Raw genomic sequence first — 72,089 nt, 5'->3', positions numbered from 1 at the left:
AATAAGGATCAAATCATCCCAGGGTTGTTCTAGGACATGCCTCTTCTGACTATTGAAATTCTATTTTATTCCCCATGTCTGAGCCCCATACTCTGCCCATTTCCTAATGTCCTGATAAATCCTAAACAATGTTTCTACAGATACCTTGCCTGCCAGTGTCTCTTCAGTTCAGGCTCATACCTGTAGCTGCCTACTTAGGCTCCAATCTCCAGTTCAGAGATTAATGTGGGGAACCTAAGGTAAACCAAGGTTCTCCAATGACAGTCCAGTTCTGTTTCTCTATTCAAGTCCAGAAATTTATTCTTATTGTTTCTCTCTGGCTGAGAATAAAGCTACTTCAAGTTCCCTTCTCCTCCTCATACCTCCAGTATTGGTTGTTGGCTCAAGTTGTAAACCCAAGCTTCCAAGCTTTTCCTGTATTGGCCTCAACTAGTTGCTCCCACATCTAAATACTTAAGAAAACCCAAGTGAAGTTCCCTTACGTAATGCTTATGTACACACTAGACACATTCCATTCCATTCTTCAAACAATAAGTTCTAGAGCTAATTCTAAAAACAAATGCAAAGTTATGAATGCTATTTCCTCTCACTGTGTAATACTTGGAAACACAGATACCTTTGGATGATGGACCTAAGAGACAGTGATGCAAGCAGAAAGTAAGAATTCACAAGTTTAGAATTGAAGGATATAATTGACTCTCTCTAGGAGGCATTAATTTTGGTTTTGAATTAAAAAGTTATTGTCCCAAAAGTTAACACCTCTCATTGTTGACCCATTTCCCATTACAAATTAGGTACCTTCCAAGAAGAATTGAGGAGGGCTGTTTATCCACTTATTTGCTGTAAAACTGTATGAGATATCTTCGGAAAGAAGCTGAGCTTACCCTAGGCCTGACTGTAGTCTCTCTCATCTACCCCAGTCTTTGGCCTAAATGTGAGCCTAAAATCTCTTTAGCTAGAGCTCCCTACTTTCCTACCACCTAATGGTGGTGGTGTGTTAGATTCAAATGACAAGTTAAAGATAAGATTGAGGTGACATGACATTGGAGAATTGCTTCCCCAATTCAGATCCAGGACTCAGAAAATTGGTTTCTCCATAGTAGATGGATTAAAATTACTAGGTGACTGACACAAAAGGAACAACAAATCATTGGAAGCTACAATTTCAGAATTAGAGGTATATCAATGAGTTGTATGATTTGAGGCCCTCAAGATTTGGGTCCAGCTTATTTGGACTGCTCCCTATCCAACTGATTTTATTCCTTTATTAATAACTATCATATCCCTTTAGCTTTTCTGATTAGTCCAATTTAGTTCATAATTTTCCCTTGAAATTATTGAAGGATAAACCCTAGAAACAAAGCTAAGGAGTAGATTATAGTGACGTCTTCAGGACATAGTTACTTTTCAGACATGCACAGAACTTTAGTTTCATCATTGCAGAGTCTTCTGGCTATTTATTTTTAAACATTTAATGGCTGTATTTTATTTAATTGGGGACTTACTCTCAATGAATTCTTCACAAACATTATAATTGTAATCAGTGGTGGAAGCTTTTTGATACATCTGTTGGTACTGTGCATCCTAATGGCATCCCCTTAGTTTTGGGAGACCATTCTAAGGAGGCAGAAAGAGTGGGAAACCAACCTTAAGTGTAGAAAAGCAGGAGTAGATCAGGGAGCTTCTTCTTCAACATGATTTTAGTCCTGAGTCAAGTATGTTTGAGATGTTTCTGAGAAGCCATTTGCTAGATCAACTCTAACTGTAGGAGTAGTGGAGATACACAATTCCCAGTGAATTGGTCTGGTACTTAGGAATAGCTTATGCAGGTTGAGGTCCATGCTCACAGGCTAAAAGCTCTCCAGGTAGGCTAGCTTCCCACTTTCTGTTATTCAGAGGGACCAACCCCTTCAAAGGAAGGCCATTGTTATGTTCAGTCTGATTCTTGAAAGAATTTTGTGACTTTATGGAGTCCCATCCTTGTGACTAAGGTCAGTGATTATGAAGTTAGTCAATGGATAAGAAAAGCTTTACTCTTCCAAATTCTGATGCTCATGTATTACATATTAGCTTCACATCTGGAATTTTTTGTCCCTTTATCTTCTATAGAAGAAATAGGCTGGCAATGCAGAAAAGTATTTCTCTATATCCAGGAGAGAATACTTCAAGTTTCAAGGATCAATCAGGATGTTTCCATTCCCTTAACTGTAAAGTCTTGTATCAATGAGATTCAGTCCAACTGGTGAGACCTCAGATCTGATTCTGACCTTGTCTCCATTTCTTTGGAAGTGAAATTTAACTATATTTCCCTTTATGACTCTGAGCTCCTGTCTTAGTCCCTAATCCTGCCCTCAATTTCTTTCCCAGAGCCCAAGAAGGATTACTATTTTCCTTTCTCTCCATTTCTGACTCAGGAAAAAAAAAACATCTAATGTCTATTGAGCATTTAAGAATGACTAAAGGACTACTGAATGGTGAAATTAGAAGATGACATCTGAGAGGCCAGTGGAAAAGATCATTTTGGCATCTAGTGACTTTGTTGTTGTCCCTTCATACTTGAAGGGGACCAAAATGATATCATGATGGTGGGGTCAATGTACAATGTGTCTGACTGGCTGATCAGACCAATGTGAGCCCAGAAGTGCCCTACCACAGGTCAGCCACAAATAGTTCATATGAACATTTGGGATCGAGAAGTTTCTAAATTTGAACATCTCACGTTTTTTTTGAGCTACTGCAATTCTTTTGCTTAGCTTATAGGTGTCCAGCAAGAGGTAATAATTAGAAGACTAGAGTTCTGAATATCTATAAAGGTTCTTGCTAATAAAAGTGATCAGGATAAATGCATTTACATTGCCTGATGCTACCACTGAAGAAAGCCATTCACCACTTGATTTCTAGAGCCTTTCCTACAGCTCTCATTTGCAGGGTTTTCTACATCTGTGTAGACAACACATTCCAAGATCAGTAACTTTTCTAGGGGTTTGCAAGTAAGGAGCACTTGACTCTCCCTAGCTTAAGAGATGTAGACAAGTTATTGCATTAAGCAAAGCATATAAAATGGTCCAAGAGTCAGACATATCTTTTTCTTAGGACCAACTCTATAGGTGTAGCTATAGCCAAAATCTTCCTCCTAATACCTACTACAATTATCAGATCCAGCCACGTTCTATGAAAGAAATTCATCATTGATATTGAAGTATTTAGGTATGGTGTAGATGAGAAATTGGGTATATCCTTCCAATGAAGGTGTTCCAAGACAATCTTTACTGGTCACTTTTTCCTAGGACCTTCTCTCTAGTTGAAAGAGGTCAGCATCAACTTCATTAGGAGATGGGAGTGAAGGATAGACTTTGAGAGACACATGAAAAACATATCTGCCAAGATGCAGGTCATATTTGTGAACACCATGGTCATCTTCTTTAGAGGTAGGAAGCCCAGATTCTCCCAGAGCAAACGATAGGACTCCATGAAACTTAAGAATTAGGTCCCTTTTGTTCAATTTGGAGGTTAGAATATCACCAATTGTTTTGGAGAAAGAGCCTCCCCCTTTTGCTGAAGCTGCTTACTTCACCTACCAATATTTCTTGCAGCTAATCAGCTGTCAAGCTTCACTTTTGAACATCAAGTAGGTACCTTTAAACTTTTGGCTTCTAAACACCAGGATTTATAATTACATAAAATGTCATCCCACATACCCCTCTGTCTCTAACCAAATTTGACCCCATACATACTCTGTAGTGCCTCCACAAATCTATATGAAAAAATAAAATGAATAATCCCATAGAACCTCTTGACTTTCTAAGAGCCTCCTGAACAGAACCTGAAGAAGATATTTTATCCTTTCAACCTTATTCACATTTAGGCTTGCTGAAGAATATTATAGTTTTTCTATATCATTACTACTTGCCAGCCAAGAGTTGGTTTGGGCATAAGGGCAAAGGGTTATTTTGACAGTGGGATGGAGGTTAGTTTTGAGATAGAATCATTAAAAAGAGATACATGACTCCTGCCCCTTTTCTCCCCCCTCCATAGAAGGTAGTAGGTTCTCTCTTCACTGAAGGGCTTCAAACAGTAACTATTTTATCCTGGCTTCAAAGCTTTTTGATGTAGAGATCATATTCTGACTCACTTTTGTTAAATGTGTGGTATACAAACATATATACACACACATGCATCAAGTCCATTTTAATGGAAATGTTCCTTCCATGGGTAGACTGGAGTCTCCTAAGCTCCAACACTCATCAATTTATTTCTATCTTGGATACTGGAGTTTCTTTATCAGCTTGATGGAATGGCCTCATTTGGAAAGGTTAGGAAGCCTTGGATTCTAACTTCAGAAGAAGAGGGAAGGGATTACCGAAGCAGGATGCACGAGCACAGTCAGAGGACCAATGAGAGAGGCACTGAAAAGCATCTGCATTTAGCATCTATTCTCCCTGATGTCTTTGGAGGGATGGACATTCACAGCTACTCCTCACTCTTCAGTTGATTGATTTGATATAATCAATCAACCAGGGTCCCTGAATGCCTCAATTTCTTCTGTCTTCTGTCATACAGGAGAAGTTTATTCTATACCAGAGGAGCTTAGTGATAGAGTTGTAAGCATGTCTCTCTACATTTGGGACTGTTAACTTTGCCTTAGGAAGATGATCCACATCCCTAAAGAGAAGGAATCTCTTGGATATATGTGAGATAAAGTCATAAATCTCATCTTCATGTAGGTTTGTGTTTGGACTAGCCATATGGACTTATGGTCTTGCTCATTGGATATGACATTCTCCCTTGGGATTTCAGTTCTGATTCTAGACTTGGCTATGTTAGATACTCTAACATTACCTGGAAAGATAAGGTATTAGACACTGATGTCCTCTCTCAATATGAGCTGCCAAGCATTCAAACTCTACTGCAGGAAGTGCAAATCCAAAGGGTAAGCCATGTAGTCCGAATGCCAGACACATGTTTACCTAGAAGACTATTTTATGGACAACTTACAGAGGTCAGAAGCAATACAAGGACACTTGAGGTCTCTCTGAAGAACTTTGATTATAAGACATGGGAGGATGCTGGCACAGGACTACCCAAGTATGGCATGCCCGCATCAAAGAAGGCAATGTACTCCATGAAACAAAGATTTCATGGTAGCCTAAAGGAAACATGAGATATCTGGATTTGTGCATCTCTATCCCAAATGCTCAAACTGACTATTTGAGCTCAGCCTGTAGTAGGGCCTTCCAAGGCCCTGATCAGCCACAGTCAAACATGCTCTACCTTGTCCTCAACATCATGTTACTGGTTTTTTATACTAGAGTACAAAAGACAAGGAACTGGTAAAACAAGGTTGGCACACTGTAAATACATAGACTTTGAAGAGATGTTTTAATATTTTAATAAAATTTTTTCAATACCTGACCTTGGAGAACTCAAAAATCACTACAGGTGAATAGTGGGATAACCCTGTCATGGACTTGGTCTTTCTACCTGAGTTAGTGCTAAATCCTACTAAACCTATTGTGGGATATCCTTCTGGAACATGGAATTCTGTCCCTATTCTCTAAGATTGGGTAATATTTCATTCCGTATCTCTTCATATTTTGGAGAATTCCAAACTCTGCTTATGGAAAGACTACTCATTTCTTCTGTGTTCATGTCTATGAAAAACCTACTTATGTTCTATATCTTGTCCTCATCTCAGATCTCCATTTCAGAGAGTCAAGCTGAGGTTAAGCTTTGGTAAGCCTCAGCTCCATGACCCTATATATTTGAGCCCAGAAAGTTACTGTGGGCTGAAAAAGCTGAAAGGTCATTCTTGCTAGATAGAAGTCAGTGGCAAAGTCATAAACACGGCAGCAGAGTTTCTCCTACTAGGCACTTACGACAGGTCTTTAGTGTATTTTTCTTTTGGATGCATCTCAGTTGCAGGTGTGGCACTATGAGGCCATGCAAATAGCAAATGGCTAGATCAGATTGTCAGACCATTCGATCTAGTTCCCTCGACACTGGACATTCCCCAAAATTAGACACACCCAAGCCATTATTTCATAGATAATTAAAAGCCAGTCCCAAGAATGTTCGTGGGCAACATTTTCAAAACTATAACTAAGGAATACTTTCTGATCATTTATCTTGACTATTTGGGAGGGGTCAGTCAGGAAGTCTTAAAGATATCTCAGTGGCCCTTTCCTGTCCCAGTATAACTTAGGAGACAACATAGCAGAAGAGATTTTGACTAACCTCAGGAGGAGTGGTAGTACTTCCCCTATAGTGACCATGGGTATTGCACCAAAGGGAAGGAAAGAGTTGCCCAAATGCTAAGACGAGAGCTTCAGAAGACAACTATACCAGTAAGGCTCATTGGTCAAAGATTCAGTTGACAAGCCTGAGAAGGAGCATCTCCACCTGCAACTGGCCCTTTGAATGATCACCAGCTGCTCTGAAACCACTCAAACTTCCCAATCATTTTTTTTTGGTAGGTTACTCTTACAGATTAGTCTTCCCCCTCAGACTCCCATATAGTATGATGGATTCCAATTTGACAGAGATAGCCCTAAGTAAATCATTCAAATTTTCTCACATGGAGACACCCTAACAATTAAACCTAACTAGAATAATGTAATTTCTCCACTAGGAGCTTGGAAGTAAGGCCTAGAGAAGCCATTCTAGGTGCTCCAGAAGAGAATTCAAGAGAATTTCAACAACCCATTCCTGAGCCTTGTAATTTCCCCCAATGCTTTTCAAAATCACTGAAAGCTTCTGTAATAAGATGAGGAGGTTTGAGCTACAGCTCTCTTCACTATCAAGGAAGACAGATCTACATGAGTGCTAAAGAACTATCTTCTAGGATATCATTCTTTCAGCCTTGATAGACTTTCAGTCTTACCTGGCCATGAATACAGATTATCGTCTTAATAACCAAAACAAATCCATCTCAAAATGGAACCCTTGAATTGACACCCTACCACAACCACATTCCTGATGTTCAGACTGTATAAAGCTATGTCACTTTTGCTAGAAGTCCAGCTCAGCAGCTTGGCTCTCATTCTTTCAAGCCATTGGAAAGAAGAAAAAAGTTTTAGCACTATAGGGATTCCCATTCTTAACAGTCAATGAACTTCAACTGGGGGAAAAAAAAGATTTGGATTCAGCTTATTTGGACCTCTTAGGCCACTTTTGTTATTTAGATGAGCAGTCAGATTTTTCACAGCTTTCCTGGTGAGGTCAAGTGGGTTCACATTATTTTCCCCCTATTGCTACACTGAAGCATAGATTCAAATGCTAAATCTAAGGAGACAAGTATTTAAAATATATTTTAAAAGTTGTTCTCTCTTTCTTCTACTATACCCCAACTGAACAATAAAACTAATAAACTCTAATAATAGCATAGTCCTATAAGATAATTCCCACACTAGTCTTGACCAAATATGTAAGAAGAATCCTCTTGACCATATGTCAGCTACTTTCTCAGGCACATTCAGATCAACTTCATCTTCATCGCTGTAATGACTTCTGGCCAACTGATTCTAGATAGATTGGGGTTGTTGTCATCTCTTGTAGAATAAAGTTTCTAAGTTTTCCAACTCGAGTAAGTCTATCCAGCCCTCTTTGGCTATAGAGCTAAGCTTGAATCCTCACGTATACCAATCCCAGCAGGTTGTCTAACCTGCTCTTGACCAGCAATCCATTGACCAAAAGATTGCCGAGTTTGGCTTTGTGACAATTGAAAATTTCCAAAAGAGTTGCTGGGTAAATAAAAATAAGTGTAATTGACTACCTCTAGAAAGCAGTCAACAAAACAGGCTCATTGTCCCCATAGTAGCAAAAAAAAAAAAAAGTCCATCAAAAACTTTGTTATTTATAAAATCTTTTGAAAAGGGGTACACCTGAGGGTGAAAATCAACTCTGGTTGAAAAGTAATGAGAGAGAATTATTATCAGAGGTAGGCTATATTCTAATGAGGGTCTTGGGGTACATGATACTGAGCACCAAAATCTTGGTCTAAAGATTTCCATATCACTCATCTGCCAAAAGGGAGAATCCACATTTTCTAAGACCCATCTGAGTAAACACAATAAGCAGGAATGCACCTATTCACCTAAACTTAGAATTTCTTTACTGTCTTTGATTAGATTCATGGCTGGGCAAGTCTTTGAGCAAGATTTCCTACACTGGTTGATTTATGGTTGAGGAAGTAGAAAAGGGGGAAAAACCTTGATCCTAATTTAATGATTAGTTATTAATATATGAAAGAAATAATTTATCTCAGCTTTCTTGCTAGACACAGCATAGGTGAATGAGATGAGAGTGGCGTTAAGACCTACACATTCAAATTGCAAACACCCCTAACTAAAGTTCTAAAAAAAAAAAAAATTATGATGGCATCAGGATAAAGGCCCTTAGTAGTACAAAGCTAGAACTCCACACAAGGAGCTGGTAGGAGAGCCTCAAGTACAGAAGGCTCTCAAGACAGGTTCGTTAGTATATTTTTGGGGGGTACATCTAGGCTACAAGAATGGTTCTGTAAACCATATGAACAAGTAGGTAGTGAGACCAGAATATTAGATTATTTACTCTGGTTTCCTTGGCATCATACACTCCCAAAGGATCAGAACCAAGATGCTCTTAAAGTGAATTAAAAAAAAATTTCAGCTCCAAGGATGCCTCCAAGTTTTACTTTCAAGACTATGACTAAAGAGTACATAGTTACTGTTGCCCACTTGGGAGGAGCCAGTGAGGAAAAACTTACAAGCTGCCTCAGTGGCCCTTTTCAGTGCCAGAAGAGCCCATGTGACTATTCAACAGCCAATAAAGTTTATTAGTCTCAGGAAGAATGATAATAGTTTTCTACTGTGACCATAGCTGCTGCTTTGAGGAAGGGTAGAGTCCCCAGTGACAGGAACTCAAAAGCCCAAAGAATAGAGAAGAGCTAGGCCTAGTTGCTGAAACTAAAGCTTCAGAATATAGCTACAGCACAATGAGATTCATCAGGCTAGGGGGAGTAAGCTTCATAGCTTTCACTGGCAAGGCTGAAAGGCAGAGCTTCCCCAAAGCACAAGATTCTCTTACCACTTTTAGGAAGTGGCAGATGAAGAGTTCTGTAGATTCTCACCTTGGAGTGAAGTTCTCGTAAGTCTGTGAGAGATATTCACCATTTTAAATTTTATAAATATATATTTTCCCCTTTGTACTTAACCTTGCTGTCTTTCCCCAATTACTTGGCTATTTGACTTAAAAGAAAATCAAGCACCCATGATCAGACCCATACAAAAAGGACAGGAATAAAGATGTAGCTGCTTTGAGCCACTGCTTCATACTGAGAAGCCTTGGAGGCATAATATCCACTTGCAACTGGTCCTTTGAATCATCACCCAGCTGCTTTGAAACTTTTCATGTACAACCTCTCATAAGGACTATAGCTGACATATAAATCTCAGGATGTGGAGGGAGAGTAGGGGAGAAGGAAGACTGATCTTTGCTCAGTCTTAACTATGCAGTAAGGATGATTTTGACATTGGACTGGTGGCCTCAACTAAGATAATTGTTGAGGGCCACTCCTAAAGAGTCCGATCTGGGTTGAACATCCAAGACAGAGTTTGACTCTTGCCTAGTCTTGACCCCTAGGACTCACATTCTTGGGAAGTTGGCTCACCAATCTTCCATTCAACGGAGGTTCTTGGAACATTCCTTCCTGCTCTTTGAACCTTTAGATTTATATACCATTCTTCCACACAAGTGATACATGAACAGGGACCTGAAAGACAGTAAGAGGAGAGTAGCTTTCTTGGTGCTCTGGAGAGGAAAAAGAAAAACCTCGGCAGATCAGTGCTGTGGGAACAAGGTAAGATGGCAGTATTAGGGCCAAAGGGAACACCAGGCTGAGTTATAGGGAAAGCAGAAATAAGGAAGACAGTTTTCTCACTTTGGAATGACTGCGCGCACATACTTTCAGTTTTGAGAAGCCCAATCTGGACCAAAAAGTACGGGTTAAGTACAAAGTGGGGAAAAAAGAGATTATTATTTAAGACTGTTAAAGAAAACGGTAAGGGAAAGGTTTACTTATTATGAACAGTCAGCTACAGGAATTTTTAGAAGGAACAATAGATTTAGAGAAATGGGAGATTGTAGGCAAGCAAATGAGTTATTACAGAGAAGTGGGTCCTGGTGTATTCTCGATTGTTACCTTTTCAATTTGGAAAATGTTAAAAATATGTCTTATGCCCCTGGAGAAAGTATCATTAGCTATGAAAGTGATTTGGGTAGATATAAGGGCAGGAACAGATGAGGAAGAAGAAATGAATAAGGCCTTTGAGGAACAGTTGAGAATTGTTGAGGACGAGGAAGACATTCCTCGTCAAGATTCTACAATACTGTCAGCCCCATCAACACCACACCTCCTTCTTATAGATCAGGTTCTTATAAGGACGATGAGGTGAAAGATGTGTATTCCACGTCTGTTAAACAACAACTTGGGAAAAAAGTTACAATGAAAAGGGTTGTTAGAAGAAGCAATAGAAAAGGCTGAAGACAGAGGGGAAGAAGCTCCCGTGGAATTAAAGTTAGCTATTCCAAAAGGCATGATGTTCCCAATATATGAAGAAGAGGACCCAAATAATCCAGGACAGATGATTAAGGAACATAGGAATTTTGAATAAAAATTATTAAGAGTTAAAACAATCAGTAGAATATGGGCCAAATAGTTCATATGCTCAAACATTATTAGATTCAATAGCTAATACAGCCATGACTCCACATGATTGGTATTCACTGCAAAGACACGTCTAGAGCCAGGAGATTATCTAGTATAGAAATCAGAATTTTTTTAGCAATGCCAAGAGCAGGCAAGATACAATACAAGAACAATGATCCCTGTGTTTCTATGGAGCAGCTCACAGGAACAGGGATGTTTACTGAACTGAAACAACTAAATTATCCACTCATAGCATGAGCAAATTATGAAGGCTGCACAGGTGGCTTTGGTTAAAGGTTCCTGGGAAACTGGATAGGGGAGCCTCGCTTACTCAAATAAAGCAAGGTCCCCAAGAAACTTTCCCAGATTTTCTAGCCCAAATTACACAAGCCATACAAAGGAGTGTCTCCGATTCACAAGTAGCCCAAATACTCCTCCAAAAATTGGCCCGTGAAAATGCTAATGCCAATTGTAGAAAAGCCTTACAAGGCAGCAAGCCTGATATGAACATTACAGAAATGATTCAGAGATGTCAGAATGTAGGGACCACACATTTTCAGGCACAAGTAATGGGAGCAGCTCAAGCAGAAATGATAGCTGCTGCCTTTCATAAAAATTAGACGGTTCCACGAATGTTAAAATGCTTTAATTGCAAGGAGCCCAGCCATATGAAGAAGAAACATAGGACTCCTCAAAAGGCATCACCCCAGCCCCCTAGTACTCCTTGTCCTAGGTGTCCAAAGGGGAAATCATTGGGCATCACAATGCAGATCTACTACAGATGTTAACGGGCAGCCTTTAAACCTCCAGTGGGGCTTGCTCTGGCCCTGGCAAACAATTACTACAACCAGTTCCTGTTCCACACCCACAAGACTCACAATAACAGACCTTATTCATGCCACCCCGGGTAGTGCTGGACTAGATTCAAGTTCCAGTCTTGATAAGGACATAGGGGGTGAAGTGGTCTGCATTCCCACTGGAGTACATGGTCCATTACCCCTGGGGATGGTGGGTCTTATACAAGGTCATAGTTCCCAGACACTTCAGGGACTCATAGTCATCCCTGGAGTGGTGGATTCTGATGAAGCTGGAGAAATTGAGTTTATGGTATATGCTTTTCTCCCCCCATTGTCATTTTTTTCATTCAAAAGGGGGAGAGGGTAGCACAAATGATTGTAACAGGCTATAAAAACCTGGGAAAAAATAAGGGGGACAGAAGGGTTTGGTAGTACAAGACTGTTTTGGCATAGAACTATCACAGATGCTCAACAAACCTTAAAAATGGGAAGTACAAGGAAAGGAATTTGAAGGGCTAATAGACACAGGGGCTGATAAGTCAGTTATCAGGTTTACAGGTCTGGCCTAGGGAATAGCTACTAGATCAAGGGAATGTGATGTTACAGGGAGTAGGAGAAATAGCCACTCCTGCACAAAGTGCAGCATGGCTTATGTGGAAAGTAGGACATCAAGGAAGATTTAGATCATACATACTACCACATACTCCATGTTGTCTTTGGGGAAGGGATTCATTGAAAAACACGAATGTTAAAATAAACAGCAAAAATTTTTAGTAGGGGTCATGTTTGAAGAGAAAAGAATTGTACAAGCACCAAAGATCACATGGAAAGAAGGGCCTCCCATTTGGGTGGACCAGCAGCCCCTTGATTTAGAGAAAATCAGGGCTCTTCAAGATATAATAACCGGACAATTAGCAGCAGGTCATATAGATTTTTCCACTAGTCCATGGAATTCTCCCATATTTGTTATTAAGAAAAAATCAGGTAAATGGAGAATGTTAACAGATCTCAGACAAGTTAATGCCCGTATGGAAACTGTGGGAGCTTTACAACCAGGATCGCTTTCTCCAATTGCAATTCTGGCAGTGGCCTTTGTGGATAATTGACTTAAAGGATTGTTTTTATACTATACTCCTTAGAGCAGAGGATTGTAAATATGTTGCATTTTCATTACCATCAGAAAAACTGAAACATTCTCACCAGAGATATCAGTGGAAAGTGCTTCCTCAAGGCATGAAAAATAGCCCTACCATGTGTCAACAATATGTAGCAGATGCTATAGATCCCATCAGGAAAAAATATCCCCAAGCATACATAATTCATTATATGAATGACATTCTTTGTGCTCATCCACAAGAAGAACAATTAGCTAATATTATGGGGGACACGTTTAAAGCTCTTAAAGAGCACAGTTTGGAGATAGCACCTGAAAAGTTTCAAAAGGCACCTCCTTACTCCTATTTAGGACAAATGGTAGGAATGAAAGAAATTCAGTCTCATAAGATATGTATTAGACAAGATAAGCTAAAAACATTAAATGATTTTCAGAAACTCCTAGGAAACATTAATTAGGTCAGATCTTATTTAAAAATAAATACTCATGAAATAAAGGATTTATATGATATTCCTAGAGGTGATCCTGGTCCTACATCTTCTCGAACACTTACCACAAAAGCAAAACAGCAATTAGAAAAGATACAGAAATCAATTGAAACTGTGATGGCTTATCACATAGAATCCGGTATACCTTTAGAAGTTACAATATTGGATACCCCAGATATACCTTTTGGATGTATACATCAGAAAGACAAGGTACTAGAGTGGGTTTTTTGGCCTTCACAGCCAAAATGTACTCTTCAAACATATCCTTCTACTGTAGCAGACTTGGCTAAGAAAGCCTGTAAAAGAGTAGTACAGTTAGTTGGACATGCCCCTAGTACTATACATCAACCTTATGATAAAAAACAAATAGAAGAATTACTCAGTCAAGACCACGCTTGGCAGGTGCTTCTTACTATTTTTTTCGCGGGGAAATAGACAATAAATACCAATACCAAATTTTACAATTTGCTAGAAAACATCAGTGGATTATCAACACTACAGTGAAAAAGAACCCGTTAGTGGGGGCACTCTCTGCCTTTACTGATGCCTCCTTTAATCACATTTCTACATACTTTATTCCCCCGATGAAAGATATGTAGCAATACACCATTTGATTCTACCCAACAAAATGAAATATATGCTATAATATTAGTACTACAAAGATATTCCAGTCCTCTTAATATATTTTCAGACAGTAAATATGCAGTAGGAATGGTTAATATAGAAACTGCTCAAATTAAAGCATCATCTAATTATAATATATTGCAACTTTTTATAACGTTACAAAAAACTATTTGGGAACAAACTTCCTTAGTACATCATATGCATATTCCTTCGTACAAAGCTTCCAGGACCCCTTACACAAGGTAACCGAATAGCTGATGACCTCACTAGACCCACGCTATTCGTCTTATCAGTTAATGAAGCAAGAGAATCTCATAATAGGTTTCATCAGTCCACATCGATGCTAAGAAAACAATTTGGGATTACTAAAGAACAAGCTCCTCAAATAGTGAAATCCTGTTGTAAATGTCTCCCTTACACACCCCCAGGGTACCATATAAATTGGCTGTTAATCCATGTGGATTACATTCGGAGAACTTTGGCAAATAGATGTTACTAATTACAGCAGCTTTGCAAAGTTACAATTCATTTATGTTATGGTTGATACATTTTCATCTTTCACAATCGCTACTGCACAACCAGGAGAAGCAGCACAAAATGTTATAGATCATATGATTCATTGCTTTTCCATTTCTGGTGTGCCTTCAGTTTTGAAGACTGATAATGGCCCTGCTTATATTTCTCATGCATTTCGTACATCTTGTCTTACGTTTCATATCCACCACATTACTGGAATTCCATATAATCCCACTGGTCAAGCAATTGTAGAAACGAAAAATAGATCTCTTAAAAGTATTTCTTCAAAAACAAAAAGGGTGAGAAGCCAGGGGTAGACCATGTAGACAATTGGCCCAAGCAGTATATGCTTTAAATTTTCTTACACCCGATAGAGAAGGCTCTACTCCTGCAGAAAAACATTTTAGACAAAACAAAGGTAGTTGGGATGAGAGTTTACATATCCAAAAAAGAGTTACATGAAGGACCCAAAAACCGATTGTTGGTTCGGGCCAGACAGGTTATCGGACATGGGGACGAGGGTATGCTTCTGTCTCTCCAGATGGCGCAAAAGGACCAATATGGATCCCTGAACGTAACATCAGAATCTGTGTCTCAGAGAGGACCTGGAGGTTTCAGAAGCTCCAAATTTGAAGAAAGAGAAAAGAAAAAAGACTAAGGAAGGAACGACTGAGATGACAGAGAAAGTTGGCAGGACAGCTGCTACAACTACTGATGATGTTACAAGTAACCACTATCGAAGCAAGAACTTTACAGCTTTGGTCTTGCATCAAACGACACCCCCCCCATGGCTGAGACTAGTCACGTAGAATGACCCAGTTATTAACATTATGCCTGCAGGAGAAGTGGCAGAAGTTGTTGGACAAGGGGATTTGGGAATTAAGTTAAAAATGTATGATGTTATAGGACACAATTTCAAAAGCAAAACTGGCACACCCCCAATATGCTTTGGGATCAATGTAACCTCTACTTCTGTAGATTATTGTGTTAAGTTAGGAAATATCACTCACTGCGCAATTATCTCCTCAGGGAGTAGTTTGGAACATATCTATGTTTAGTGTCAAAACTATTGAATCTGTGGAAAGACCAATTCATTTTTCTCCCTGGCCAGATTGTTTTAACATCTCTGTAACAACAGAATGGTACACATTTTCACCTTGGATAAAATGTCATATGTCTTATAGGGGTGTAGCTAAATATAATTGGGAAAGATTTGAATTATGGAATAAATTAGATCATAATGTTAAGGGTACAAGACAAGGGGTGGGTTATGCCAGGGATTATCAGTAGGAATGGCATACATCAGGAGAACCTTTGGTTAGTAATGGCGGCATTTGATATACATACATGCTTCCATTCCCTCAAGATATGATTCCACTATTCATTGTAATAAAACAAAGCTAGTTGCCTGTTTACCCAGGCATCAAGCATTTCTTTTAGGAACACCCAACATCACACAGACACCGGATGGGAATTATGAAATTGAATGCAAGAATTGTGAAGTAGATGCTTATATCATGCACATGGAACTTGGGAATATGTAGTTATGATTTTAGAAAGGCCTAAATATTCTATCTTTCCTACTCAAGTGGAAGAGGGATGGTTTTCAGCTCCTGCAGATTAGATGTTGTACTATCTTCATCAAGAAATCTCTTTAAGAAAAAGGAGAGTGTATAATGTATCATCTGGGGAATTGTGTCCCTGGTATCAGTTTTCTCATCCCTTATTGCATCAGCAGTATCATTTGATAACGTTTACACAACAATTACAAGATGCATGGTATACCGAAGCATTGGCTCGGAATGTGTCATTGGCACTTCAAAAACAAGGGGAAATTGATCTAGATTTTCAGAAAAAAAACTAGATGTGTTAAAAGATGCTGTGGAATTCATTGGGTACAAACTTGCAGAAACAGAATTTAGAGCTGCTTTAAAATGTGATTATCGTTTTACTATGGTATGTGTTACTCCCTTGCCATATAACTCTAGTATAGTAAAATGGGACAGGATTGAAAAACATTTAGAGGGTATTTGGCATAATAGTAGCCCTTTCTGCTGATTTATCTTTTTTAGCTAATATAACCCAGGAGATCAGTCATATTCCGGGGCCAATCCAAAAAATCTGGCTGTAGAGATCTTAAAAAACTAAGCGTGATCAATATATTTAAAAATTTACCTTCCTTGTTACTTCATGCATTTTCTTGGGCAGTGTTATTTATCATATTATGTTTCATTATTCCTTGTGCTGTCACCTTGATTAAATCATGGGTCAGAGTATTAGGAACAGATGTTCATTGCCTCAAGTTGCTTGCAAAACAAAAAGGGGGAAGTGTTGAGGGCCAGACCTGAAGAGTCCAATCTAGGTCGCAGATCCAGGACAGAGTTTTGACTCTTGCCTAAGTCTTGACCCCCAGGGCTCATTCTTAGGAAGTTGGCTCACCAACCTCCCATGCAAGGGAGGTTCTTGGAATATTCCTTCCTGCTCTTTGAACCCTTAGATTTATATACCATTCTTCCGTTAAGGTGGCACCAGGGAGGGTCTTAGAATATCCTGCCTGATCTATGAACCCCGATAACAAGGAAACATATGTTGTAATGTCATGTATACAGAGTATGTATGGGGAGTGTCTCACAGGAACGACTCTTTGAAGTTATATTAGGTTTCTCTACGTATACTGTAACCCTCAGACAAACAGCTCAGTCCTTACTGACCCACCTGGCCCACGTTTCTTCATTACGTGCTTTCCCGTTAGGTGCCTCACTTGGAGCAGGCTGCAGATAAATCACAGTTCAAAGTATATCCCAGACACAGCAAGAAACACTCAACTTTCAACCCTGCAGCAGCATGGTAGATTCTCCACTAGAAAATTAGAAGTGTAGCCTTGAGAGGCTGCTCCAACCATTCTAGAAAAGGTAAAGCCACCCCAAATTCCTAAGTCCAATGATCCCCTTGAACAGAGCTAGTTGGTACAATGAGCACCAGACCTGTAGTCTGGAACACTAAACTTCGTATTTGGCCTCAGACTCTTACTAGCATATGACCTTAGGGAAATTACTTTGCTTGTTGGTTATCCATATCCTAAGATTGTTGTGAGGACAAAATGAGATATCTGCAAAGCACTTTGTAAACCTTAAAGAGCCATACAATAAGAACAATTGTTCTTACCCCAGCTCACTACTTTAATTTTTAACATTTTCAGAATCTTTGAATGTCACTGTTTTGTAATAAGATATGGGGTGGGGATACAAACTAGTCAGTGAGAAGATAAGACGGGTGTGACATACAAAGGCTCATTCTAATGAGCTTTACAGATTTTGCCTCTAGGATAATATTCTTTCAATCTTTTGGACCATAAGTATAGAACACTAGAAAAAAATTGGGCCAAGCCCATCCCAACAAGAGGCTTGTATTGATGCCCTACAAATCAGATTCATTAGGCCCAGGCCCTATGAAACCACATTGCTTTCACATTGCCTCTGATTCTCAGCAAACTTGAATTTTGTCATTCCTAGTTATAGTAAGGAGAGGGAAGGGTTTAACTCCTTAAGATGGGCCTTTGCTTGACAGCCAATTTAGTGACTCAGTGACCAAGTCATCCATAGATTGAGAGCCCACTTCTTTCCCAGATACCAGATGTGGGGCTGCTTTGCTCCCCGAGGGTGGCCCAACTCCTTTGATGAGAGGGTTTATAGATGATTCTAGTAAAGTCACAAGTTTAATCTCTGCTTTTCTTCAAGGAATCTTCACTAAATCAAGAAACAGCCTGGGGCCACACCTGGATCTGCTTTACTGTCCCAGTTCTCCCTTAGTTCTATAGCTCTGACTGCACTGAAGCCTAAAGATTCTTAAGTTTGACTATTTTACTTCCTGACCTAATTAGCATCCTAATGCTTTTGGTCTGTATGATAGACTTGGACAGCTTCCTGAGGCTGGAACGAATATTGTTAACCTTCTTAAAAATAGGACTAGGGAGGAATAACATATTAAACTTCTGTTTCTTATCACAGTCTAAGGTACTACAAAAGTATGTTTTTGTTTGTTTGTTCTTTTACTCAAGAGCCAAGTATGAGATCAAAGATTGACTGTACAGTCAAGAATCTTCCTAACACAGTATTTACTTTGAGATACAAGTTCCTCTTCTCCAGACTTGCTCAGTCCATTTCCAGGCATCTATATTCCATTTCCACATTCATCAATGAAATGATTTTTGAAAAATAAAGATCAGTGGTCTCCAAGTTGAAGAGGGAGACAGAGATGGAGAGCCAGAGTAAAGTCCTGTTGGCCCAGAGAGTTTGGAGCTCAAAGGGAGAAGTAAGACTTCTGACCCACCTTGGGGGGGGAGGGGATCTCCCATGGCCGACTGAGCTCTATCCAACTTTCATCCAGGAGGAACGGGAGACATGAAGACTACAGGTCTCATGAGGCTTTGGGGCTGAGGTACTCTAGGAGCTTCTGTGAAACAGAAGCCTACCTGGCCAAACAGGGGGAGAGAAAAGTGGGGTGCATGGGCCTCCTATGCATCAGAGTCCTAAATCTAATCCCTCAATAAATGTAGTATCATCCCTTCGGTCCTTCTCTCAGTTCCACCCCTAGAGCCATGACCAGGAGTCATCTTACTAGGAGTCTGGATAGCTTCAACCAATCAGCTTCTGGGGTGGGGAGGCAGGGCAAGTTCCTCTGAGGGGAAAAAAAATCACAAGGCAGACAGTTGGGACCAAAAGAAAGATGGGAGCCTTGTTAAGAGAAGGGGCTGAGGGCAGGGCCAACAAAGCATCCAAGGAAGAGGCTGCTGGCCCAGGAATATCCTTCCTGAGAAAAATTGGCATGTCTGATATTAGAGAACAACATAAGCCTGGACTTATCTTCAGAAAATAGCTGCACACTTAATTCCCCTTTCAGGGGGTGGGACAGATGTGGCCAAAGGTCCTGGCCCTGAGGAACTGTCAGATGGTAGAGGAGGGGAAGGCATGAGGAAGAAAAGAGGCAGGCAAAGGAACAAAAGGAAAAAAGCCCTGGGGGTCCTGACCTCTGGGCCAGAGTGTGGCTGTGGCAGACTGGACCCCTCTCAGGACCAACTCCCTCCTGAGCCCAGGGGCACGCAGTTAGGCCCTGCTCCTGATGGGGAAAAAAATCCACCTGGACCCACTTTGGGAGCCGAAGATGCAGCTAGGCAAGAGGAAGAGGAAAGCCAGTGGAGAAAGTGGCTATCACAAGGAGCAGAAGATGCAGGCTCAAGAGCCCTGGGAGGACCTCCTTGATGCAGCTCCATATAGAGCATCTGAAAAGGAACACAGGGGAGCTATCCTGCTGGAGGTCCTGATGGCCTTGGTGTGGGGAAGCAGCCACAAGAGACCCATGAATGGAAGAGATGATACAACTCCCAGTTCCATCCTTAGGCTTGTCCTCTCACCCCCCCACCCCGATCCCAACCATGCACATGGAAGGACAAGACTGCAGATGTCATATAAAACTAATCATATATATGTTTAAAAATGAAAATAGGTTTACAAAAAACAGGTCCTTCCCCAGCTGGGAAGGGGTGGGGTAAGGGGAGTTCCTGGTTCCAGAGCTATCACTTGTCCCAAGAGGTGGTGACAGAGAAGAAGGGGAGGGCCATCATGTGCATCAGGGGAGAGAGTGAAGGTCAGCAGGCAGGGGTCACTGTAAGTCTGGGGCCTCCAGGTAGTGGTAATTGAATGTGAACTCCTACTGGTCCCACTTTTCAGATGTAGTAGATGTAGGTGCCCTGAGGAGGTAGGGCAAGACAGGCGGGCTCAGACCACATTTGAAACACAAGCACAATGTACTTGGAAGTTTGAAGGCCTCTGACCCAAAGCCAAAGAGGGCTCTTTCACTCACTATGACCTTGGGCATCCAAGTCCTTGCTCCATTTGGGGCCTCAGTTTCCTTATTTGAAGAAAGGGGCTAATAGCTATCTGGGTACCCTTCCATCAAATTCTGAAGCTGAAGAGCTGGGGCAACCCCAGGAAGGGATGCTGCAGCACCCACAGCTGCCTAGCCCAGGGGTACCAAGGCAGAAGCTGCCACTTGTCTTGTCAGTACCAGAAAGGATTTAGGAGAGGCCTGAGGCCAGGGTTTCTTCCCTTGTTAAGTCCTCAGCCTTTTGGGGGGCTCTTGGCCATTGAAGGCCATGGGCCTGCATTGGGCAACTGGAGGAAAATGCTCCATTTCAGTCAAGGTATATACAGTGAAAACAAAGGTCACTTTTTTCCCCATCCAAATTCACATTTCTTCTTAATCTGGCCATGGCCTCTGGAAGTCCAGGAGACCAGGTAAAGAGCTCTACGTCTGGTCCAGTTACCTCAGTTTACAGTGTAGAGGATGCACATCTAATGGTCCATGAATGGGATGAATATCACGGTACCATAAGAGACTATGAAGGGGATGTTTCAAAAATTTACATATGACTTTATTCAAAAACCAAAAGAACTCTGCTGAGACTTAGGAACTTTCAACGGAATGACCATCCACAATTCCAGAGGATTCATGGTGAAGCAGGTCACCTACCCCCCTCAAACAATGAGATACCCAGGGTAGAGTCAGAGGCAAAAATGTTTTGGAAGTGGCCAATGAAAACATTTGGTTTGCTGGACAATGCATATTGTTAGCAGTTTCTTCCCCTCCCCCTGCCCCAAATAGAATGTCAATTTCAAAAAATAAATAAATAAATAAATAGATAAAAAATAAAAAAAATAAAAAAACTAAATTTAAACTTAAAGATTCAGCACAATTTGAGGTGGCAAAGGAAACAAGGAGTTTGTGCTTACTAAGTGTCTCAGTCAAGGGAATTGATGGGCAAGATCAGTTAGTAGCAAGACATTGCTAAGTTGTTAACATTGTATTCCACTCACCAACAATGTCTTACTATGCCTATTCTGTCACATCAACTTCAACAACTGTGATTCTCTTTTGAGAATCAAGTGCAACCTCAATATTGTTTTAATTTGCTTTTCTCTTACTAGAGTATTGGTACATTTTCACCCCTATATGGTTGGTAGTTTGGCTTTTCTTTTTGGGAAGACTGCCTGTTAGTACCCTTTAGTCATTTGTCTAATGAAGACTGACTCATCCTTGTATATTTTAATTGGATTCCTATGTTGAGGAAATTTTCTTCAACCATTTCCTAGTTAAGAGTTTTCCTTCTTACTCTAGCTTTCATTTTCATTTTTTATGTGCAAAAGCTTTTCAATTTGTATTGTCAAATTTGTTCATTTTGTTGTGATCCTCTTAATCCTGTTTAGTCACAAATTTTACCAATCTATGGGTATAGATTTTCTCTCCAACTTCACTCCCCCCCCACCCTTTAAAGATTATTATATTTAGTCACAAATTTTACCAATCTATGGGTATAGATTTTCTCTCCAACTTCACTCCCCCCCCACCCTTTAAAGATTATTATATTTATAACTGGTTCATATTTAGTGCTTTTGTGGTGTGAGATGTTCACTAAACTCAAGTCCAGTGAATCTCTTCAAATTGCAAATATTGTAGGTCCAGTATAGATCTATATGGTAGAGGTTCTAGACTTAGACTCTCAAACTATTCTCATGCTGGCCTCAATAAAATTCTTTCTAGGAGAAGGGATACAGTGGCTCCAACTTGGAGGATGAGTAGGAAAGCACTCCTCTCCACTCTGACTATGGAGAGCTGATCTGGAGCTAGCCAACCAGATTTCTCACCCTTGCAAGAAAAAAAAAAAGTGAGAGTTCACACTTATTGTCATATTTCTTTTGAGGTCAGACTGTCTTTTATTTGTTCTACTTACAGTTGACTGATTTTGTCCTGCATCTGCCAAAGACATGATTCTTTGTCTCTGGACTTAGTTCAGATATTCAAGCTGTCCTATAATGAGTTAGGTTTAGAAATCCAGTTCTCCTGTTAATCACTGTTCTATTTTTGTGAAAAGGAAATTTGTTACTATTGAAGGAGGCCGGTAGACACCAGGAAGTCTGGTCTAGTATATCTTGCAGCACCAAGCTATTCTTCAAGAATGTCTACGTTGCTATGTCTGTTCTTGCAAGATGCAGTTGGACTCAGACAATGAACATTTTTTAGTCACAGGAGGAAAGGAGGGAGTCGTTGCTAGCCCTCATTCCCAGTTTCTATCCAATCATTTTCTTCTGATGCTAGGCTTCCTATTTTCTGTACTCCTCACAACTATAAATGAGGTTCCTTCTCTCTCTCTTTTTTTTTTTTTGAGGGGGAAGAATCTTAGTTTTGCTGGGGGAGCTGAGATTCTACTTTGCCCCAATCTACCTTAATTTTAACCGTTAACACTTTCTACCTCAAGAACAGAACGGTCCATGAAGATACCCCCTGCCTTTTAAATATGACAAATCTATAAAGCAGTCAATGGCCTCAATCTTCCTTAGAGGAAGCATCAAACCATTATACCTCTGCTACAGTAGGGATGAAGCCAATTTATAGCCCTTAGTTGTGGATGGTGACAATTGTGAAGTGGTTCACTAAAAATTCATGTCTGTAGATGTGAATCAAGCTTCCTATTATCTTCTCAGGAAGACAAAAACAAATTAAGACATGACTATCAGTCAGATGAGCTTGCTAAGTTTCAGTAACTCAAATGGGATGGAACTGCAACCACACTGCAGTTTTTTCTAAGTGATGGACGTGTCTTTGTGTAGCTGCTTGCTAATAACTAAGAAGAAATGTGACTAGAGTGACCAATGGAATTTTAGAACCGTTGATGAGTGACTACCCATTGGTTGAGGAAATAGAAAGAAGTCATTTTCCAACTTTCTAAGCAGAGACCCATCTTGTAACAAGCCTGACTAGGAAAGTATTTTCAATAACACTATTTGCTTAAAACATTTTTTTTTAAATAAAGTAAGGTGCATTTACATGATGTGTCAGATTGTGCTGCACTTTATGGTTCAGGGGATAAGTTATCATGGGAAGAGAAGCACCAAACTAGACATTTCCACAGGTTTTATGCTGTTACTACCACCATCTATGGGAAACAATATCACCCAAAGACATCATGACATTTTAACAGATAAAACATTTGCAGCATGAAAGAGGCACTCAGTCCAGAACCTGTTTCAGCTCACATGGTAGACACAATTGTAACCATTGGACTACACTTTCAGAATACTGTACTTTGACCTATAAAGATTTTAAGAAACATTTGATAATTGAAACTTTCAGACAAGAATATTTTAATCTTTCTTAAAACTAGGGATAAGATATTGGCAACATGCTCCAACAAATGCAAATTGATTCATGTTATTTTCCCAGGTAGTCTTATTTCTTGCAACTGTCACAGTGACATTTAATGAAAAGGTAAAGTGAGGCACATTTCTCCCAGTAAGGTTATGGTTTATTAGCAGAGGCATGACCAGCCAATAAAGCAGGCCTATTGACTGCCTTGAATAGCCCAAAGACCCAGAATAGAAGATGCAACTCTTCTTGTAAGTATAAAACAAAGAACAAAAATCATAATTGTCTGGCACACGTGGGAAGAAGACTTTCAATTTTAAAGTAATGCCTGCCTTATAGATTCATGAGGCCCAGCTTCATCCTGAGGCTACTGATAAGTGAATCAAGCATAGCCAACCCATAGGTGCATATGTCTTAGATAAGACTACGTTTAATTGGCAAGAATGAGACTAAGATGGGACAGTATCAGTTTCTCAAGGATAACATACAAATGCTTTGGATTTGCAGGTGGTGCTGGGATAATAGGTCCTTTAGTGTTTTATGAGAGTATTGAACCTCCTAAACACTAGCTTGGAGTTTCTCCTTAATTAATAGTGATTGTTGGAAAGTTTAAACCTTTGGCATCTAACTTGAAGAGACAAATTGAGCTTTCTAACTCATGAATTTCTTCACTTAGAGGCAGAAGAGGTTGAGGTTTGCTATATGGGGCTATAGAATAAAAGTCAGAGTAAAATGTAAAGATACAAGATCAATAGCTGTTTCTCACACAGCACTGACAATCCCTAGTCATATACCCAAGTGGTACAATGATACTTGCCTATTGGGGAAAAAAGATCTGAAGTTTATTATCCTGGCATGTTTAGTCATAGCTATGTCCTGTGAGGCACTAACCTTGATTTTGAGTTAGAAATCAAAATCTCCCTAATGTTAAATCCATGCCCCATTATGAATTAGTTGCTGCCCTACAGGGATTGAGGGGGACCTGTGATATAACTGTATGAGGTTTCCTTGAGAAACAGTTGAGCCCCAACCTATTCTTATTTCAGCCCCCTTGTCTATGGTACGTTAACTTCAATCACTGGCTAATAAATTCAAGAGTTTAAAGGTTCTGTGCCTATTGATCTCAGCTAACTGCCTCCTTAGAAGGTCTACCCAAATGTTGGATAGTTAGATTCAAGTGCTAAGTTAAGGCTAAACTGGAGGCGATGTGGCATTTGGGAATTGTTTGCCAATTCAAGGATGTCATATTTCTTTCAGAAAGTAGGTTTTTCTGCATTAGGCTAAAATTAAGAGAATTGAACATTGACATGTCTGTTGCTCTAAAATTGTGAGATCCAATGAAAGAAGTAATGTTAGGAACTCGGAGAGATTGAGGTCTTGTCTTTGATACCACACACACTTCTTGCCCCACCACAGCAAAATTTTGGTTACAAAATCAGCCATGTGGGTACTTCAGTTCTGACAACTCCATTATACTTCACTGTTATTTCTCCTGTTAACTTCTTGAAACACAATAACCAACACCAATATTTACATGAAGGACAGTTCTCCTGACCATGTCAGCTACTTCTCATGTATGCCAAGATAAGCTTCATCTTCATTGAAATGGTTTCTGGCCATAAGGGGTGGGACAATTTTAGTCTCTCAAAAGTGGATATTAATGTATATTGCTAGAGAGGTTGAAACTGCTCACATGGGACAACTAAGCCTCTATCTTTATGTATATGAATCCCTGGAGATTTCACTGAATTTTCCATTTACTTTTCAGCTCTTCCATTCTCATTCAAGGAAGCTATAGAGATTACCTAGCTATCTCCACTATAATTATCATGCCATCTTGATTTAGTTCGACTATTGGCATGACTAATGACCCTAAGTTCTAATTCTCACTTCATCCATGTTTGGCTGTGGAAACTACCAAGATTTCAATGGATATGAAAATCTAAAGCCATTAATGTATCATAGTAGTAGGGAGGAGAGAAAGGGGAGTTTTGTCTTTGTAGTTGCTCTCTGGTGCCTTCAAAGTTTCATAACCTAACCCTGATAAGCTTCTCTCCTTTTTAGAATCTTGTTGTCTGAATGAAGGACTTCTTATGGTCATTTCTTGCCTGATGGAGCTTGGTGACTGGCCTTACAATTTAATGAGGGAATCAAAAGAAGATGGTGTGCTAGAACACAGAGGATCCTAGATTTACAAATACTGCATCAGGGTTTGGAAATGTACCATTGGATAGAGGCAATTCTATTTTTCTCTCAATTTCCATCCAACCCCTGAATTTCTGTGGAGATCCTGGAACAGACAAGCCTTAAGGGTAAGTTGAAGGGAGGGAACGAAGGGCAGAATACAGGCATCCCCCATGAAGTCTTTGATCTGATCCAATATGCTCCTCTTGATCCTGGTAGTAAGTATAGAACCCAGTCCAAATCTTTTCTGAAACTGTGGCTGCAGGAATCTTACCGGTAAGAGGAATCTAGGGCATCCTGAGGAGCTCTGGAGAGACGTATCCTTACTCAAGCATACCAGCACTCAAACCCAACACAAGTGGAGCGTTGTCTGAACGCTATGGCTTTAGGGGTTCAGTTAGAGAAAACTGCCTCAGGTGGGTGAAGGGAGACACCAGTTTTGAGAACCCAACAAGAAAATAGCTCCTGAGCCTATCAGGAGATGAAGGTGAAAGGGGTGGGGGGTTGTAGTGGTGCCTGGAGAAGATAAGAATCTGAGGCAGAGCCCAAATTAAGAACAACCCTGGATTCCCCTTAAAGGAAGGGCCTTTTGTGGGCCACTAGACATGGGAAAAGATGGGCCCTGTCATGCCATTAATTGCATAACTTGGTCATGTCCAGGTGCCCCAATCAACAAAGTGGATGAAATGGACCAAGAGGAAATATATTGATCTGAGAGATGGCAAAGCCAGGAGGATAGTAACACCACAGAAGTCCAGGTAAAGCATCAGGGAAAAAAAAATATCCTGGGCATAATGACTACAGGAGTAGCTGGAGCAAATGAAACAGATACAGAAAGGAAAATGTAAGGATTTTTTTTTTTAAGTTAGGGAAAGCAAGGAAAATTGTTACCTCAGGACAGATAATGGAAAAGCTCACCTGAAGGCCCTGAAGTTAGAATGGGTCATGTAGAAAACTGAAGAAAAAAAATATTAAAATAAAATCAAGAATGAAAACAGGATAAGAAATATCAAAAGCAATGGATGTGTACCCCAATTTATTAGTCTGCTCTAAGACAAAAATCAGGGTGCATGTGCCCATAGTTTAATTTCTTCTCAAGCTGGCTTGACATGCATTGCCCGCAAGTTCAGTCTAAAACTGGGCTAGTTCAGATCTGGCTCATTTGGGATTTTGGGGGTACAGCCTTATAGGCCTTTTGAACAGGTGTTCCCAAGGGGTGCCAATCAACCATAATTGGTTTACATACTAGGAGGTGAGTTATTAAAGTGAGGTCTTGAATACATGCCTTAGATCACTTCAGCAAGGGCTGTTTTTGCCCACCAGCAAAGGAAATACCACCTCCATTCTCGGGAGTCTGTCCCCATCCAAACCCAAGTAAGATAAAATCAAGTTCAGGCCTGGGTTGGAGGTTGACCAAGATAAGATTCAATGCAGTTATCAGAGTTTTCCTTCTGAAGAACTTTGGCCAGAAGGATGGCAGAGGGGAGCTCCTATTCTCCAAAATACAGATCACCACGAGAAATCACTTTTTACAGTGTGGAAAGCAGGTTGAGAGAAACTAAGGAAAGATTGTGCAAGCCATGATCAGACAAAGTTTGCACATTGTATTTTAATTATAAATGAAACCTGCCTAGAACTCTTAGAGCCAGAGGTCAACATGAAAATTGAAAGAATTGACTGGTCATCTCTGGAATAGCTCCAAATGAAAATTCCCTGGAACTTCATAACCTGAACCTAGCAGTTCCATCAGGCCTAAGCAAGAAGCTACAAAGAATAGAGAAGAAATGCAGTATGACCTTTAGTCTAGTTACCCAAGTTTCTGGGAACAGGCAGCCCAGAGCTTTCTAGTACAGAATACTATGTAAACTCCACTGAATGCAGTGTGGAGATTCAAATTCTGCTTTGGAGATTAGAATGGTACCACTGGTTCAAGGAGACATCTTTTCAGTAGGATCATGGCACTCATGACATACCCGGCAGAAAATTCCCAGGCATTTAGAGCAACTATCTTTATTTACTGATAAGAAAAGTGAAGTCCACAGAAGTAATTTCTGTGGTCACAGAAGACATCAGAAGCAGGATTTAGACTTGACTTTAGCCTCGACTCCAGAAACAGTACTCTTTTCTCTATGCTATTGAGTCTGAAGCAGTGAGTAGCTCCAACAGAATGGGTATTTTTTGTCCCAAGTCAATTTTCTAAGTTTCTCCATTGCTAAGGCACGTTCATGCCCTTTAACTTCCATGTGTTTGGTAGCATAGACTAAATCTTACACCTCTATCACAAGGAAAAGAGGAGGCCCTCTTGGCTATCACACAAAAATCACAGGGAGGTCTTACTCATTGCCAGAAAGATTCTTGCCAGACTCTTCCATAATGGTCTGATGAAGATGATCATTTACCAGGGAGTCAGTGTGGCATCAGAGGAATGCTTGATTATGATGTTTGCTGTGCAACAACTCCAGGAGAAATGTCCAGGAGTAGAACAGAGTTCTGTACATACCATTTGTCAACCTGACCAAGGCCAGTCATGAGATCTTATGGAAGATCATGGCAAAATTTGTTTGCCCAGAGAAGTTCGTCATTATTGTATACCAGTTTCATGATGGCATGCTTGCACGAGTTCTGAAAACTGGATGACGTTCTCATTATTTTCACACAGTAGTGCTTACTTCCCATAATTTTTGGAATATTTTCAGTATTGTTATTGATGCCTTCAACAAGGCTAAAAATGGTATCAAGGTCAGCTACTATACTGATGGTAAATTATTTAACTTGAAAAGGCTACACGCCAAAACTAAAGTGGAGACAAAGTTGGTGTGCAACTTTTTGCTTGCAAATGATTATGGATTCAATGAAGCCTCTGAGGCCGAGATCAGAGTATGGATTCTCTGCAGCTTGTGCCAAATTTGGCCTGACAACACTCAGAAAACAGGTTCTCCACCAGCCAGTACTGTACCATCCATACCTGGGAACCAATTACAGCAAATGGAGAAATTTTGAAAGCTATGGTTATGGTTCACTTATATAGGCAGCATACTTTCTAGGGATATACACATATAAGATCATGGGGTTCATGCACACATTGCCAGAGCTAGCTCAGTATTCGGGAGGCTCCAAAGAAAAGTGTAGAGAGAAGAGGTATCAGGCTGCCTACCAAACTGAAGGTCTATAGAGCTGTTATACTGACCTCGTTGTATTCCTGTGAAACCTGGACAGTCTACCACCAGCACCATACTAGGAGATGGAATCACTTCCATTTGAATTATCTTAGGAAGATTCTGAAGATAACATGGCAGAATAAGGTACTGGATGCCAAGGTCCTTTCTTGAGCTGAATTGCCAGCATTCAGAATCTCCTGCAGAAAGCACAACTCTGATGGGCTGGTTATGTTGTTCAATTAACAAATGTATGTTGGCCTACGGCTATTTTGTGGAGACCTCACACAGATCAGAAGAAGCAATAGATTCTCAAGGTCTCTCTGAAGAAATTTAGTATCGATTGATTGTGAGAGATGGGAGACACTGGCACAAAACCATCTAACATAGCATGCACACAAAGAAGGTGCTGTGTTCTCTGAGCAAAGCAGAATTGCAGTGGCTCCAAAGAAGTTTGCGGTAGTTTCAAAAGAAACATGAAATGTGGAAATTTAGATATTTCCATTCCAAATGTTCACATGGACTATTTGTGCCTGACTTATGGTAAAGCCTTCCACCAAGCTCATATTGGTCCGATCACCTACAGACACACTACCTTGACCCCCCCACATATCGATGTCATTTTGTCCTCTGAGAGAAAGGACAACCAAGTGTTATTTTTAACTAAATAATATGAATGATCTTAATAAAAGATGCAGTTTTGTAGCCTGATGGAGAACGAGGATTGTTCCAAGTCTGCCCCTCTTTTATGCTTTTGTTCTAATACCAAGGTAGGGGTGTAGGGGGTATGGGGAAGAAGAGAAAACCAAGAGTTACAAGAGGCAGCATACGATAAACTGTAACAGTAATTAAAAGTTATCCAGAAGCACACTCGTGTGATCCATGGATAAACCTTCTATTCTTAGATGGACCTGGCAGTCTCACCTGCCAAGTAAGCCACCATGTCAGAACACTGTAATTGGCATTTCTTACTTACCCAAGAACTGTAGTCTTAGAACAAAAGTTGTCTGTAGCCTATGTCTGTAGTAGATCTTAAAATGAGAAGGTAGGGAAAGTTACATCACAAAAGGAGAAGCTTATTTCAAAAAGTGGCATCAGATTTCTGATGCAAGAAGAGGAAAGTTGACAGTCTAACCTACACCCTAGATTTTAAGAAAGCTTTGCAACAAACATTGGTAGCATCCAACAAACTAAGATCTTATTGCATTCCTCAGACCAGGAGGAATAGAGAGGTCCCAAGAAAGAAATTCTGAGGACAAAAGAGAAATTTTGATATGGAAAAAGGGAGGGGGGAGAAAGTTGACCAAGCAGACATATGCAGATGCATAGGGACTTCACCTTTATGCTTATGTCATTAAAATAACCTTAATGTTGTATGCCTGTGAAACCTAGACAACCTACCAGCACTGTACCAAAACGAAATTAAACTGCTTCTATTTGAATTGTCTTAGGAAGATTCTGAAGATTACCCAACAGGATAAGGTGCCAGACATCACTGAAGTTTTCTGTTGAACTGAACTGCCAAGCATTCAAATTCTGCTTCAGAGAGTACAACTGATGGGCTGGCCACATTGTTTGAATTCCAAACATATGTATGTACCTTTGCCTAACTTTTTTTTCTTTTTAAAGAGAACTCACAAAAGGCAAACATTCACACAGAGGTAGGAAGAATTGGTACAAGGATAGTCTCAAGGTCTCTCTGAAGAGCTTTAATATTGATTGTGAGATACGGAAGATGCTGATGCAGGACTGCCCCAGCATGGTATGTCTGCAAAGAAAGTGCTATACTCCATGAGCAAAGCAGAATACAGTAACACAAGGGAAAGGCGAGATGTACAAATCTAGAGACATCTCCATCCCAAAAGTTCACATGGACTATTTGTGCCTGACCCATAGTAGAAACTCCCAAGCTCCTATTAATCTGATCAGCCACAGCTGGATGCATACCAACATTGTGATGTCATTGGTACTTTTTGAAAATGAAGGATGAACACCACGACTACATGATTAAAAGATATACAGAAGTTAGCATACATTTTGCAGTGTGGTTCTGCGTGCCTTCAGTTTCTTGATCTAAGTGGTTAGGAGCCAAGAAAGAGAAGATAGTGAAGGAGGACAAAAAGCATTTTTTTTAAAGCTGTAAATATAAGGTAGACCAAAATGAGTGGCTACTTAGATAGCATGGGATGGTGGGTGTTCAAGAATATTTCTTAGAATTGGTTTCCTTTCAGCAATGTTTTTTTCCTGCCTTTTCTAATTTATCCAGGGCACTCACTCCTTAGATTTAACTCAAAACACCCAACTAGAGATTCTGGGGCAATAGAATATCTGATGCCCACAATTCATCAGCCCGAGTCATCTTTGAAATACCTTGGAGAATAATAAGTTCTACAACACTGGAGAAAGACAAGTGTCCAGACTAAAACAAAATAAAAACCCCAAGGAATCCTGAAGTATAAAATCTAGGTCCAGTTGCTTAATCTGGAACTCAAGGTCCAGTCACAAAAATCGATGTGATCACAGCTTCCACAACTTATTGGAAGAAGTACCTCTGGTTCAGATGCCATCCTCCAGCAAGTTAGATGAAGATGAAGGTGAAGTTTCTCTGAGCCATTGCTTAGACTGACAACCTGGGAGGCACCTGTGCTACCTGTAACAGGCCTTTTGCAAAGAAGTATGCCAAAAACAGCTAAAAATTTTATGTCTTATGCCATTAGCATGATTTTATATGCATATAGTCTTAAGATGGATCCAACATACTCAACATCTTAAGACCAACTTTTTAAACTCTTTTCTTCTTAGTTTGAACCCACACATCTTACATATAACTACTAGAAACATCTCCAATCCTAAATTTAATTGGAAAAGTAGTTTCTCCAGAAAAGAATTGAAACCAACCTGAGAATCACTAGAAGATTTTAAGGCCACAAGTCATAATATGAGTCCCTTTCCTGAATAATGAAAGCCTTTATTGGAGGAAAGATAGGGAAGGCTTGAGCTGGACTTACTCTGTAACTCAATTCATGATGACCAGACCCAATGAACACATACAATCTTCACTATATGTTTAGCCACTTCTCCTCAGCAACCTCAATTCAATTCCCCTGTGCTACAGAGCACAAGGGAAGAAAATGCTGGGCCCATGTTAAGGTGCTGACTCTAAGAGAGCCAGTGACCCTGGCTGTCATTAAATGATATAAACTGCATTCTCTTACCTACCCCTTTACCTTCAGATTTAGGACTGCTGGTTTTGTTACTTATGGGTTAACTGCATCCCTAGAGGAGAAAGGGCCCCAAAGGCAATGTTTCCCTCTTTTTCTGGCTCCCTTACCCTCATGAGATAGATTAATTTGGGGCCTATATCTGTTTTTGCAGTTTTGTCTAGGTTCTGACCTCAACTGTTTTACACTTTTCAGTGTTACCAGGCATCATTAGTCACGTTAGGTCTTGGTAGGTTCTTCAGCCTGGGATGGACAAAATTAGCTTTGTTCTTCGGATTGGACCCCAGAGTAACCACACAAAGCATCCATTTTTTTTTTTGCCAGTCTCTTAAGCTATTAAAAAAGTATGTTTACCCCTACACCTCACTCAAAGAAGTGAAGGAAGGGGAGACATCCAAGCAAAAGTTTTCTGGTCACTTTTTGAACAGTCCTCACAGTGGAGATAGATGCTCAGAAACCATTGTGGGTCTTACCTGGCCACATGTGAAGATGAACCCTAGGGTTTTTATCTAATGAGATCAGATTTTAGATTGTACATGAATAGCCTAAAGGGGTTCATGCTAACAAAGCAAATGAGTGAGGGGAATTCATGAATTCAGAAGGCCCTCCTGGGGCCTGGTTTGTCACTAGATAGTGCTAATTTAGGCTTTAGGATTGACTATCAAAGGTTCTGCTCCCTTGTAGGCTCTCTAAAATCCTGAAGAGCCCTTACTTTTCAGCTTAGCCCTGAATAACATTTGCTACAAGATCAACTGACCAAATGAAGGAAAGACCTCCTTAGATTCCAGATGAAGACCATAGTTGCAAAACCAAACTCTGGAGAAAGGGCCAGTACAATATACCATACAGTGACTAAATTGACACCCTCATCCAACTTCCATAGTCAATTCCAGAAAGGAAGTTACTTAGTTGAAATAGCACAGACATAAGTTGGTAGAAACTTCCTACAACATTTGGACTGAACTGTCAGGCTCAGAATATTGAGAGCAAGCCACCACCCATGACAACTACATAGAAGTACATGCTTATACACAAGATAATCTTCTCCAGTGAGGCTCTACAGGAAGATGAAAAATATGAAGCTCTCACCACTGTAAAAAACCATGCCAAACTCCACTATCCATAGCATCCTTGCTACTTGGGTTTCCTGGAATCTACAACATTCCAATAAGCTCCTGGATTCCTTATCTTCCCATTAATCTTGTAGGAAGGTCTTCCTCCCTAAGGGTGGAAAGCCTTTCCATTCCTTCTTTACTCAACATTTAGGAAGGAAGTGAAATAGGGATTTTAAAGAAGTAACCATGAAACCTAGCCTGTATTAGGATAGGCTCATTTCTGTTCAAAGGCAGTCTAATAACTTTAAGGCTCATGGAAAGCAAATAGTTCCACTAAGTCATAATTCCCTATTCCTTTTTCACAAAGTAAACCAGGCCACAGGAGTGCTTTTAATCTACCTCCAATGAGAGGTAGCTGTAAGGCTACCCCCCCCTGTCTCTAGATGCCCCCCTTAGCTCCTAGGTACTAGAAAAGACTCTGTTCCAGGATGGCCATGTCTACTCCCACACAGGTGAAAATTACAGCTTTTATTTTCATAGAGTAAAAGACTTAGAGTATTTGTCCAACTTGCTTCCCAGGCCCAGCCCCATTTATGGCTCAACATTGCGTCCTCTGAAATGAAATTGTGGCTCTCTATAAACACATCACTTCTAGGATGGTTCAATGCTCACAATTGGCAATGTCAGTGGAGGAATCTCCTGAGGTCATGGGGAAGACAAGATGAAATTCAAGAGCAAGAAGTTATTGAAAACTTCACTCACGTCTCTTGAATACCTCTGACATCTATTCTTGGTAGATGTGACTGGGAAACTACACTTCTCTTGTGATGTCCAGTTTCTACTATTTAAAGAGTTAGTCAACTCAGAGCCTTATTCTCCCCTGCTGCTTCAAGGGAATCCACATGAAGATACTGTTACATTCCCATCAAAACCTTGAGGCCCAATTCAATTCTGCCAGCAGTAAAGAAAATAAGTATAATAACTATGAAAAACTATTCTTGTCTTCCCTTACACCTCTAATCCCTGGGATTCCAAGGTACCATTTACTGATGGGGTGTGGCCCAAGTTGAGGTCTTTGCCCCTTGCCCTAAAGGGAATCTGGCTCCCAGTTTAGGTTCTTCATCCCTTTATCTCCCTTTGAAAGCCCTAGGCCCCACCTCTTTGATTTTGTTATCTACTCCCATTGTCTACTCAATCTCTCAGACCTTCCAATCAGAATTCTCATCCACACCCTTTTCCCAAGACCCTCCCTTGATTACCCAGAGTCATTTTAGTATGTAAGATCTCCCCCTCGGCCCTCATTAGGGCCAGATAATCTCAAGCCCAAAAGGCTGAGACTTTCTCATGCCCACCCATCCTTTCGGGCATCACCTGGCCTATGTGTTTTAATCACTAGTAAACTTTTCCTCTGGCTGGAAGAAGATTTGAGTTTAATTCTTTCAGGCAGGGCCTGGTACTGTGATCTTGGGGTTCCCAGCACCCCCAAAACTCTAGACCTCTTCATTTACTACAACTCCAGACACCATCTGGTACTACTTTTCCAGCTGGAAACTCTTTATATTTCTGTAGAGGCTGGATGGACTGATCAGTTAAGTTTCAAATAGGATATTCATGGTAGCAGCAGCTTTTCATTCAGGCCCAAATAAGACAGACATCTTTATCCAGGCCAATGAGCTCTCTTTGATTACCACAGTAGCTCATGTTTCCTGACTTCTGGAAGCTAAACCCAATTTGGGCATTGCCAGCCAGTAGATTATCAGTAGACTAAAAAGTCTTAATAAAGATATTGTAACAGATGAAAAAACTCTCTCCAAACAATTCAAAAGTCCCAGGTTTCAACCATTTCCAGACCTGTTTCTGCTGCCTCAAGTGTGGCTTCCTTCTGTAGGTCTAAATAATGGTGTACTTTCTTGCCTTCACAGCGTGTGCTAACTGTGGTAAGATATGGTCAAAAAGACCAAGATCTGTTGTCAGTGAGGAGTCAGAGGTAGGCATATCAAACACCAGTAGACTTTTTATGTTATTGAGAATCTGAGAACAGGCTAGAATCACAGACTGGACCAGGCATATTTCTTTGGTTTTGCCCCATAATTGGGGGGCATGCAAAGGCAGGTAAGCAAAGATACTTCATTAATAGTTCTATTTATAAGGTTAATCAAGGCAGTTTTGCTAGTACATGGAATCAATCCAAAAAGGACTTGAAACTAGTTCTTCCTGACTGGTTTGTTGGCTGTATGAATCTGGAGCAGAGAAAAGCTTTAGAATGGTGGATTTACAATTACAAAGGCAGTTTTCTTCAGAAGGAAACTCAACCCATGAAGATCACAATTCTAGAATTAAAAAAACAGTTTAAAGTTTACTGGCAGGTATCAGTAGGAAGTTGAAAGGCAGCAGAGAGTGACATAAGAGTTTTCCATAAACAGAGAGTAACATAAGAGTTTTCCATAAACAGAAGTGGAAGATCACTGCATTCAGCTAAATATATCCACAGAAGAGATCAGTTGATCTCAGCAGCTTGTTGCATGTGCCTTTGGACAAGTAACCAGTTAGAACACCTGTCAGAAACTCTCACCCAAGAGCATCCAGATAAATAGCAGTTGACTATAACATTTCTCCAGAATATTTGTCCAAAGGGTTGCACAAACTGGAAGACAAAGGACAACATGTAGTGCAGTGGTGGTAGGGACCTTTCACTGACTTGCCTAATGGCTAAAAACTGCAGTAGTCAAGTAACTGCTATTTCTCACACCAAGTGTGACTAGGGTTCAGATTTCCCTCTGCCTTCTCAAATACAGTTTATACTTTGGAAGCCTTTGTTTTCCTCCTTCCTCCCCTATTTATAATCCCCATTAGTGTGGACAAACCCCGTGAAGTGGTTACATTATCAAATTCACATTACACATTTGCATTGGGCTGGAACAATTACCATGTTTTTTTTATAACATTGAATAACATTAATTCAAATACATACATGACTTATGGGATTCATTATCCTTGAATGTGACCTAGCTGTAATTCAAGATGTAACTCTTCATAATCAGAGAGGTCCTTGCATTCTTTTATCTCATCCAGAGAAAATTTAAAAAAACATCAAGAGGAAATGCTGCATGAAAATACATTTGATTGTAGTTCAAGTGATTGAGCAAGAAACATATAAACATCTACAAAATATGAATAAAGTCTCCACAGCAAGGAGACCAACCCCCCCAAAAAAAAACCACTTAACTTGGCTTAAATTGCCATTACAGTTTACCATCACCTTCTTCAGGTAAACAAGTACTGTTAAGGAGCCCAGAGGAAATGAATGGGCAGGTAAGTTGAAGTTGTGGACATGAGCTCTGTAATGACTACATTAGACATTAGAACCTCCCCCTTCCTCACAAGGGAATAGGACAATGGAGTCGACCAGCCAATTAGAAGGCTTCTGAAACCCAAAGCTACTTAATATACCAGTGATCCTTTACGTGAACTCTAGCTGAATTTGGAGATGCCTGTAGCTGCCAGAAACCATATAACCAATCAAGCTCAAGGACAACCTCAAGCAGAAGCCACAGACTCAAGACCTTGGGGCTCAAGACTTTCTTGAGCGTCCTGCTACTTTGGTTATTGTGTCTATACATGTTCTCTCCCTTAACGCCATTCTCATCCAAAAGCCTCCAGAAATGCTCACTCTTTTCCCACTTCCCTTTGAGCAGCTGAGATCTCTCTCCTCCCTGATAGGATCTTCTTTCCCTTGCAAAGCCTTTTCTCAGACTGTTTCATTTCAGGTCCTAGGAGTCATTTGTTAAATTCTTCCTGCCTACGACTCTGAAGACCAGGAGCTGTCGACTTGAGTAAAACATCTTCAATCCTACCAAAGAATCAATACCATCCTGGTCAAGTATGGCACTGACAAACACAGCCGACTACAAAGCTACAGAAGCTGATGACATTTGTTTCCTGTTCCTGAGCCAATGTGTTGCCTGGGGCTGACCAGACCTTGTTGCTCTGAGCCTCAATTTGTAAGTGTCCCAAACTCTCCTCCTCCACGGCTTCCCAAAGCTGTCTTCTAGGGACTTTTGCTTGTTATGCAAAACAACATACCTCGTGAAATTGTGAGATGCCCCTAACCCTTTCCAATTGTGCCTCCCCCCTCCCTCTGCCTTAGTACACTATATTAACCCTGTTCCCAGCCCCCTTTCTTGGGTACCCCAGCATTTGCTGTGTAGCACCTTGTGCTGCAACTCACTGACCCTAATTAAAGGCCTTAATTCTGCTCTACCGGCTATTTTCTCTTGAAGTCAGGTTGACACCACTAAGCACAACTGGAAAACAAGGGTTGTTTTCTATTTTAATTTTAGTGTTTGTGAAGTGTTAGGTGTTAGAAAACCTTCTGTATTTACCATTCTCTAAGAAAGCTGTACTTTGAGATTTTTTGAAGTCTTGAAATAGGAATTTTCCTGTCAAAGATAGGGTTAGAGATTATCACCGAGGTTAATCAAATGCAATTGCTCATTCTTACTAAGAGTTACTCATCCATAAGATTCTCTTCTCTAAAATCTGCTAACACATGAACATAGGCAAAATCCTTGATCAGATTCTGAGAAGAGAATAGAAAAAGCTTTCAGATTGTCTACTGGCAGACCACATCTTCACTTAAGCAATGAACTCGAAGGTACACATTAAGTACCAGTGTTTTTTTTTTAAACTCTTTTGTTAAAAGGGTTATGAGGTGGAGAAATGTCAGGACCTAGAGGAGCCTAGATTCATCTGTCATTTCCACTAAAGCTCTAACCATGGACCTGATAAAGAATGAGAATCAACTGTAGTCTCCTTCATCTAGAGTCCATGGCCGAACAGAACACTGCTAGAATCTTGTGGAAACATAGGGAAGGAAGCCCCATAGCAGTAGGAAGACAAGGGGAGCCCCGCAATGGGGCAGCCACAGAACACAGGAAAAAAAAGACCCAAGAATCCTGTGGTAAAAAGGGAGAAAAAGCTAAGAAATTCCGTAGGAAGAATTGATGAATTGGGCATGCAACTAAGGGGAAAAAAACAAACTAGAATTAAAAATCCCCAATTGACCTTCAAATTGGAAATCCTGAAAATTAAAAGGTGAGATCAATAAAATTAAAAGTAAAAATAAAAACTGAGCTAATAAATAAAACTAGGAGCTGGTTCTATGGGGGTAAAACAAAAAACCCAGTAAGATAAGCCATTGGTTAATTTGATTAAAAAAACTATCCAGTATCAAAAATAAGGGTAAAAATCACTACTGAAGAAATTAAAGCAATTAGGAAATATTTTGTCCAATTGTGCCAATAAATGACAACTTGAGTGAAGTAATTGAATGTTTGTGAATATAAACTACCTAGACCTAGTCATGTTCAGCTCAATTTCCCATCAATACACACCCTTTCTACTCTTGGGATGGAAGAACTAGAAGCACAATGGATTTTTTGTTTGAGGACCATTAGGAGTTATATACCTTTTGTAACACATGTAACTATAGATATGGGGTTATTGGTGTCATTTTTTGAGAGGGATGTGGCAAATGAAAACATATGTTGAAATGCACAAGCAGCTCAGGGATTCAGGTAGATTCACGGAACTCCCAGGAAAAAAAAATACATGTTAAGAGCTGTACCCTAGATGGTCTATGCTTATATCTATAGTCATTTACCTATACACCTACCCCTAATTCTTTGTTGGAACCCAAGTTCCAACACTAGCTCCAACTGAGAAGTAATGAAATATCCAGACCCCTCAATCTTATGTCTTTCTACTCCATCCTTACTATTGATTCATATCCTGGGATGGATAAATCTTTCCTTCACAGGTCTCTCACTTGAATACCCACCTATGAAGGTGTTGAATTGTCAAGATAGACAAGATCCTTTTGAACTTCTAGAATAGACTAGTAAGATTTAAATTTAATAGCCATTCCATATACCTGGCAATTCATGAAGGATAAATACTACTAGAAAAAACCTAAGAAATAGTTCTAGGATTAGTCTCTGGGCTAGAAGTGACACCTTCAGGAAACAGGCTTAAGAACTGGAGGGGCTTTGGAATAGAGGCAAACAGGGAAAGTTCATACATTTAACAAGTTGCCATGAGAATGGCATTTGGGATTTATGAGTATTGATAAAATGAGAAGTGAGATAGAATGCTAAGCCAGGGACAGATTGTGAAAAGGGCTAAGTTTGTTTAGAATCTTACCAGTCTGATCAATAGTCTTAAAGGGTAAAATGTTCCATCAGCTGAAAAATATACCACATGGAATAGAAATCCAACATGGAACAGGTACAAAAGAACCAGGAGTACCCTAGGATATATAATCTAGGAAAACAAAACACCCCCTTGCTTAGAAGTCTATATTAACCAATAGAGTACAGGTGTGAAACAATGTAAACTTAAGAGTGTTAACTGGACAAATTGACTCAAGAGGAATCACTGAGACTAGATGAGCTAGTGGTTTATGACTAAGACATCTACAAAATTTACACCTACCAACTCAGATTTTAGCAAGTGTCCATAGAAATTTATACTTCTAAAGACCTGACTAGATAAATGTGGGTGGGATAATCCTCTGTTCAGCATTCTCATGAGAAAATCCATGAGTGTATTACTTTCAAAATTGAAAAAAAAATTGGGCCAGGATTGAGGGAAACAGTAGAAGCAATTATTAGGATTTAAAAAAAGACTCAAATAGATCCATTTAGAAGGAAATCTTAAAGTTTTATACTGGATTAGAAAATGGGAGGCATAGCCAGATCAAGAGAAAAGAATCTGGTTGTTTTAGTGGACCATAAGGTCACTGGAATTAGTTTTAAACTGTTACTTCTATGCTGATAGAATAATAAAGGCATAACTTTCAGAATGAGGGAGGTTATGGTCCCACTTATCTTTGGCTTGGGCAAAGACTAATGAGAATATGGTGCTTATGTCTAGGGGAGATTTTCAGGATTGAGGTAAGCTGGAGAGTTTTCAGAGGAGAAAGTGACAGCATGGTGAGGACTGCAGACTATAGGCTGTGGAGAGACAGACACTAACAACACAGTTTACTTTTAGTATATATAGACCCATGCAAATTAGCCTTATTCTGCTTGGCCCTAAGAGGCAGTACTAGGAATAATAAATCAGACATTTGGGCTTACAAGAAAGACTTCCAAAAGATAATCAGTGCCCAAATTTGGCCGATAGCCTATTTTTCTGCTTGCTGGGGAGTGGATGAAGGACCTCAGTGTCTGGAGGATAACTTCTTGGAGATACTATAAGGGGAGATTTGTGGTCAGACATGGCTTTTGACTAAGTGACTCTAGAACTTTTCCTACTGCTGGAGATTCTCATTCAAAGAGCCCAATAATTCTCAGGATAAGCTGGCTTTGGAAACAAGTGATGTCACATAGGTAACCAAGACCTCAAACCCATGCTCTCATAAAGTAGGGGCTAGTAGTGATCATTGCACTGTTCAAGCCTGAATGCTTCTGTACCAGAAGACAATAGCATCTATCTGAAGCACCTTATAAATAAAGGTGAAGTTCATAATCTAGAGAATATTTGGTGTCCTTGAGCAAGAAAACAGCTGTCATCACCAAAGTGTTCTTTCCTACATTAAACTTCCAGGTCTCTGAAGCTTGTCTGGTTGAAAGTCTTATACAGAATGTGAAAGACTTCAACCTCACACCAAAGTACTGCTTAAAGTTTATCAGCTCCAAGTTTAAAGAGCTTTCAGAGGACAACGTGGGCCAGGAAGGAGGACTTTAGTCAACAGAAGTCTTATCCCTCTATAGAGGGTATTTTTCTTTGAAGAAATTGGTAGTTATTAGATATCACCAAATAATTTCCTGAAGAATGGTAGGGAGTTGGATAGGAAAAAGACTGAGGCTAATGTTAAATTTGATCATTAACTCTGACCAGTCAGACTGTATGAAGTGCTGACACAGGCATCAAAAATTTAAGAAATTGAATCATGGGGGAAACACATGATATACAATAACCCTGAATTATTAGAATTAAAATCAGTGGGAAATGAACAGGATTAATACCATACATCAACTCTAGTACCTTAATCCAGAAGTTTAACCAAAGTTAGCACCTACCAGGAGACCAAAACTTCCCTACTTTTGAGTCATTTTAGTCAGTAACATTTGTCAAATGGAGATATGGTTGCAATATCTGTTTAATAATAAGGCTGTTTTGTGAAGTTTTAAGGGGAAAGATAGTGAAAAAATGAGTTCTCAAAGCAGAAAACCAGTGGAGGGTGAAACCAGTTAAAAGAAAGTTTGGTGAGAGCCTAGGAAACAAAGCCATCCCCTCAAGGAAGAAAATGAGGAGGACTGCCAATAGAAGGAAATAGGGATTTTTTTGGCAATTGCTGCAAGTTATTTTTTCCAATTGAGGTTGGTGGAACCCACTGCATTCTGACCTCCCAATATCATGATACCATGCTCTTAGAAAGTAGAACCAGTGAAGATGGGAAAAGTAGACAGACTAATAGCTAGAGGGGATATCATTTTTAGATTACTGAGAGTTCCTGACGTACAAAATATCCAGAAGGGAACAGAAATGTGCAGAAAATATGTGGATATTAAGGACTGCTTGGTTTGGTTGTCCTTTGTTCTTAAAGGGAACCAAAATGGCACCACTGTTAGTCAAGTTAGTGTGGCTGATCAGACTAGTATAAGCTAAAAATGCTCTACCCCACGCTGGGCACAAATAGTCCATGGGAACATTTGGGGTGGATTCTCTGTATGTGTGCCTAGAGTCTCTTTTGAGCTACTTCAATTCTGCTTTTCTCAGAACACAGCACCTTCTTTGATATGGTCACACCATGCTGGGCAGTCCTTCGCCAGCATCTGCCATGTCAGCAATCAATTCCAAAATTCTTCAGAGAGAACTTGAGAGTTTCCTTGTATCTCTCTTCTGACCACCATGTGGGTGCCGCCTTCCTTGTGTTCTCTGTAAAACAGTCTTTTAGGCAAGTTTACATTTGGCATTCAAACAATGTGGCCAGCCCAAAGACTAACCTTCTCTAAGTTAGATTAATGAGGGTCAGCAACAAAAGACCAAGGTCCAGTAACTCCTGAACTATGCTTATTCTTGCCTCTCTCCAAGAATCTTTGGCCATTAGCTAAACATTAATCAAGAGCTACCCAAATAAACATGAGTAGAGAACAAGTGGGCCTTTAGCAAGCTCTCATGGAATTTCTGAAAAGTAGAATATGACTTATAGAAATTGTATCCATTGGTCAAAATAGAACAGAACAAACCCTGTTCAATGATCTGGTTTTCAATATCAAGCTAGACATAAAACACATGCTGGCCAACCTGTTCATATATCAGCCGAGGGTGGGGTTGCGTCCTTTTCTTTTGACAAGTTCTGGCCCTTTAAGAAGGGTGGGGTTAGGGAAGAATCGAAGCTGCTGAGGAAAATGAAGTGAGGAGCAGGCCCTTGTGTCTTCGATGAGATAAAAAGACCATCTTCTCCAGCCTTGAGGCCCTGAAGCCTGAGCAGGAGAGGAACTACTTAGGACTAACCTGGAGAAATGGTGGCCAGACCCCATGCTCTGCTCTTACTGGCTGTGGCTTCTTAGGAGGCTGGAGCCTGGTGAGCCGGGCAAAGTCACTCTTGCTTCCCTGACTCCATCTGTTGACCCCACACTCCCTTCTCAGAACCCACACTGGCAGCTGCAGATCACCAAACAAAAGGATCAACAAATTTCTTTGGGAGAAGAAGCAGATCTCTTGAGTTAAGAGAAGGCTCAGCCCTTACTATCTTGTCAAGGTGAAACAGAACTATGAAAACCATCCCTAGAGAGGAAGAAGAAAGGCAAAAGAGGGAGCACCTGGAAGAACATAGGTAGCAGAGAAATGGTGACCCAGGACAGATACCATAGCCATTCTAACCAGAGGAAGACCAGCAATGAGAAATCTGATGGTAGATGGAACCAAGATGCCCAGAACGTATAGGAACAAGCAGAGTTTTATAAGTGGCAGTGACATTCCATCACTAGAAGATATAGGTGGCAGCAGTGATGAGAATCAGGAGATCATTCTGCAGTCTTCTCATGGCAACAGTAAAGGAAAAAGACCCACCACATAAAGAGAAACCTAGCTTTGAACAGTCAGGGCCACTCCTTGAAGATACCAACATGTTCCAGAGTGTGGTGATAAAGTACAGTGCACCTTTAGAAGCATGTATCCCAAAGAAATACTGGCTCCTTTACCCCTTTAAGAATGATGAGATACTGCCTATCGTATATCAACAGACAGTGGCTCATGTCCTGGGCTGACGGAAGAATTGCTGATATTCTTATTGCCCCCCCCTTCCCATTCCAAGCCCCACCAGCAGTATGTGCTTATAGAATATACCCATGCAGATGAAAGTTAGGCAAAAGGTAAGGCTGTGTGTGTCTGACCTTGGCTCAGGCAATAGGGACAAGCAATCTTCAGCAAGCAGCTCATTAAGCCACAGTGCTACCATGAATTGAAGAAGGGTGTGCTCAAGTTTGGGTTGTGCAGCAGGGAATGTGCTGTTCCGTGAGTCTTCAGACACCTCCAAAGTGGATAGAAAGATGAAGAAAGCTTACAGCAAATTCCAAAGAAGCTCCTGTAGCTGCCAAGAAAAAAAAAAAGTCATGGAAGTCTTGGGGATTTAAAGAGCCAAGCAGTACTCCCTGGTGCCTTTTATTGCCTCAGGTCTTTCCTCTGGTGCTGATCAGCTTATGTTAAAATTTAAGAAATATTTTGGGAAAAATTGTGGGATTGATCCAGGGCACATAAGACTTTGGCCTGTAATAGCTGGAATAGGGTAGGTCCAGCACAGAGTTAAAGTCAGAGAGATTCCCTCAGGTGGTGAGGTCTACATTTGTCACTGACTATTGATTCCTATAAGACCCAAGACACTGTGTCACCCTCCTAAAGGAGCTTGGGTATTTTATCCACACAGGAGAGGGAAAGAAATATCTACTACCTGGATTCATATATATTTTGATGGACACCTTGTAGGACTAGTTCATTCATCAATATGTACATTTGATATGGTTGGGATAACAAACTGAGCCCAGGGTTGAACAGAAGATACTTTTCTGTTCAATCTAATTCAATCCAATACTGGATTGCCTTCAGAAAATTAATATTTTCCTCACCCCATGATTTTCAGTGCTGTCAGTCTATAGGTGTTGCTATGTCAGTGAGATTCGGACTTTGAACCCTTGAAAGTTGTCAGAGAGCAGTGGAGCTTCATTGGACAAGTATGTATCAACATGTTACCAACGAGGAACTCTAAAGAACAAAAACAGAGGATATCAGAAACTTGTATGACAGAGAGAGAAGATAGGATGGTCCTGTGGAAAGAACAAGAGATGCTAAGTAGATAGCAAGAGGACTCCATTGGCATCTGTCAAGATAAATTGAGGCAGGGATCTATGTTAGATGTTCTCTATGGCACACTTTTGGGAGAAAATAAATGAAGAGTTGTACAGGATGAACCTAGACTGACATCAGCTTTCCTCTCAGAAATGGATATCTGGCAATGGTTGACCCTCAAAGGCCTCATTTTTCTACTGGGACTCCAGAAAGACACTACGGCTCTTGCTTAGATTTTTGGCTGCCTGCACAGACTCTAGCCAAGACCAACACGAAGAACAGTAAAACTTGCTACCTGGAAGTACTTGCAGGGGAATCACACATCTTAACCCAGATATATAAATATAACCTCCCAAGCTTTTGTTTAAAATGCTTTTTTTAAACCCTTAGTTTGTCATCATCTACATTTTACCATGTCTCTCCTTCCCCCATACCTACCAATAATCCCTCAATATTGAGATTTTTTAAATGATTCAAGCATAGTTAAAACCTACTTATTGGTAAAATGTGATACGTGTGCCACACTCACTTGATGGTAATAAAGGGGAAAACTAAAGAAAGCTACAAATATAGCATTGCCATTCTCAAAAACCTTAGACACATTGCCCATTTTATTGTTTCCTCCCAAAGCATTTCAATGTAGTACAGTTGAGAGGGAGCATCTTTCCCCACTGGAATTCAAAAAGAAGCTGTTTCCCAACAACCTTTAGTTTGTCCCAAAGCTGATCATCCTAGAAATTTTACACTCATTTGATAAATCTCCCTTATCTCCCCCCCGCCATGAGGTTGGTAGTTGTATCCTTTTTGAAGGAATTCTACTTGAGATCCGAGAACAAATAATGTCTTTCCTCATGACTATGGCAAGAACGACATTTGCTTTGTTACACAGGCTGAGGTGTGCGTGGGGGCACAAAGGGATAAGGATGCCTTCTTTAAGGTTTTATTAGTGTAGGGATTAACTCACTGACTTATCTTCCTTGTTTCAAAGGGCATTAGAAGTCTAACCTATGGTTATCTGGGACACTGAAGTTTTAGCAGAATTCATTTCCCTGTAGCAAGAGTCTCTGATCCAGTGTTAGTGCTTTAGCAACCATAGTAGCAAAGGGGAGCCATATTTTTATTTTAAAAATAGGATTTAAAAGGCTACTTTTGTTGTATTTTATGATTTGTAAGTGTTTCATTGCATTTCAGTTCTTACCCTGAATTATTGGTCTGGCTCAGAACATTTGGAATTGTCGGTGCCGTAAGAAAAGCTGGAAAAAGATGAAGTTGTGTTTCAAAGTAGTAATTCAGTATTGGATTATTTGGGAGCATTACAACTCAGGACACTTCCAGAACTGCCTATTTGAATTCTTGTAACCTGATGGTTGGAGATGTTGGAGAGAAAGTACACCACCAGCCTTTGTTAAAGAAAAATAAAGAGGCAGCATTTATTAACTTAGAACTGATCTGTTACAGCAGCAAGCCCTTAACCAAAGGTGATTAGAGTACCTCTTCCTGTATTTAAAAAAAAAAAACCAAACAAAAACCTTTGTAAGTCTGATAGCCATCTGATTGTATGCAATCATGTAACATTTCCATATCAGTCATTTTGTACAGGAAAACAAAACCAGTATTCTTCAGTCTACTCAGATGACCATCAGGCTCTTTCTCTGGAGAAAGATAGCATTTTTCCATCACAAATCCTTTGGGATTGTCTTGGGTCATTGTATTGCTGAAAATAGCCAAGTCACAGTTCTTCATTTTACAATATTGCTGTTACTGTGTACAGTATTCTCCCAATTCTGCTCACTTCACTTTGTATCAGTTTGTGTAAATCTTTCCTGAAGTCATGCTGTTTGTCATTCATTACAGGACAATTATATTCGATTACAGCCATAAGCAGAACTTGTTCAGCTGCTCACCCAATTGAGGGGCATCCCCTCAGTTTTCAGTTCTTAACCTAGAATAGGTGGGCGAGGGGAAGGAAGGAAAAAAAGAAATTCATGATTTTTTTATACATCTAAGGAATAGCAAGTTGTACATAAGAGTTGCACTTGTGTACAATCATCTTTATTATACTGTTATGGAAATACTTTTTTTAATATGCTCAACCAAATAAAACAAGTATAAAAAATGAGGTGATGCAAGGCCAGAAAAGTGCTTAGAATGATTTTTCATAGGAAGGGGATTGATTCTTCTAGAGACAGATTAGTGATCTCAACTTCTAGGCATGTTGCTAAAACATTAAGCAATGGTTAATAAAAGCGTAAAATAGCAAAAACAAGTTGTCAAACCAACCTTGCTTATACAATAACAGGTTCAATAGCTTTTTCCACCAGGGCACCTAAGTAAAGTTTTGTCACATTTGGCCAAGAAGATGGTAAAGATAGTCAATAAGAAGTGTCAGCTGAATCCAAAGAACTTGGGAAGATATAATCGGGTTTTTAGGATTTCATGACAATCCATAATAAATCTGGCAGAGCCACTTCTTGTGCTAGTATCAATCTACTGCTGCCACCATTTCTGGTAAGTTGGACCCACTGGAATAATGCTAGAGTAGTGCGCTCCTCTTACAGACCTAGGGCTCCTTTCTCACTGTGCCAAGATATTCCTAGCCAACTTGAGTTCCCACATCTGGTCATTCCCAAAACTATTTGCCATCTAAAACCTGGGTATCTCTGGTCACATAGGTAAGGGAACAAGGTCCAAATTTCTATGCCTATCAGAATTCTTGTTTTTAGGGACAAATACTAGCCTGGCCCATTCACAGGGCCATGCTGAACACTGCTCAGTGATGTTAAGGTGGATTTTAAGGTACATAAGGAGGATCGTTATTCCTTTAAATTAGTTCTAGGATCCTAGATAACATTTCCCCATGAATTATGGTTGAAAACATCACCACCATGCTTGCACAGTGAGATATAGTACCCTGTTGAGAGATGGTCCCCCATCAAGGCTTGGGGGGGAATCTGTGTGTCTGCCCCAACCAGCACCTGTTAAGGTTTAGGGAACAGATTCAAGTTGTAGCTCTCACCATTCTTGCCTACCCCTGCAAAGAAGTACAATTAGGGAATGCTGTAAGAGTTGGTGCTCACATTAGCAGCAAACTCCCTTTGAGAAGGCTAGACTAGAATGAGGTAAGCTTATTTAACCCCTCCGATGCCTTCCTTTCTGACTAGATCAAAAGCAAACCCATTCTAGAACACTTGTTAGTGTTAGGAACCCCTCCTGTGCTCTGCCCAGTGTTACTGGCATGTTTACCTGTAAGACAGATGTTAACTGCTTTGTCTTAGTCTACAGGGTAATTTCATGAGTCCAGCTGTCACTAGAAGACCTACAAGGAAGCAAAATCATTTGACAAGAAACATGAGATTGTTTCTACTTGAAACAAAACCTTTAAGGATTGAAAACTAAATCAAACTGGAGCTAGCTTAGTCTGCAGTTCTGCCCCTAACCCCCACCCCCACAATTACCAATTGAGTGGTGTGTGGTGCAGTCTGAGAACTAGCACCCTAAGATTTTTTTTCCTTTAATTCAGCCATCCTTTAATAGCTCTGGAATGAACTACAAAATGTTCCAGGAGGGATTCAAGAAGTAAGGCAATTTACTAGGAAGTTGTCAAGCTGAATTCTATACTATATTAAAGTAATGATTTGCATGGCTTTAGCCTAGAAGTGATCATTAAGCCAATATAGCTTCATAAAAACTTACAGCAGACTTCAAGTGTGCCATAAGAGTGGCATTGTTACAAGTCTCTGGTTTTCTGTAACCAGAGATCAATACTGTAACACTCAACCTGGAGGTGGGGAAAACCCTCCTGGAAGAGGCTTTGAGGCAACTGTTACTTCTGCTCTAGGAGGGGTCACATGGAACGTGGAGCTAAGGATTTTGTTCTGTGTTGTATTCTGCAGATCGTTCAGATAATTGGTTCCAGCATTAGCTGGATGAATATACAAAGGTCCAGAGAGTGACCACAATTTATCATCCCATAAAGAGGAAATAGGACCATAGACACATCAGTGAGAATTAGGGTCTCTTGTTAGGGGTAAGTTGATTGAGAGTTGCAATGTTAAGAACATTCCTTCGTATAGGCCTTTAGGAAGGTACATGTATTGCCTGCTTATTCTTCCCCTTACTTTGGGGGGATTGAGGGCTGAGATCAGACTGGCACCTGAGGAGTGATTAAACTCTTATCCCATCTTTCATCACCCTAGAAATAGCAACAGCCAGATGCCAGTGGTTGATCAAGAATTCTTAGACCCAATCCCGCAAAAGCAGCTGCAGAACATCATAGTTGCACATGTGTCAGCCATGTGACTCTGTAAGGGTACAAACCATCCAAAGGAATAGTTCTATCCTAACGGGAAGGTACAGAGATACCCAAGGCAGCTAGTCCGTGCCAGCATGGAAATAAATAAGTTTTATTGGCATTTGTTGGGGTAACTGGAGTTTTTACTCACAAGATCAGTCCTTGGTGGCAACACAGTGGTAGATCTCCATGCCACACTGGTCATGTTATATAGAAGAATGCATAGTGCCAAGAATGGCCCAGGATCATGTACAAGTTTTCCCATGGGATAGTCAGAGCTTCTTTTGCTCTATTAAAAGGTAGATTAGATTTCTTTGGATAGAGCAACCTTGGGTAAAAGTATGATACCCTGTATGTAAGACAGAGGGAAGAGAAAAGAAAGAAACAAGGCAGAATGGCCCCTTTCCATCTCCAGTCATCCTAGATCTATAGCTCCCCATTGAACCTGGATGACTCTAGGGGAAGAGAGTGAGGCTGGTGACTTTGCACAGCCCTCCCTCACTGAAATAGGATTTGTTTGCATGCCACAGTTTTCTTTAAGATAGGAAGAACCAGTAGCATCAACTGTAACAAGTTCACAGTAACTGTGGAGCCATTGATTACCTTTACACCCTACAGACCCGAGGAAAGGAGACCCAACAAGGCCAAGCGGGGGAGTGTCTGGGTGCATAATCACAGGAGGATTATTCAGAAGTCCCTGCAATTACAGAAGAGGGAAGATAACAGTCACAACTCAGCGGGAGTTGGCTTCTATCACTGAGTTATTTGGACTATATGCCTTGATAGGAAAGGCATTCCACCTCTAGAAACCCTCTAGTTATTTTTCTTCATAGAAAAAGACTAAGCCTAATGGATAGTACCATAAGAGTAGTATGTCTTCCTTACATGACATACTTACTGAAATGTGGGGAAGGTATGGAAGAAGGGAGAATCATTTCTTCACATGCTTAGGTTGGCTTTCTAGGGAGGGTCTAAACTATGAAGCAATATGGCTCACTAAAGACAATCCAGTCTGGGAATGTGTGAGCCTCTCCCCATTTGACCTGTGGTAGGCACTTTTATCTCTGGCTTTTCTCCGTATGGTAGTGAGGGGCAACACTTCATAGTGCCCCAGATACAGGTCTAGGCATTTCTGAAAAAACATTTTGATAAGGTGCTCGCACCCTTAACTTCAACAATTGCTTGTGGGTGGCCTGCCAGAATCAAACCACTTCCCAGGAAACCCTAAAGGACACAGTAACTCCTAGCAGCCATGGGGGCAAGATCATTCCTGAAGAGAGCCTGTGTCAGAGGCATTTACACCAGCTGGAATTTAGGAGTTGCTCTGGACATCAGGCTTCAAGATGCAAGACAAACCTGAGACTTGTCTACCCAGCCTCCCCTCAAATAACCTTGGGGCCCGTTGAATAGTCACGACCACATTTCCCTCTCAGGAATTTAAGAGTGTGGGTAGTATAGAAGATATAGATACCAGGTCCAAGGAGACCCTTCAGAATGAAGGCACACTACAGATAGCTGACCCTCTAAAGGAGGGCCCTCAGAGCAGCAAGACAGTCAATTCCTCTACCCAGGAGACAATTTTTTGGCAGGAAGAAATTCCAACTTCAGGAATTAATGATGAGCCAAACCTTTTGCCCATTGTTTTCATTCACCTGAAGCCCAGAGACACATACCCCCACTTCTCAACAACTTCTCAGACTTTGACCATGAACTCGGCATGGAACAATCTGTTCAGATGCTTGCCAGTTTGCAGTGTTCAAACTTGGACACTAAGAAACGTTTCAGAAACCAAAGAAACAAGTGAGACTTTAGGAACCAGCTCTGAAGTACTAGCAAATTGTCCTGACAAAGTGAACCTGTTATCTTTTGAAAGACCATTATTTCCAGCTGTGGGCTGTCTTGGGATGCTTGGAGAGAAAGCAAGCTTCAGAGGAAGGCTCATGCAGAAGCCTCCTTCCTGCCCCAGTGAAACAAGGCACAACCTTGGGGATCAGAGATGCAGAATTCTCCAGTTGCACTGTCTCCCTAGTGATGCTGCCATGCCAGACCCATTGCCTACTCCTCTTTCTTGCAGTTGGGGGAGTAGAAGTAAGAAAGCCAATGCTTGCTGGCCCTTTCCAAGCCCAAGCAGAGGGGGCGGGTTTGCTATTCCCATCAAGGTATTTGGGGACACCCCATTTCCCAGAGCTAAGGCCCAACCCAAGCTGCAAGCAGACTGTGCCCTGAGCTTAGCATAACAATCCTTTGCTCTCTGATCTCAGTTTCTGGCAACGTGTATCACTTTGAGCAGCATCAGGTGTTCACCAAGGGATTTATGATTCATATTAAATCCACCTAAAGCCATCGCAATCTTGATATTCTCACAATCGGTTTCTTGTGTAACTAAGTGAACAGAACCAGGTACTGCACTCTTGTTCCTCCCATTCTAATTCTGGCTTTGTACCCAACTGAATAATTGCAAGGTTCAATGACCTTTAAGACCCAAGTTGATCGTCTTAAGACACGTTCCCACAGGACCCAGGAATGCCTGCATTGTCCATGCAGGAGCTTGCCATGGGAACTACTAAGAGCAAGTGGGTTGTGGGTCCAAGTCCACTTGTTTTTTGTGTATAAGACCTGCATTTTCCCAAGCATGTTAAGCCCTGGGCTGAGGGGGTGGCACTTCCGCTTACAAGTATTTTCTTCGCTCTGAAACTAAATTTGTTTAATTCCTGCCACCTGCCTGCAGCCTGCTCTGTTCTGTTCTTCTATGGTCATTTCTAGGTTAGAGACCAGTTCCAGTCTGGTTGGCATCCCTTACTGAGGGGCAAGCCTTGATGGATCAAGGAAGATAGAAACATTGAATCCAAGAACATAGAATCCCTGGCAACTTAGCTGGATTTCTCCACTAATTTCAGCTCTGCAACTGGTTCTAAAATGAGAAAGAAATGAGTGGTTCATACACTTGTTGGATGAAGAGGTAAGAATCAGCATTCTTTTGTTAGTGGACCTGGAAGGTGCAGTAGACACTTAGTTGGCTGACACTTTCAGACTTGTGATTGTTATTCTCTGCCCTAGCTTGTCTGGAGAGCCTGCAAGGACCAGATTTTATCAGATGGAGCTGTCCCAGAAGATGTGTGCCCCAAGGAAAGGCTAGTCTGAGAGCTGGTGTAGATACCATGATGGAATGTCTTCTAGAGAAGCAGGAAGTTTATCCTGCTAGCCTAGAAATATCTTGCATGAAGTTTTAAAGCCCTGAATATCATTTGGTCAAATAAAGCAAAGTGGAGGCATGTCCCTTCTGGAAAACGGGGAGGCAGGGAAAGAAAAGATATTAGGATTCTATTCCTTTTTCCATAGTGTTCTTGGGCACCAGAGGCTTTCTTAACTGCATACTGTATTACTATGCAAATTGTCTTCCTGGTGGTATAAGTTTGGTCTACCCTTTGCAGAATCTCACAATCTGGCAGAGACCATAGCAGTAGCAAGGAGAAAATGAAACATTGAAAGCATCAGGTTTGTCAAGTACTTCAGAGAGTTTCTTTGAAGTTTTGACTCAGCTATAGGATGGAGCAGGTCCTAGATTGACCTGGGAAGGGGTATGATGGATGGAACTGACTGAGGCCAAGGCTCAGGTTAGATGGTAAATAAAAATCAGATACTCTTAGAACAATTACAAGGTTTATTTAATAGCATAAAAACTATTCAATAATACACCAATTCTTTAGCTTGAGCAGAGAAAGCTCCCTTCACTTCCACATGGAAGCTCCTCTGGTCAGCAGAGGAAGGTGTGACACTAACATCTTGGGAAATCTGTAATACCTGAAGAACCCCGACTTCACATGGGTAGGTCTTCTATGCTTTTAGGTTACCAGGAAGTCACACTAATTTGTCCAGAGGCCCTCAGAACACTGCTTGAAGGGAGGCACTTTGAGCCTTTGCCCACTATGCAAATCAAATCCTGGGGACAGCTTTGTTACCTTTCAGGTAAATAGTTTGTTGTTGTTTATTATAATACCTAACACCTGTGGCAGGAAAAGGGAAGAACCCCAGTAGATAGCAGCCTTTCACAGAGGTTGATGAGGGGTAAAGCAAGGAGGGTGCTACCTATGACAGCCATTGGGTAAACGGTTGAAAAAAACCAGACCAGCCTTTATCAAGCACCTACAATGTGCCAGGCACCAAGAAAGGCACCTTCTCATTATCTCACTTCATCCTAGCAACAAACCCTGAAAGGTAGGTGTCATTACCACTTTTTTTTTTTAAATTTATGTATTCAGGAAGCTCTGGAGAGTTTTACTTTAAGTTTTAAGAGTTAAAAAATTAGCCTTCTCTCTTTGTTTTCCATCTCTCCATCAAGAAAAATAAGACCCCTTTACAAGAATGTACATAGTAGTCGTCAAAGCTAATCAAAATCTCATTGTCATGGCTAGTTTGTCTTGAACTACACACTAGTTATCAGTTCTTGAGGTATAGGGTTGTCATAAGTCCTCAGGAATTGTGGTTGATCATTGTATTGATCAAAACACCTATGTGCATACACATGTATACATGTGTCTATATGCACACAGAGCCTAGATCTCTTTTCATCCTTTCTTCCGTTTCTGCATTGAGCCCGCCCACCCACGCCCACCCGCCCCCGCCCCATTACATAAAGTATACTCAGTTACAAAATGTCCACCATCCTAAAAGATCTCATTCTGTACCAAGTCCTTCACCTCTACAAGCAGTATGCAGCGTATTATTCCTCTGGAACCTTGCTTGGTCATTATGTTAATCCTAGTTCAATGCAATAGTATGCCATTACATTTACAGACCTAACTTGTTCCATCCATTCTGCCATTTATGGCTAATCCCTCATTCCATTCTTTTCCACCTCAGAACTATAAAAATTTTGTACATCCTTTGAATTTGTTTTGCTTAAGACCAATCCCTCTTAATCCATCCTACCTCTGATTCCCACTTCTTTTTCTTTCCTTTCCCTATTTCACTGTGGAGTGAAATGTTTTTCTATATTTCAGTGCTGTGTGTAGTCTTCCTTCTTTTGACTGGAGGGAGGTTCAAATGCTCCCACCTACACTCCCCCGCCCCCCCCCGTGTATAAATGTCTCCTTGTGTACCCTCCCTCATCGAGATTTTCTGAACTTCCTTTCTATCTGCCCACCTCAGTGCTTTCTTCTTCTTCCCCTCTTTCCATTCTTTGATATTAAGTCAAACAGAATCACTCCCAGGTCTTCTCTAATTGGATTCCCTCTGAGCCCTGATAAAGTCAGGGGACAAATCTATTACTTCCCCATATTTGAATGTAAGGTTTTTTTTTTTTAAAGTCCTTTATGCTAGTTCATTCTTGTTTCACTTTGTCTCTTTTCTCTTACCTACTGTTTGAGCTTCAATATTTCTCTGCAGTTCTGGTCTTTTCATTCACGAAGAATGCTTTAAAAGTCCTTTCACTAAAGGTCATTTGTTTTGGTGCATTTTCCAGATGTTAGGAAATTGTAGAGAGGAGTTCAACTGCATTGCTTTCCTTTCCACTTTGCCATCTTGGCTCTGCCACCCCCAGAGATGTTTTTCTTAGTTTGGATAGTTGAGGACAGCAAGGGAGTTTAATGAATTTGTCCAGGGCAACATAGCTTTTAACTGTCTGAGGCCTGATTTGAACTAAGGTCTTCCCCCGAAAGATCAGCCTTCCTGACTTTTGGCCCAGGGCTCTTTCGAGCTGGAAGGTGAGAAGCCCTTTGGAAGAATTTTTGCACAAGTAACTCAAACAGTTTGAGGGAATAGACAGAAGAACAGGATGCATAGAAGAATGCAGGATAGGCATGTAAAGTAGGTCATTCTTGTTGCCCAGGATTCATTTGAGGAGAAAAAATGACAACTAAAAAGGCTGCCTCACTCTTGTAAGAATAATGCAAGGATAGGACCTTGGCTTGGGGCTGGATGAGACAATTGACCAATTGCATAATTGCTTAACTTTTTCTCTTCTCTGCCAAGGAGAAAAAAAAACTTCTGCACTTGAAGTAACAAAAAGTTGCTCAGTAAGCAGATATCAAAGACAATTTGATGCTGTCTTGCTAACTAAATCCTTTGGGCCCACAAATTCATTACGTATTGGAAGATTTGCTGATGCAATTGAGCCACTGTCATTAATATTTAACAGATCAAATGGAGGGTACTCTAAAATTGGAGAGTGACAAGGTTGGGATTTTGAAGAGACCTGAAAACAGTCTGAAGGTTTAAGACCAATGAGCTTAATGTCAATTGTTGAGGTGGGGGAAGGAAAGGGGCAGAAATCTTTTAGAATGGATTAAAGAAATGGTTGCTAAATATTTATAAAGGCAACGTGAGAAGTCAGTATGGCTTCATTTATAACAGGTCATGCCAAACTAACTTTTCCTTGTCTTGACAGGGAAAAGTTGATACAGTTTATCTAGAATTATCTAAGCTTTTGAAAAAGCTCATACATTTATGAGGAGCAAACATTCATTAACTGCCTGTGTGAGTCATTGTGCCAAGTGCCTGTGATACCAAGAGTCACAATAGTACATACTTAAGGACCTCAGGCAGACAGTAAACAAGAGCTACATACAGGATAAATAGGAATTAAAAAGGCACTAGAATCGAGAGATTAGGAAAGACTTCCCCATAGATGGGACTTTAGGGATTCCAGGGAAGGTAGTAGGCAGAGAGGAGGGAGGAGTATATCACAGGACTGAGGGAGGGGGACAGCCAATGAAAATGACTGGAGCTGAAAGATGGAGTGTCTCATTTATGGACCAGTAAGGAGGCCAGTATTACTTGATTGAAGAGCATGTGATGGGAGAGTGAGGTATAGAGACAAGAAAAGTGAGGCAGGAGCTAGGTCATAAAGGGCTTTGGATGCCAAACAGGATTTTGCATTTGATCCTGGAAACAATGGGGAACCACTGCCGTTTATGGGGGTGAGGTTGTACAGGATGGTGACAGACCTGCCATTTGAGAAAAATCACTTTAGTGACTGAATAGAGGATAAATTGGAGTGGGGAGAGACTTGAGGCAAGCAGATCCATCAGCAGGGTATTGCAATTGTTCAGGTATGAAGTGATGAGATCCTGTTCTGAGGTGGTAGCTGTATCAGAGCAAAGAAGATCATATTTGACTTCACCTTTGCAACATGGACAAGCCTTAGCGACAGATTGGCTAGGGGGGGTGTGAGACAGTGAGGATTAGAGGATGAAACCTAGGTGTGACCCCGAGGGACTTGGAACAAGTGTCAACTTCCATCTTGGTTGCCTGCTACCAAGTCCTGCATTGGATAGGCGAGGACCCGTGACTAGAAACAGTATGCAGTGGCTAAAGAACAGTTGCAGGCTCTAGGTGGAATACCTAGAGAGGCCCAGGCTCAGAATCAATAATTCGTCTGGCTTGGTCTCAAGCTTCTATCCCAGCCTGAAGCATGCAGAAGAGAACCAGGGCAAGTATTTTAGATTGAAGAGGGACCTGCAGAGCTTCCAAGTTGGCCAATAGCAGCCAAATTGAGCTGATTTACTGTTGCTAAGACCTGAAACCAGGTCAGGCACCTGCAGAATTAAGATTCTAGTGTTGGGGAAGGGGACACTAAATTTACCATGGATCAGACCACTTTAAGAGTCCTGAAAGATTGCAGGTTCCCAGCCTGAGCTGGCCTTGAAATCCTGCAGTAATGTAACATTCAATACACCCAAGAAAGCATCAGCAAGAGCCAAGAGGACAAGCTCAGATGTTCTACCAGGAGGACACAGATACTAACTGCAAGTTAAATGCCAGTCAGTTATGAGTTACGATACATAAATGTGATGGAATACTATTGTGCTGTAACAGTGATGAAGGGGGTGGTTTTAGAGTAGCCTGGGAAGAGGGATAAGAGCTGATGAGGACTACAGGGAACAGAGAACCAGGATAAGTTTGTAAAGATAACTTTGAAATAGTTAGGAATTCTGATCTATGTAATGATCAGCCACTTCTCCAGAGGCCTAATGAAACATGCTATCCCCTTCCCTGCTCCTGATACGTGAAGGTCTCAAAGTCTAGTGAAATTTTTGTTTGGCATTACTATGCATGTTGAAACGCAATGAGGGTGGGGATGAGGGAGAAAGGGAGATTTCTTCCCTCCCATGGGGGAGGAAAAAACCTTATTAAGAAGTATACCCTTGCGGTAAGGGCCCCTTTTTACTCTCCCCCCCCCCATATCCCTTCAAGACTTTAGGGAAAAGAGTTTGGTTTTGTCTAGTTTGTTCTTGGCTCCCAGTTTCTATAGACACACTGAGAAAAGGCAGCTTTGAAACCATACAAAACTCTAACCTTTGAAGCAAAGGTTATATAAGCAAAGGGCTACATGGAAAGTAAACCTTACGGAGACCTTCAGGAATTAAGAGAATCCCTTCATCCATCCTCAGTTCCTAGATTTAAACTTTGCCTGAGACAGCCTGTCCTCTTTGGCCCTCTTACATTGGGTTGGGTGGGCCAATTGGTCCTATTCTGTCTCTAGTCTTGGTGGGGTGGCTAGTATTACACACTTTTCTGTCTCAATCCCTGTGTTTTGTCTGTCTCAATGGTCTATTTGACCTTGGTGTCATTCCTGTATAATCCCTTTGCTGGAGTTGGTCATCTTCTACAGTGGTCACTCAAGGCCCAAGTTGAATGCTGGAGATCATGCTGGTCCTCTGGCTATATCTATTAAAGTGTAGGTGGCACCCAACCATTAAGTTATCTGCTTGCTGATGTGGCTATCGATGCTGAGGAAGACCAGCTGAACTTTGAGCTATTTGAGCCTTAGCTTAGTCAGCTGTTTCTTATTCAATCAATCAGGGTCCAGATACAGCCTTCTGGCCCCAATTATTGGGACTCAAACTGGCTTGGCAACACCCCAACCCTCCTAAAAGGGTGCCAAGTTCCTGCTGGCTTCCCTACCAAGGGCTTTATGAGCTTTGGGGCAGGAGTAGGAAGGAGAATTACTAAAGAAGAAGAGGTAGGCCAATATCCCAACATAGACCTAAAGACCATTTAGTCACAGCTTTCCCCAGATGGAGACAGAGTAGAAGTTATTTTTTACAAATTCTATACATATACTAGGTCAAAGACGTGGGACAGCAATCATCCTGGACACAAGTGGAAAGTAGTTCTAGTTTCCCTTTTCTCAGTATATTCTCCAAGTCCTAAGATCTCAAGTGCTTTTCAAACACATTTAATGGGGCTGAAAATTAAAAACATGGACTAGGTATAAATCCCCCATGAGTACTTACAATTTCATTTACACACAGCAATCTCACAACGTACCAGGTAAACTGGAAGCTATTGCCTCAACTTCAGCTCTGATTCTTAAGTTTTCTTTCAGGTTCATCTCGGGAACCTTTTTTTTTCCATCAAGATTGCTTCCCCCCCCCCCCCCGATGTTTGGGGAAGGAAAGCTTCCCATCTACCTAAATTGATCTTTTAGTTAAAATACTAAAGCCAGCTGTTCTTCTGTGGCAAGCCACCTCTTCATCATATCCGGGTTTATCTACAAGAAACTTTCTTCATATTTTAAAGGCTTTCTTGGCCTTTTCTTATGGTAGGCTACTAAGTAAGCCATCAGATTGGCAAGGAAGAGGCTCTGCCTATGCCCTAACAGATGTATTAGGCTTATTTGTTGTTCTTTGCAAGGACTTCGTAGAAGTTTCTTTCTAGTTTTTTTTTTTTTTAAATAAAGCTGGCAACTAGGTTAGGCTTCCAGACTGTCCACTCTCTTGATGCTGTCCCCACTAGTCTCCTGGAAAGTTTTAGAGCAGACTTACCTTCACCTTACCTTGGTAAAAAGCAAAATCTGACCTAGCTCCTAGTTGCAATGTGTAGCCTCAGTGCAAACCAGCTGCAGCTGTTGTCTTAAGGCAGTCTCAGGTGGAAACATAACCTTCCTTTATCCACAGAAGGGTTTCTATGCAGTGGAGCCAGAAAGCCGACAGTCTGGCAACACCTACTCTAATTTTAAAGTATAATAGTTACTCAGTGTGGCTATTAGTAGGAAAAAAAAAATCAGTGTTGCTTACTGGCTAGAGATCCCCAAAGAACAGAGTTCAAGTGATGCCTCCGGACACATACTTGTTGTGAGACCCTGGGTAAGTCCCCTGGCTTCTTTCGGTTCTTTAGGCCAGAGGTATCCAACTCATAGTGGAGAGCACTAAATTACATGGTGGCCCCATGTTGACTTAAAAGACAACATTAGTGTTAGGTCCCAACTTACTTTCATTTTGTTGAATTTTCCCAGTTATACTTAATTCCGTTTCAGGCCACATTTGGTATGGCTGGCTGGAATATAGTCTTTTCTGGTACGTGTCAGACCCCTCTGTTCCTAGGCATCTCAAAGCTGGGTTTCGTCATGGGTCCAGTCCCTAACTAGTTAAGGAAAGGAGATCACAGACCTTCATTTATAACAGAAAATCTCTACATGAGTTAAAGGTGTCTTAAGAATCAAAGAGGCTTAGCAGTTCAGGAACATTTACTTTTTTATTGTCTTTTTCCTCAACCTTTAACCTGAATTTAGATCAGAAACCCTCATCTACTCTTTACCATTCTCTCTGAACATAAGAGAGTATTTAGCCTAGTGGTCTTTCCTTTAGTTATATGTACCCAGTATCTACTTTCATGGGTCATTTCTTAGTCAATTTGTTCTTTGAGTCATCTGGGAAAAGCTATGTGATTTTAGAGTACCTAAGTTAGTCCCTTTGGGATCAGAGCATTTTCTTGTCTCATTTCTTCTGCTGCCCATCTTTACAGGGCACTAATTTCTCCTCCCCTGCCCTCCCAGCAGCCTTAAGACAACTAGAATAAAGCAAACAAGACTTCCTAAGAATGGAGAGAAATCAGAATCAAATATTGGAAAAAACCACTTAGGAAAGGAGAGAGCCAGAACAGAAGAAAAGGAAGAAGAGTCCACAAATGCTAGATTCTCCAGATGAATAACTGTCAGGAGCCTAAAGCTACCAACCCTTCTTTAAAAGGCTCAAAGACTAAGTTGTGGAGTACTACATGGGAGGTACATGTTCTCAGAGAGCACAACCCCTACTAAAAAGAAGGCCTCCTTGTCTCAGACTTATATACCTTTCACAGCCCTTAAGTGGAATTACTTTCATCTGGATCTAGTAAAATATTCTTTACCCAAATCCCTTCCCCACCTCTTCAGGGCTTTGGGTTCTGCCCTGAATGCAGACAACTGGGGCCCCAGGCCTTGCTAGGTATGGCACCTCTCAAGAGTCTTCTAAAGAGCTCAGGTGGTTTGGTTTTAGTTAAAAATTCTGTCAAATGGGATAGCAGGGGTAAAAACATGAAAAGTCATTTGTAACACCTGACTTTGAGCCCCCAGAAGATTTTTCTTTTATTTTCTCCCTCATCATCTCCTTCCCCTATCCCTACTCAGAATACTAGAAATGGATAGAATAACATTGAGTAAGACAGAAATTTCATTTGTCTGGGAATAGCGTGTATGTACATGTGCTTGCATGTGCATGCGTGCATGTGCGTCCTACAGAGGGAATGCCTTGGAAAGAATTATAGATTTGTAGTCAGACGTCTTGGGTTTTAGTTATGGTTTTGCCCCTTAAACAGTGTGTAACCTTAGAAAAGTAGATTCCCTCTCTAGGGGGATGTATCAAAGGGGGTGTATAAAAACAAGTACACTAGTCCACTGTTGGTCAAGCTGTGGAAAATGGTTTGTGTGTATAAAAATATTTATAGCAACTCTTTCCATGGTGGCCAAAAATTGGAACTAAGGTGGTGTCCTCTTTTGGGGGAATGGCTAAACAAATTATGGAAAATGAATGTAATGAATATTATTGTGTTATAAAAAATGATGAAATGGGCAACTTCAGAAGAAACCTCTGTGAACTATGGTAGAGCAAAGTGAGCAGAACTAGGAGAACAAATTACATGATAACACTAGAGTGAAAAACAACTTTGTTTTGCTAGACTATGTAGCTATATTTGGAGGGCTCTCTTCTTTAATTTTGCTGAATAGAAAGGGGGGAGAAGAAAAAGAAAGGGAAAATTGTGGATTAATAAATATTTTAAAATGATGAAATGGAATAATTATAGTGTAAAAAGAAAAGATAAAATTTTATAATAAAAAAAATTAGTTGAGGCAAGGCCAACACACAAAGGATTATAGGAGGATAGGATCACAAATCTAGAGTGGGAAGGGATCCCAGAGAGCATCTAGTCCAAGAGTTCTTTACCTGGAGACTGAATATACATACATACATATATATATATATATATATATATATATATATATATATATATATATATATATGTATATATATATATATACACATACATATATATATACATATAAATATATGTATATATATATGTATATATATATATGTATATATATATATATATGTATATATAATTTTGATAACTGCATCTCAATATAATTGGTTTCCTCTGTGGCAGCTAGTTGCTGCAGTGGATAGAGCACCAGATCTAGAGTCAGAAAGACCTAAGTTCAAATGTGGCCTTGGATACTTACTAGCTGTGTGACCCTGGGCACTTAACCTCTGTGTGCTTCAGTTTCCTTACCTGTAAGATGGGGATAAAAATAGGACCTAGCTCCCAGGGTAGTTGTGAGGATCAAACAAGGTAATATTTGTAAAGTGTTTGCATAGTTCCTGGCACATAGTAGGTGCTATTGATATAGTCCTGTGTATTTTATTTTATTCCTTTAAACATATTTGAGAAAGGGTCCACAGCACAGGGGAAAAAAACAGATCAAGAATTATGATCTTGTAAAACCCTTAAATTTACAGATGAGAAAACTGACACCCAGAGACATTAAATGACTGCTCAAGATTATAATTCAGTAAGCCTGAAAGCTTATATATAATAATAGGACCTCTGAATCTCACATTTGAGAGGACTCTAGCAGAGATGAAAAGAAGACATCTAGTCCAATAGCTTCCCTTTCTATAATATTTTACAGTTTATAAAAAGCTTTGTTCACAGCCAACATATGAGATAGGTTATATCCCTATTATAATGGGTCTTATCTCAACTACATATTTTTTATTTTAACTTCTTATGTTTTCTTTTTATGCTATAACAGTCTCTTTTTCATCTTTTTAAAATATTTATTAATCTGTCACTCCTTTCTTCCTGTTCAGCCCTCCTTCCTGCAACTGGAAAATTATGAAAGAAAAAGAAAGCCTTTAATACATAGCTACATAGTCTGATAAAACAAACTCTCACATTAGTCACGTCCAAAAATGGATTTCTCTTTTTGCATTTTAAGTTCATTACCTTTCAGGAAGCGAGTGGTATGTTTCATCTTCAGTCTTTCGGACTTGTAACTTGTTATTGTGTTAATCAGATTCCTAACATCTCTCAAAGTTATTTTTCTCTTCATATTCTCATTTTAGTCATGAGCAAACAAACTGAGGTTTGAGGATTTTGAGTGACTTGCTTCCAGTAACAGATATTTAAATGGGAAATCTAGACTTGAACAGGGGCCTTTTGACTCAAAGTCCAATACGCCCTTAACAATATGTGTTTACATGTATATGTGCATGTATGTTGCACGCTTCTGTGGATTTACATAATTTTACCTATATGGCATGGCTTTTAAACTCCTTGAAAGTGTTACTAGCTTTCAAGGGGTAAAACACTGTAGCTAGAACAGAACCCTGTATGTAATAGTTACTCAGTAATTCACAGTATGACAGAATATAAGAGTAGGAGGGGATCTTAGTGATTTTCTAGCTCAAATCAAGCTTATTTTACAGTTGAGGAAATTGAAATTCAGAAAGGGGAGGGGGCTTGTTCAAAGTCATAAAATGAATTTGTGGCAGAACCAGGACTTGATTCCCAATTCAGTCTTTAATGAATTATGCCAATGGACTTTGGTAGGATTAGATGGAATTTTAACTGGTCCTCAAAAATGTTTTGTTTTTCATTGTGGAGCTGATTTCCATAGATTGTTTGTCTACTGAGCTCCAACACAACAAAAGTGCTTTCAGCCAATCACTTCCCTGAAGGAGGATTGTCTGATCCTCAGGTAATGATTTCTCTTTTCTCCCCTCAATAGAATTGACAATGCTAGAGGAACTGATACAGGTTGCTGACATAATGTTTGGAAAATGCTAGGACCTCATTAAGGAAAGGGTTATGAAAACGTAAATGGCATTAGTAGGCATTAATTAGGTTCCTGAGAATTTTTCTAAAATGCACATAAATCTTAACAGAGACGTTCAGAGAAGGTATCTTAAAAGATAGAAAGTCAGAATTGGAAGGAATGTGGGATAACAAAATTTTGGAGCTTTCAGGGGAATTAGAAAATATAATATTAGAACATGCATACCAAAATGCACATAAATCTTAACACAGAAGTTTAGAGAAGGTATCTTAAAACATAAAAAGTCAGAGTTTGAAGGGACATGGGATAATAGAACTTGAGAGCTTTCAGGGGGATTAGAAAGCATAGTATTAGAATACTGATAATAGAATGTTAGTACTGGGGAGAATTTTAGAGCTCAATTTTTTTGTTGGATCTATGCTGACACCTATGTATGTATTTCCTTCAACAATGTAGATTACAACATATGTGCATGTATTTTCCACTCCCCTTCCCTTCCTTTTGGGTTTCATTGCTATTTTTTGCCTTAATATCACAGTCATTTTATAGATATAGATTCCTTTTCCCACACAGGCCCACTCAATGAATCTTCCCTTGTGAAAAAGCCAACTGATGTAGTTACTACATGTGGCAGGATATATCACATTCTGCTCCACAAACCTCCATCTATCCTTATGTCTTCTTTCAAGCCAAGATTGGTCATCACAATTACATAGTAGTTGACTTTGTTTTAGTGTTCTTTTCATTTACATTTTAGCTATATCTAGATATCTTTCCTGGTTCTATTTACTTTTTATTAGTTTATATGCAAGTCTTTCTATGATTCATTGAATTTTAAATTTTCATCGTTTCTTATGGCACACAAATATTGCATTGCATTCAAATACCATTCCTTAATTAATAGATGTCAACTTGGTTTACCCCTGTCCCCTTTTTTATTACCCTACAAATTTTAAGGATAATTCCCCTGCCATCTTGAGGATACAATAATCCTTCCTATGCAAATCTTGCCAATACTCTTATAAAATCTGCACAGAGGGTCCAACCAACATGACAGCAGCCTTCTTTTTTTTTTAATCTCTTGATACTGTGAGGACCTCAGTGGAACAGAATGGATCTCCAAAATTTCTCTTTTACCTTCATTTACATGACTAGCTCACTGTCTCTTCTAGTTTGAAATCTGTTTGATGATATTCTTCAGTCTACTCATGCCATGTTTCTCTTGATTGTATTTTGAGTGATCTAAAAATTAATTTTTAATAAAGATTGTCAAATTCCATAACTTTTGATCATACAGCATCACTGGAAGAATATTTTTGTTTAAAAGACTGGCCTTCATTTCTAAGAGAAATATAAAGTCAGCAAAATCGCAGCATAATATCTGAAAAATATGAATTTCTATGTATTCTGTTCAATTCTAGCACCAGTTTCTTGCTCATTTCAATGACTACATAAGATATATGAATTCATGGATCAGTTTTGTGAATTGCTTATTCAATTGCTCATTATAATTTGTAGAATAGGCATTTTTTATCCACTATGGTTTTCCAGTATGGATAGCTAGACTAAACTTTTTTGAGGTTAGATCTCAGAGGATTGAAATGAAAGCCTTCCATGAATAGGATCTATCTGGAAGACCTCAACAAATATAGGAAACCCTGTCCCATTCTGACTCTATGATGAATATCTTCCTTAACAGTAGCAAGCACCTTTGACAAAGGCTACATCTTCTGTTTTATTCATCATTTGATATCAATAATCAGAGGATTAGAAAACACAATTACCTATTGTTATATCTTTCAAGGAATATATGAGGTTGATATGTGCATAAAAGGTACCTGGTTTAGATACTTTTAAGACAAAATTTTGCTCTACAGAATTAAGTGGCTTTGATTGTTTTTATAATCAATAAACAATCACCACATAGAGACCTTGATTTGTTCGCTTCTTTCAGTCAACTGTAAGACTAAATATATGGTCTACTGTTACAAAAACCTACACCTCAACAAAACTTCATCAAACAAACATGGGTTTATCTCATAAAAATTTTGTAGATCTGGAAAAAATAAGTATATATATTTACATATGTATATATGTGTGTGTATATGTATGTGTGTATGTATACTGATATTGCGGATGTTCTTGATAGCCCCCATTCCCTTTGAAATATTAAGGTGCCAAATTTTTTTCTGAGTACATTTTCATCTTTTTCAGGTATCTTAGGAATCAGTCATACTCTTTAGGGGCCCCAGAATGGGGTGAATTGTTTATCATGTAGCATTTTCTACTTTATGTATGTGCTGTGAAGTCCATCTTTGTTTTTCCCCACTTAGTTCCACTTCTGATGAAGTCCTTTGAGGACTATGTTACAATCCAAATATGGTAGCCCCATTGTAACTCACGGAGAAAAGAGTTTGTTATAGAAACCTTTACAGATCTTTTCTATTTTTATCTTTCTGTTTTCTTCCAGTTTCATAACTAATAATTTAATGTTGGATATCTTGCCAAACTTTTTAAAAAATTTATGTTTACTTCCACTGGTTCTCTTTTATTAGGATAAATAGAACTACTCATAATTTTCTCCCTCTGCTCCTTGATTAGATTTAACAAATGGATTTATTTTCTAGACCCTCATTGCTTTTGGCTGTCATATCCTTCCCTTTGGCAAAGACGTCAAGTATTTGCTGGCTGGGGCATTTTCTAGGCTTTTTTAGGTCTCCTTCTTACGGTGATTAATTTACATTCCTTAAACATTTTTAGGTTGAAATGATAGTTTGTATAGATGTCTGTTTTTTTTTTACATAGTTCCAATTTAGGGACATCGGTAGATTGTTTAAATGGGTCAGTTGGAGTGGCCTCAATTGTATGCAATATCTTCTAAATTTTAGTTTTCTAGTTTGATATTGATTTTGTTGGTGGTTCTGATACTGAAATGAGTCCCTCTTTAGTAACTAGTCGTTTCTTGCCTGATAAAATATAATTAGGTTAATTTTTTTTTTGTGATATTACTTTGCATCATCCACATCCAATACCTCTTGACTTTTTTATTTGGAAAAAAGCATTACTGATATGAAGACATGAGGCTTCTTCAGAAGCTACAAATCTCTTTGCTCTCATATATTTTACCACATTTTTCCAGCATATTTTTATTGCACTCCCTTATGTGTATCTTTGCAAGGAAGTGACTAATTATTAAGTACACTTAATTTTGGGAAACATTACCAAGTTCTGCATAGACTTTCTCTGTTTCTTCACTCACTAAAACAGACATTGATACAATTATTTTTAAAATGATCTTTTTACTTGTCATGAACATTTTAATAAAAAATGACCAAATATCCCATGACATTTGGAACATTTCGATCTTTCTGGTTTGTGTTTGGACTTGTGACAAAACTAGCTCCTCAAATCCTTTATTAGCCTCTCCAAGGGAAAGCTGTGACCCATTCTTAGAAGAAAGCGTTAACCAATCTACAGTTATGCCTTTTAGAGGAGAATAAAATTTCATATTATTTTCATAATAAAATTGTTTTTTAACTATATATAGTAAGTGAAATTGTTCGGTCAGACTTACATGAAATATGTACCTCAGAATATTTGGGAGAGAATCAATGCTATGGAGCTTAAAGAACACCAGATAGTATAGAAGACCTAGACCAGTCAGGTTATAATTTACATACTTGTGTTGGCCCAAGCATGTTGCTAAACACTGGAGATAAAAAAGAAAGACAAAAAAAGTTCCTACCCTCAAGAAGCATAAATTCAAATGGTGAAAGGCAATAGGTAAATAAATACATAATATATATGTCTAGATATATTTTTGTATGCATATAGATATATCTGATATATACATAAGATACCTTGTTTCACGTATTTTTAGAACAGAATTTTGCTCCACAGAATTAAGTGCTTTGATTGTTTTTTTTAATATAAAAAACAAACACATAAGGACCTCAATTTTTTTCTCCTTTCTTTTTTTTATTCTCTTGTGTGACTAGATATGGTCTAATGTTGCAAACACTTGCCCCTTTTCAAAATTTCATTAATGATGTCCTCATTGCATGTGTTTATTATTCTCATAAATTACACATTATATAATTATATGTATACATACACAATACATATATAGATAGATAGATGTAGATTAAGATAATCTGAATGGGGAGATATTAGTATCTGGAGGGAGCAGGAAAGTAACACTGATGAATAAAGAATTTTAGCTGCATTTTGAAAGAAACCTAGAAAACTATGAATTTATGAATAACATTGAAGGGGGGGAAGATTGTTCTAGGCTGGGAACAGCCAGTGCAAAGTTACAGAGATAAGAAGACAAAGTGTTGTGTTTGAGGAACTGCAAGTAGGTCAACCTTACTGGAATGTAGAGTATGTAGAGGAAATAAAATGTAAGACAGCTAGAAATTTAGGAAGGGCCTGAAATGCCCAAAGACTTTATATTTGCTTCTGGAGGTAACAGAAAGCCACTGAAGCTCACTAAGCATGGGACTGATATGGTCAGTTCAAAGTGTGGATTTTGGGGCAGCTAGGTGGCACAGTAGATAGAACACTGGCCCTGGAGTCAAAAGGACCTGAGTTCAAATCTGGTATCAGGCACTTGACACTTTCTAGCTGTGTGACCCTTGGCAAGTCATTTAACTCCCCCCCCCAAAAAAAAATCATCTTGGTGGCCAAGTGGAGGATGGATTAGAGTGGGGATAAAATGATGCAAGGAGACCAGTTAGAAAGCTATTGTAGTAATTTGGGTAGAGATAAGGGCCAGAACTAGGGTTCTGGCTGTATAGTGGCCATGGTGTTGTCCTTTGTGCTCAATGAGGACCAAAATGACATTACAAGGTCAAGGTACAGAGTGCCTGACTGTGGCTTATCAGATCTATATGAGCTTGAAAGGCTCTATCACAGGTGGGGCACAAATACTCCATATGAACATTTGGAGTGGAGATGTCTCTAAATTTGCACATCTTATGCTTCTTTTGAGCTACTGCAATTTTGCTTTTCTCATTGAGCAAAACACCTTCTTTGATACAGGCATGCAATGCTGTGTGGTCTTGTGCAAGTGTCTCCTCTGTCTCAGAACTGATTCCAAAGTTGTTCAGAGAGACTTTGAGAATGCCTTTGTACTGCTTTTTCTGCCTTCTCTGTGAGCACTTGCTTTGAGTTTTCTGTAAAAGAATCTTTTAGGTCAATGTACATTGGGCATGCAAACAATGTGGCGAGCTCATTGGAGTTGTACTTTCTGCAGTAGAATTTGAATACTTGGTAATTCAGCTTGAGAAAGACCCTCAGTGTCTTGTACCTTATTTTTCCAGGTGGTCTTCAGAATCTTCTTAAGACAATTGGAATGGAAGTAGTTAAATTTTCTGGCATGGTGCCAATATACTGTTTCACAGTCATAAAATGATGAGGTTGGCACAATGGCTCTGTAGACCTTCAGTTGGTAGGCAGCCTAATACCTCTTCTAGCCAAATAAGTGAAAAGAAGGGGGCATAAGATAACAAGGGGCATAATAAGATGTGGCAATGAATTGGATATGTGGGGTGAGCAAATGAAAGTGCCTGAGGTCATGAGCTGGGCTAAATAGAACGATGGTGATGTTTAGAAGGGGGAAGTATTTGGTGGAAAAGATAAGCCTTGTTTTGCTTTTGTCTAGTTTGAAATAACTACACATCTAGTTCAAGATGTCCAAGAGTAAGCTGGAAATATTTGACTTTATTTTAGGAGAGATACTAGGGTTGGCTATATAATTGGACAAATAATTATCTGGAAATCTTCTGTACAGAAGATGAGAATTGAACCAAGGGAGCTGATGTCATCACTAGTTGAGGTAGTTATTAAAGAACAAAAATCAAAGTAGATGAGAAGAATAGAGCCTTGGAGGCCGCCCCAAGTTAGCATGAGTTGGATGGAAAATCAGAGAAAATAGCTGAGAAGTGGTCAGATAGCGATGAGAACATTTTCAATGAAAACTAGAAAGCATACAGGAGAAGATGAATTATAGAGTCAAATACTGCAGAGAGGTCCAGAAGGATCAGGTTTGAGAAAAGATCACTAAATTTGGCAATTGAGAGATTACTGGTAATTTTGGAGTAGATTTGAATGATGAGCTCAGAAGCCAAATTGCAGAAAATTTGGAAGATTTGAAATGAGAGAAACTAAAGTATTGAATATAGAGGGTTTCCTCAGAAGGTGTAATCATTATCGTTGTTTTGTCGATCAGTCATGTCTAGCTCTTCATGACCTCATTTGGAGTATTTTGGCAAATATCCTGAAATGGTTTGCCATTTTCTTCTCCAGATTATTTAACAGGTGGGAAAACTGAGGCAAACAGGTTACACAGCTAGGAAGTGTTTGAGGCTAGATTTGAACTCAGATGTTCCTGACTCCAGGACTAGCACTGTATCTATTGCTACTTTGATTCTGGTTTAGCCTTGAAGGAAAGGAAATAGGATGATATTTTAGTGGAGATGGTTGGGTCAAGTGAGGGTCTTTTAAAGATAGGAGAGACTTGAGCATCTTTGTATATAGCAGAGAAGGAATAAATAAATGGAGAGAAATCAAAGATACTAGAGGGCATGGAAATGATAGAAGGTTCAATTTGCTAGAGAAGTTGGAAGTGATTGGGATCAAGAGCTCTTTTAGATGAGTTTCCTTTGACAGAGGTTGAAGGAGGCGATAGTGGAGGAAGTTGTCTGAGTGAAATGAGATGAAGAGGAGGTTTAAAGAAGATCTTAAATGATGGTCTAATTTTTTCCCCATTAAGTATGAGTTGAGGTCCTTGGCTTTGAGAGGGGGAGGGCATTGGGAGACTTGGGCAAAGGAGAGGAAGTTTTAAACAGCTACTGTGGACAGTAGGATAGAGAATTAATCAGGGAAAATAGGATGTTTGCCTTGATGCAGTGAGGGCCCTTTTGAGATCAGACAGCATAATTTTGTAGTAGATCCAGTCAGCACAGTTACATGATTTCCTCCAGCTATCATCAGCAGCATGTACATCAGAATAAAGGCATGGAATTGTGCTAGTAATTCTGAGTTGGAGTTTGGCAAGGTATGATTGGGCCTAGGACAAGGAAGCAAGGGAAACTATGATGGAGGATAGTGTAGAGGGAATTTGGTTGGCCAAGGACTGAAGTTAAAATTTTGGCTCAAAACTTGCTAGCTGTATAATCTTAAGCAACTAATTTCATGTTTCTGAGCCTCAGATTACCAATTTGCAAGATAAAATAACTTGCCTGCCTCAGAGGGTTATTTTGAGGAGAATGTTTTTAAACATTACAGCCCTCTAGAAATATGAGGTATTATTATGGAGACTAACTACACATTTTGTCTACAGAAATTAACTTTCCCAAGTTTAGCTCCCATTAAAGAAATTAAAAGTTGGTTTCATTCTTTAGATTCTTTGGAGTAGAAATCACTTAAAATGAGTTTATAAGTTGTTGTTCACCTAGAAAAGAATCTTTTAAAAGTGGATAAGACTGGGAATGGAGTTAAGTACTTAATGTACTTTTCTGTTTGTTTAGGGATTGGGGAGGGTAGATTGTGGTATAGTGGGAAGAACATTGGATTTGGAGTCCAAAGTCCAAAGGTGATGCCCTGACTTTGCTATTTACTATTCTTTGAGTCATCAGTTTCCCCATCCATTGATGGGATAGCATTAATGGGAATAACTGTTGTTCAGCCTGCCTCATAGGATTGGATCCAATAAAATAATGTAAAAAAATACTTTTAAATGTGCCATATGAATTAAAATCATTAGTATTATTTAAACTAGTTCTGGGTTCCTCAAAGATAATTGTTAAAAATAGATGTATTCTTTTAAAACAATGATATTTTAAAAAATAATAATATTTAGATTTACTGTCATTCCAATAAAAATGTTTCCATTACCACTTTAGTTTTTGGTCAACTGTTGTGTTACATAATGTTTTCATTGATTCAAAGCATTTTAATTTCTGGACAATATCTTGAGACAAAGTGAAAATAAGCTCTTGGCCAGGGATAATGTCCATATGATGTAGTTAGGTGACTTGTTGGATAGAGAGATGGGGTTGAAGTCAGGAAGATTTGAGTTCAAATCCTGCCTCAGACACTTATTAGCCATGTGACTCTGGACAAGTCACTTAACCTTACCCAGCCCTAGTTTCCTTATCTGGTAAAATGAGAGGATTGAACTCATTGTTCTTGAAGGTCCATCTCTTTTAGTTCTAAATGTATGATCATCTTATCCCCTGTTGTACTCTGTATGTACCTAATTGGGGGAATGTTAAAAAACATATGTAGGTAGACAGATTTTTTCGGATCATATTTGTGAATTAGATCAGGAGACCTTAATTCTGAAAATGTAGGAGAAAATGCCAATATGTATCTGCAAACCATATGCCATAGAGAAGAACTGGTAAATGATAGCAAGAGAGGTAATACAATATCAGCAGAGAGCACCAGTGATTCATATAAGGCAATACCCAAGAAGACATCAATGATAAAAACCAATGGCTTTAGATAGCTGTGCAGAAATATATGAAGTATAGATAAGACACAATGGGAATTATAGAGCCTAACTAAGGGAGGTAAATTCAACTTAATAGGTATCTCTGACACTTGGTAAAATGAGATTTATAATTGGAGTATGGATGTATAAAGATAGACCATTTGAAAAGAACAAAATAGATTTTAAGGAGGCAATTAAGCATCTTTGTATATATAGAAGATGTATTTACATGAGGGGGAAAAAACCCCATCATGACCCACAGCACAGAAGGATTGCTATTATAGGAAGAAATGAATTTTGCTCTAGATTGATTTGGGTCTGGTTAGGTTACTCCTTTAAAAATACATATATTTTTAATTATGGATTTGCAATCATTGACAAATGTGAACTTTATTTGAGAAACTCTAAGGGAAAAATGGTCTTTGCAAAATAGATAAGGTGGGGGCAATAGAGTATCCTTGGAATATATAGCAAGGATATATATTCCACAAAGCAGTTCTTCTCAAAGCAAAGTACAAGCAGATCTTATATAGTCATATCTCTTTATTTGCCTCAGTCCCCTCTGCCCTTCTGACTGAAGGGCTGGAAGGTAGACAAAGAACTCCTCCTAAAACCTCCATTTAAAGGGGGAATCACAGGTCTACTAATTCCTTATTTTCTACCAACTGCACTTTTTGGACTTGGACTCCACCATCATCATGCTTCCATAATGCTTACCACAAAACTCACCATCCTATGAAATAATATCAGCTTTTGTACTCACACTTCTTTAGTATCCTCAGTCCCATATGTCCCCCTTATTGGAGGGCTGG

At 39.8% G+C, this 72,089-nt stretch overlaps 1 pseudogene; it reads left to right on the top strand.

Annotated features, from left to right (window-relative positions):
- The first annotated feature begins 19,383 nt into the window (after positions 1–19,383).
- LOC144456583 (uncharacterized) lies at positions 19,384–43,679 on the top strand (annotated as a pseudogene).
- Positions 43,680–72,089: the final 28,410 nt, after the last annotated feature.

Source organism: Phascolarctos cinereus, unplaced genomic scaffold, assembly GCF_003287225.1.
Source record: "Phascolarctos cinereus isolate Bilbo 61053 unplaced genomic scaffold, phaCin_HiC Scaffold_4;HRSCAF=312, whole genome shotgun sequence".
In the NCBI taxonomy this organism is placed as follows: domain Eukaryota; kingdom Metazoa; phylum Chordata; class Mammalia; order Diprotodontia; family Phascolarctidae; genus Phascolarctos; species Phascolarctos cinereus.
This window is presented reverse-complemented; position numbering and strand designations above follow the sequence as displayed.